The 52,271-nt window shown below is 54.7% G+C and overlaps 4 protein-coding genes across 12 annotated transcripts in view; 2 read left to right on the top strand and 2 right to left on the bottom strand.

The window, feature by feature from the left end:
• Nucleotides 1–1,455: 1,455 nt before the first annotated feature.
• Nucleotides 1,456–23,183, top strand: FCHO1 (FCH and mu domain containing endocytic adaptor 1; the record flags this gene model as incomplete). 9 transcript variants are annotated; one of them, XM_082835103.1, is made up of 26 exons in its annotated part: nt 1,456–1,482; nt 6,021–6,112; nt 7,177–7,251; nt 8,408–8,549; nt 9,971–10,084; nt 10,326–10,430; nt 11,486–11,584; nt 11,677–11,773; nt 12,843–12,887; nt 13,001–13,079; nt 13,814–13,838; nt 14,241–14,328; nt 14,787–14,959; nt 15,042–15,066; nt 15,444–15,495; nt 16,058–16,149; nt 16,541–16,816; nt 18,693–18,805; nt 18,915–19,002; nt 19,158–19,266; nt 19,978–20,133; nt 20,451–20,583; nt 21,017–21,216; nt 21,866–21,921; nt 22,436–22,600; nt 23,161–23,183. In XM_082835103.1, the coding sequence occupies 26 exons, from the start codon at nt 1,456–1,458 to the stop codon at nt 23,181–23,183; spliced, it is 2,649 nt and encodes an 882-aa protein (XP_082691229.1). The 9 variants fall into 9 exon arrangements, with proteins under 9 accessions (XP_082691229.1, XP_082691228.1, XP_082691232.1 ...); XM_082835102.1 differs by having other exon boundaries at nt 9,932–10,084; nt 14,241–14,325; XM_082835106.1 differs by having other exon boundaries at nt 9,932–10,084; nt 16,658–16,816.
• A 15,377-nt stretch (nt 23,184–38,560) lies between these two features.
• B3GNT3 (UDP-GlcNAc:betaGal beta-1,3-N-acetylglucosaminyltransferase 3) lies at nt 38,561–42,703 on the top strand (the record flags this gene model as incomplete). Its single annotated transcript, XM_082836523.1, is given in 9 exon segments — nt 38,561–38,602; nt 38,684–38,750; nt 39,795–39,930; nt 39,932–40,412; nt 42,116–42,145; nt 42,150–42,399; nt 42,402–42,468; nt 42,470–42,525; nt 42,528–42,703. Coding segments are annotated over 9 exon segments (1,305 nt in total).
• Nucleotides 42,704–46,553: 3,850 nt separating this feature from the next.
• Nucleotides 46,554–47,776, bottom strand: INSL3 (insulin like 3; the record flags this gene model as incomplete). The annotated part of the gene is made up of 2 exons (XM_082835623.1): nt 46,554–46,765; nt 47,587–47,776. 2 exons carry the CDS (start codon nt 47,774–47,776, stop codon nt 46,554–46,556), a joined length of 402 nt encoding a protein of 133 aa, XP_082691749.1.
• Nucleotides 47,777–51,031: 3,255 nt separating this feature from the next.
• Nucleotides 51,032–52,271, bottom strand: part of JAK3 (Janus kinase 3) — a gene marked incomplete at its 3' end in the record, with an annotated part of 12,347 nt that continues 11,107 nt past the window's right edge. Inside the window, exons 22-23 of the mRNA XM_082835329.1 lie at nt 52,083–52,193; nt 51,032–51,139 (exon numbers count right to left, since the gene is read on the bottom strand). Of these exons, the coding sequence (XP_082691455.1) occupies nt 51,032–51,139; nt 52,083–52,193 (219 nt within the window). The remainder of the gene's footprint in view (nt 51,140–52,082; nt 52,194–52,271) is intronic.

The following is a 52,271-nucleotide window of genomic DNA, read 5'->3' as shown; positions in this document are numbered from 1 at the left end:
TTTGCCTGGTGAACACCTATTCATGCTTTAAAACCCCAACTTCCACACCCTCTCCTTTAGTCCAGGTCCCCCAGTCCTTATTCCTCCATCTGGTTCAGCTTTGACCCTGCAGGACTGGGGTATCTGTGTTCAGCTCTGTTTTCCTAGACTGAGGGCTCCTCAGGAAGCAGGCCCAGGGCTGAATCATCTCATGGACCCTGGTATTGTCCTGGCCAGGTAGGCACATGGTGGGTGCTGGGTGACTTACAGAAGTCAAGTGACCAGGGGCTAGCTGATAATGGGTCGAATTAATCTCACTTTCAAGATTAGAAAACTGAGGCTCAGAAAGGGGCAGCCTTGTCCAAGGTCCTTGCTCAGTCCTTTCCTGGTGAGGCCCAGGGAGCTTTCCCATCCTGCAGTCACCAGCCCCGTCCCTGCTGCTACTGTGCCTCCTGGGCTCCCAGCTGCTGCTGAGCTGCCTGCGGGGTCATGAATTATGGATGACGCTTGCGGGCTCCAGTGACAAGCCCAACCTCAAGTACATGCCAAGGACACCAAGTGTCCCTCCCTCTTCTGGTGGCTTGGCCCTGCCCCCTCTGCAGGGAGGCCTGGGGTCCTCCAGCAAGACCCCTTCTAGGCATTCCCTCTTGTTTTGCAGATGGGGAAACTGAGGCACGGAGCTGGACAGTGACTCAGATACCAGGTGAACATATTGGCTTCCAGGGGGTAGGGTTGGGACTCATAGGGGCACCAGTGTCAGCTGGGTCACCATGGCGAGGGATGAGCTGTCCATTACAGGAGTGTGCATGACATGGAGACTGTTGTAGAGGGATTCAGGAGACTCCAAGGGAACCTTGGGGGCACTTCAAGGACCCTGACTGCCATGTGGCCGATCACAGTCCCAGTGTCCACCTCTCACCAGACCCTCTTCCCACAGGAGCTGCCCAGTGTGGGGCTGAGTGCTCAGGTTGGGACTCAGCTGGCACGAGTGCAAATCCACTGTCATTTCCTGGCTGTGTGACCTTGGCAAGTAGCTTCCCCTCTGGGCAGGGCTCAGTTTTTCCATATGTGAAATGGCCTAGAGCTTTTCTACCCATCCCTGACCATGAACTCCTATTCATGCTTTAAAACCCCAACCCCTATGCCCCTTCCTCTAGTCTAGGCTCCCCTAGCCTGTATCTCTTCATTTAGTCTGACCCAACAGGGCTTGGGCATCTGTATCCAGCTCTGTGCCCCTAGGCTGGGGGCTACTTGAGGACCATGCCCAGAGCTGTATCATTTCAGGGGCCCTGGCATACTCCCAGCCTTGGGGCTTTTGGTTCCTTCTCCATCCTCTTTCTCCCTCCTCCACAAGGACAGCAGTTGGAATTTCCCTTCCTCAGGCCCGAGCTGGCTATGACTACAGCTCAAACTTGCCTCTCTCTTCAGACAGGCACCAGACGGGAGCCTTCGGAGGTCTCCATAGAGGCCATCAGGATGTCGTATTTTGGGGAGTATTTTTGGGTAAGTAAGATCCGCTGTTACTTTGGTGGGGGCTCCTGGAAGGGCTGTGGGGGCTTTTATGGAGATGGAGGGACCTGGGGGCTTGTGGGCAGAGTCTTGGGCAGATGGAGCATCTGCAGGGGATAGAACTTAAAGTGGGAAAAGTCAGGCTGGGTTTGAATCCATATCCCCAGATGTCATAGGCCTTGTGATCTTGGGCAAGTCACAGGTTGAACAGGGAGACTGAGGCCCAGAGTAGGAATCTCTCACCCGAAGTTGCCCAGTGAGAAAGTGCAGAGTCAAGGCTCAAACCCAGGGCCAGACTGAACTTTCAGGATCCAGGATCATTCCAGCCAGGGAATTTCCACATCTTCCCCATCCTGGAGAGTTGGGGGGTTTTCTTCACTTGACCCCTAGGGACCCGCTCACCTGTCTGCCCTCCAAGCTGGGGACCACATACTGTGACTCAAGGAGCCAAGTGAGACAGACTTGTTTTTATTCATTCACTCCCTCCCTCCCTCCCTGTCACCACCACCCCACACCCAGCCAACTCTGGGAGATGCTGGAGCTCCCAAGAGATTCCATCCAAGCCCTGACCCTGAGAAGCCTCCAGTCTGGGGGACACAGGGCCAGTAAGATACACCCAGCCCTGTAGGGTCAGAGCTGAACCCAGCCTTGGGTATGCCCAGAGGAGGAGCAAGGACACAGAGCTGTGTTTGCCATGGGCTTTGAAGGCTGATTTTCCAGGATGTCAGAAAGGCATTCTGGGCAGGGGGAACAGCCTGGGCAGAAATCCAGAGATGTGACACTGGGTGGCCAGTTGAGGGCACAAGGACTCCTCCCGCAGAGCTAGGCTAATGGGGAGCCACAGAGGATGTGTGCACAGGAGAATCAGGCAAGGACCAGGGCAGAAAGCCCCTTCCTCAGTTGCAAGCCCAGAGCTTGCAGAGGAAGCTCAGTTGCTAGGCAACCCGTTGCCCATGGCAACAGGCCTTTCTCCCTCCCCAGCTGGGGCTCCTCTTACTAGCACTTGCTTTCTTAAAGGGGCTGCATCCCCTTGCCAACTGCGGAGTGGTGGCGGGGGAACGGACCTCCATCTCCTTCCCAAGGGTCAGAGTCCCCGGATTTGCCTCTGAATGGCTGTGTGACCCCATCAAAGTGCTGCCACTCTCAGAGGCCCTGGTGGTGATCTGTGTAAGGGTGGGGGTTGACCGTTTTGAGGATCGGTGGTCGCCCAAGTATTGGAGCCCTGACAGCGGCACCTACATTTATTTTAAATTTCTCTTAATGGCATGCGGCACCTACATTTCTTTTAAATTCTTTTTCATTGTATGAGGCATGCAAGTTCGCTGCAGAAAATTCAGACCAGCAAAGAGAAAATAGAAGCCACCCCCAACTCCTCCTTCCAAAGATAGCCTGGTACACAGTGGATAACAGCTTTGACTTTGGGATTTGAATTGGGCTCTTCTGGGAGCCCTTGGGCAGGTGGCTTTGCATCTCAAAGCCTCAGGTTCTGCATCTGGGAAAGAGGGATGAAACTCCTGCTTCCCCAGGACTAAGGTAGTACCCCTGGAATGTCGGTTTCTTTTAATTAATGTTTCTTTTTTAATCTATTGTTAGTATTGGTGACTCTTTGCTGGGTGACGCTGGGGCCCTGACTGGCCTGAAGGGGGCTCCAGTCAGGGGAAATCAAGCCACACAGGGATGCCCCAGTCTTGTTGGACCAAGTCAGGTCTGGAGGCATGGACGGCACTGGGGAGCCACGGGGGAAGTGTGAGCAGGAGAGGGACATGATCAAGCTGTATTAGAAAGATCTCTCTGGGGCTGGCGTGGGAGCAAGATTGGAGTCCAGAAGTTCTGAAAGAAGACACAGGCCCGAGACAGCCCCTCCCAGGACCCTCGGCTGCCAGCCCAGCCTGGGGGAGCCAGACACTGCTGGGGGCTTTGCCAGGTCTGGGAAACGGGCCAGCAGTTGGCTCTGAGTCAGCTCCAGATGCTGGCCTGGGCGGCGGTGCCTGGTGCAGCCTCACCCGAGGATCCCCTGGGCAGGGTGGGCGGAGGCCTGCTGGGGCTGTTTGCTGAGCCCTCAGCACTGTGCAGGAGGCCCTGTGTCTTGTACCAGCCTCATCTCACCAAGACCTTTGGGAGGTGAGTGCTGTCATTGTCCCCATTTGTCAGATGAGGAAACTGAGACCCAGAGAGGTGAAGTCACTGGCTCAGAGTGACCCAGTGCATAAGAGGAGGATTTGACACTTGGGCCTTGAAAGTATGTTTCTAGGGAATTCCCTGGCCGTCCAGTGGTTAGGACTGTGTGCTTTCACTGCTGAGGGTGCAGGTTCAATCCCTGGTCAGGGAACTAAGATCCCGTAAGCCGAGGCCAAAGATAAAATTAAATTAAAAAAAAAAAGAAGAAGTATAAGAGAAAATATATTCCTGGGGAGCTGGAGGGATCAACAATGCATGTTGGGAAGTGGGGGTCTGAGGAGGGTCTAAGAATGTTCCTGAAGGAGGAGGGCCTGGCAGTGATCCTTGAGAGGTGGAAGAATTTGGATGGGTTGAGAAAGTTGCAGGCTAGTTAGCCAGGTGACAGTAACAGCCCCAGCAAGGATACCGTGGTGGGAAAGAGCAGCATGTCTGCACCATTTGCTATTTGCTGGCGAGGCCAAGAGGCTGTCCTGGGTCTTCCCCAGTCTTGGCCTCCGTTTTTCCATTTGCACAGCGAGAGGGATCATCTGGTGGTGACTTCTGGCTTTATCCTTCAAGCTTCCAGGTAACTGGGAGGGTGAACCCCTCAGGTTGGAGGAGGATGGAGGAAACCATCACTTCCAGAGGGTCTGTGAAGTGCTCCCAAAGGGACCACTTTAGAGATTTGTGTTGGGAATTAAATAACATTGGATCCCTCCATGAGCTTCCTCTTTCAGTCTAATTACAAGGCCCCATTTGGTGCTAAAATATCTCGACTTCCCTCCGACCACAGCTGATCACCCTTTTTAACTGACAGCTCAGTGTTCAGACATGTTGCCTTTCACGTGTGACAGGATCGGGCTGGCATTAAAACATAGTCGTTGCCTTATTTTTTCCCGTCCCCTTCATTATGGCAAGGGGTCCTGGCTTTCCACTTAGAATAGTGGTAGGGATTTCCCTGACAGTCCAGTGGTTAAGACTCCACACTCCCACTGCAGGGGGCATGGATTCGATCCCTGGTCGGGGAGCTAAGATCCCACATGTCGTGTGGTGTGGCCTAAACATAAGAAAAAAATTTTTTTAAAAAAGAAAAAAGAGAATAGTGGTAAGCGTTGCCCTTTTAAATCAATATATTTGGAGAAGAAACAAGAGCGACCTTAAAGCAATGATAACTAAGTAATACCATGAATCAGCAGAAACTAGGGTTGCCTTTGGGGCTTTAGGGGACCGTGATGTGGATCATCTTGGTATTTACTTCATCCCCATATGAGAGGTAGGTGACTCCCTGCCCCCATCTTAATGAGGAGCCACTACAGGTTCAGAGAGAGACAGTGACTGATCTGGATCACACAGCACAGGCCTGGCCTCTCCCACCATGGTGACCCCAGAACTAGGAGGAAAGAGGTTTGGTGCAAGGCATCAGCAGGCACCAGGGTAGAGGCTCTGTTCCCACCAGTCCCAGGTAAGAGCAAAATAACTTTGTCCATCTATTCGACAAACTGAAATGCCCTTTCTGTGCCCCATCCTGTACTGGATATTGCTGGGTCCTGAGAGAGGTGTCAGACCTGCATCCTGCTTTGTGGGGTTCTCAGACTGGGAGTTTTCATGTTGAAGGGAACAGAAAACACAACTACAGTGACTTAAGCAACAGGGGTCATATTAGTTCATAAAATTGAAAAGTTGTGCAGTAGTGTGGCTTTCAGGGTTGGTTTGATCCAGCAACTCTACTCAACACACTTTTTATTCAGACCCTCTCAGGTTCAGCTTCTTTCCAAAGTTCATGGTTTCCACTTGGTTTCCAGTATCTCCTGTGACCACACAATCATTTCTGGAAAGATAGAGAGAAAAACAGGGGAAGAGACTGATAGAGAAAGGAACAAACAGAGGCAGAGGGACACACACACACAAAGACAGAAAGATAGTGACAGAGAGAGACAACCAGTGAGTGAGAATGTCTCTCCCTCAACTATGGGAGAAAAATCCCAGGATTCTTTCTTTTTTTGAATTTTTATTTTATTTATTTTTAAATTTTGTTTATTTATTTATTTACTTGTCACGCCTCGTGACTTGTGGGATCTTAGTTCCTTGACCAGGGTTGGAACCCGGGCCCCCTGACGGGGAAGCGCAGAGTCCTAACCACTGGACCTCCAGGGAATTCTCCCAGGCTTCCTTCTGATTGGACCAAATTAAGGCCCATGAACCAATCCTTGTGACGAGGGGGAAATGCAACAGGTTGACTGGCTCAGGCCTGAACCAATCCCTACAACCAAGAGGATGGACTTCTTCTGGTTAGCTCCTCAGCCCAGCCCCTGTTGCTAGGTAACCTTGATGTCCTCTCCATCCCCTTTCTCAATCTCCACCCCCATTCCCTGCAGGGAGAGAAGAACCATGGCTTTGAGGTCCTGTACCACAGCGTGAAGCAGGGGCCCATCTCCACCAAGGAGCTGGCCGACTTCATCCGGGAGAGGTGAGGTCCCCAAGCCCCACCCACCCCATGGCCATGTCCCACAGTCCACACAGCCATGCTCATCTTGTGCCCCAACCCTGGTACCCCCCTTTTCCCTTGCCCATTCCATCCTTCCACCACACCACACCCTGCCAAAAAGGATCCAGGCCCCTGGGGTCTCCAGGAACCAAATGGGCTTGAAGACCCTCCGAACCAATGGTTCTCAACACTGTCAGCCCCATGCCCCATCTTAAATGACGATCACCAGGTTCTAACGCCTCCCCCTGAAGAGACGCTAATATGACCTACTTACAAGGAGAATTTTGAAAACTCAATCTCGGGGCCCTGAGTATGATAAAAGAAAAATCATGTATAATGAAATAATCTGCATCTCAGCATGTCAATGCTCCGACGTCTGAGAAAACATGATAAACTCAAATGGCAAGGCAGCCTCTGCTCCCCAGCTTCTCAGCAGCTGAACGCCTGTTAAATCTGGGCAGAAAGTCCAAAGGATTATTAACCAGGTTTTTCTCTTTGTGGCTGTCACGTGGGACCTGTCGCAACCGTACAGGACCGGGGCTACTCTTTATTTTATGGGCCTTCAGACCCTGGATCCATCCACTGTTGCTTATGCTACTCCACGGGTGCCTCTCTCAGAAAATACCCCAATGGGTAACTGGTTTTAACTGGGCACACTGCTACCCCAAACAAAACTGAGGTTCTATTAGGATGAAAATGTGAGTGGATATTAGGTAGGCATTTAGCAGTGTCTAGAGGGAAAAAGGAAATATGAGTTTGTCTTCTGCAATTAAAGGAGACAAAGCATATAAAACATTTATATTATGTGCTTAAAAATTTGTTTATCTGCTGTTGCTACTGCTGCTACTACTACTGATGTTTTTACTTAAGGATTAAAACCTCTCCCATGAATTTCCACAACACCTCCCCCTGTCAGGGGACTGTATCATTCTCCTGGAGAGACACTGCTTAGATGCTTGAGATGGGGAAACTGAGGCCCAGGGGTGTGGGGCCTTTCCCAAGTGTGCTCAGAACCTTCCCCATCCTTGCCTTGTCCTCCTACCCAGGGCCACCATCGAAGAGACCTACTCGAAGGCAATGGCAAAACTTTCCAAGCTGGCCAGCAACGGGACCTCGGTGGGGTGAGTGGGCTCTGGGTGGGGCAGGAGTGGCCAAGGGTGTGGTGCGCTGGAGGGGGGGCAACAGGAGCCTGCCCTTGGGTGGACATCTCTTCACGCTTGTGATATGTGGAACAGGGAGTCATCCCCCTGCTTATGGGGCTGATTGGACAGAGGAATATAGTTCATTCATTCACTAGTTCATTCATTCATTCACTGGATATTTACTGAGCACCTACTGTGTGCCAGGCACTGTTCAAGGCACCAGGGGGCCCGGGGCAATCAAGACAGATAAAGCCTCCAGTCACCTTCATGCCCTGTTCATAGGTGTACATCTGGGATGTGTGACGAGACGGTTGTTAACCACAAACATGAACAAAGTCCTTTCCCAGGGAGAAAAGTGCTAGGAAGAGAACAGAATAGGAGCATTACAGGCTGGACGCTATCTCTGGAGCCGAGACCTCAGTAATGCGAAGGAATCAGCCATGGGCGTGTCTGCGGGACAGAGACCCGGGCAGGTGGCTCAGCTAGTGCAAAGGCCCTGAGGCAGCAACGCACCGTACATGTTCAAGGAAGAGCAAAGAGGCTGGCATGGCTGCAGGGCCTGGACAAAGTGGAGATGAAGTAGGGGAGAAATAGAGGGAAGGGGCCACAGGGCCCCAACGCACAGGTGACTTTTAAACCAGGATGTGGTGTGGTTCCATTGGCATTGCAAAGTTCCCTGCGGCTCCCGTGGGACAAAGGTTCTCTCGGGGGCCGAAATGGCGGCAGCAGAGAGCGAAGGCAGTGGGGAGGCCAGAGGGGTCTTCTGTCGAGGTGGGAAAGCCCCTCAAACTTGATTTGGGCAGGTTGAGTCTCAGCTGCCTGTGAGTATCAGGCGGGGCCTGGAGTCCAGACAGAGGACTGCGGGGCCTCGGCCTGGGTTTAAATTCCAGCTCTGATATTCATTTGCTGAGGGCCCTTGGGTGAGTTATGGAGCCTCCCATGCCTCAGTTTCCCCATCTGCCACAGGCCCACCTCACACAACTGCAGTGGGGATTAAATGAATTCATATGTGTTCATGCTTAGCAGGGCCCGGCACACATTAGATGCCTGAGCCAATGCCAGCCATGCTGTATGAGGGGGTCCCTGGGGGGCGGGGCCTGCTGGGCCCGGTATGTGTGACCCCACCTGTTTCCAGGACCTTCGCCCCACTCTGGGAGGTCTTCCGAGTCTCCTCAGACAAGCTGGCGCTCTGCCACCTGGAGCTGACGCGGAAGCTGCAGGACCTCATCAAGGACGTGCTCCGCTACGGCGAGGAACAGCTTAAGGCACACAAGAAGGTGTGTGCTGTGGGTACCACAAGGCTGGTGGATGCGGGATGCCAGCGGCTCCCAGGATCCCAGGACTCCTGGGGCCTTGGAACCTCCAGCCCCTGGTGTGTGCCTCTGAGAATTCTGTTAATTCCACGACATCAAACTCAGAATCTCACAGACCTGAGCATTGGTGAATTTCAGTCTCAAAATTCAAGAGCAGGGATCTGCAAACTACAGCCCTGTTTTCGTGCAGCCCTCGAGCTAAGCATAGTTTTTCCATTTTTAAGTGGTTGAAAAAAAAACCAAAAGAAGAATATTTTGTGATGTGTGAAAATGACCCCTGATCTAGAGCATCAGGGGCTACAGATCTTGTTATTTGACGTTTCTAGACTCTGGAAGAGCCAGACCTTAGACCCTCAGGATCCCAAAATATTTGAAGCTTAGAATTCTAGAGTCGTAAAGGCTTTGCATTTACAGATCCCTAGAATCTGCAGGGGTTTTTGTTTGTTGTTTTGTTTTGTTTCGTTTTCTGGCCGTACCCCATGCGGCATTCGGGATCCTAGTTCCCTGACCAGGGATCGAACCTGCGCTCCCTGCAGTGGAAGTGCAGAGTCTTGACCACTGGACCGCCAGGGAAGTCTTGAGTCTGTGGTTTTTAACCCCCATTAAAAAAGGGAGTTGGGGGCTTCCCTGGTGGCGCAGTGGTTGAGAGTCCGCCTGCCGGTGCAGGGGACACGGGTTCGTGTCCCGGTCCGGGAAGATCCCACATGCCGCGGAGCGGCTGGGCCCGTGAGCCATGGCCGCTGAGCCTGCGCGTCCGGAGCCTGTGCTCCGCAACGGGAGAGGCCACAACAGGGAGAGGCCCGCGTATTGCAAAAAAAAAAAAAAAAAAAAAGGGAGTTGGTAGTACTTCATACTGTACAGTTAAAAATGGTTGAGATGGCCGCTTTTATTGTATATGTATTTTACCACAGTTTTTAAAAAAATTGAGGAACAAGGAAGTTTTCTACAGGCTGATATGGAACAGTCTTGGTAATGAATTATTAAGTGGAAAAAGCAGTGAGTTTAACAGTATGGACTGTTGCCATTTGTCATAAAAAATGGGCACATTTGATGGTCCATGTGCCAGTTATTTCTGGAGAAGTATCATGGTAATAATGGGAGGTTTTTACCTGAACTCATCCCTTAAAACTTTCTGAAACGTGAATTATGTGTAAATATTACCTATTTAAAGAGATAACATTTTTGAAATTCATAGAATACTCAGAAAAAGTATTCTCTAGGACCTGGAATCCCACAGAGTTTGGGAAGCTGGGAATTTCATGGCATACACCTGGGGTCTGCTCGGGTCCTGTACCCCAGCAGGGGCTTCAGGTGGAAGCCCCGCATGCTCTTCTCCGCTCCCACAGTGCAAAGAGGAAGCAGTGGGCACCCTGGACGCTGTGCAGGTCCTTGCAGGCGTCAGCCAGCTCCTGCCCAAGTCCCGCGAGAACTACCTGAACCGTTGCATGGACCAGGAGCGGCTGCGGAGGGAGAGCACCAGCCAGAAGGAGATGGACAAGGTGGGCACACAGCTGCAGGTCCCCAGCCACCGCTGGCCCACACAGGTCAGAGGAATTTGCCGAGGGGTGACGGAGCTGCCTGCTGGGAGAGTGAAAACATATCACAGAGCGATGGTCATTGAACCTGCATGAACCACATACATGCTGGGTACCCCAAGGAGTCTACGTGCTGGGGGATGGGGCCGGGGGAAGTGCCCTGAGTGTCACCCTCTCAACTCTGTCCCCTCCCTGTGCCTCCTAGGCAGAGACCAAGACCAAGAAGGCAGCAGAGAGCCTGCGGCGTTCAGTGGAGAAGTACAACTCAGCCCGTGCCGACTTCGAGCAGAAGATGCTGGACTCAGCTCTGGTAAGAACCAGGCATCTGTACCTTAGAGACCTACACATTCCTGGGCCCAGGATGCTCTGGCCCCAGAAGTCCAGAACCTTCCAAACCCTCGACTCCAGAAGCCTTAGAATCACAGGCTTAAAGCCGTAGAATTCTAGAGCCACTTAGCTATTGTTACTGTTATTATTATTTCAAAAACCAAGTCAGTTTTGTGCCTTAGTTTCCCCACCTGTAAAATCGGGGCAGTAATAGTACCTGCCTCATAGAATTGTTGTGAAGATTAAATGAGTCACCATGTGTGAAGTTTTCAGACAGTACCAGGTGCATAGAAACCACTCTATGAAGTATTAGTATTATTATTTTTATTATCACTGATGAGGCTTTTGAAGAAGACAGTGCAGAGTTTAGAAGCCAAGAGTCTCCTGACATGTCATGGTAGCTGAAAAGCCTGGATTCCTGGTCCAGCCTGCATCTCTCCCCAGCTCTGCCACCTCTGGCAAGGCACTGCACCTCTCTGGGTCTCTGTCTACCCAAATGTTTGAAAAGCAGATTGGGATCTCAGGATTAAGAATCAGATTTTTTTTTCTGATTTTGCAGTGATAGAAAGTTGCAAGTGATAGAAATCTTCATTCAAACTGACAAGGAGACGTATAGGCTCAGGGAACTGAAAAGTTCAGGGGGCAGAGCTTCAGGTACGGCTGGATCCAGGTGCTCCAATGGCATTGACAGGAAGTTGTGCCTCTCTGCTTCTCAAGTCTGTTTTTCTCCCTGAGGGCTTTACTCCCAGGCAGACATACCCTCCCGGATGTGTGTGTGTGTGTGTGTGTGTGTGTGTGTGTGTGTGTGTGTATGTGTGTGTTGCAAAGTAGCCACCAGCAGCCCCCACATGCATCCACCAACACATTGACTTAGGGTATGAAAGTGTTTTCTTCCATGGTTCCAGCAGAAGTCCCAGAGCTCTTCCCCAAACCAATCACTGAGGCCAGGGGATTGGAACATCCTTATTGGTCAGGCTGGGTCACATAGCCACTCCTTGTGGCCCCACCTTCCCATTTGCCCCTCCCCTCCTGCCTCAGCGCTTCCAAGCCATGGAGGAGACCCACCTGCGGCAAATGAAGGCCCTGCTGGGCTCTTATGCTCACTCAGTGGAGGACACCCATGTGCAGATTGGGCAGGTGAGTGGGGCCAGGGGTGGGGAATGAAGCTGGGGTTCTGGGAAAGAGGGCCTTGGCCCTGCCTGATTACACACTTTGTCTGCCCGGCCCAGGTACATGAGGAGTTTAAGCAGAACATAGAAAACATCAGCGTGGAGATGCTGCTGAGGAAGTTTGCGGAGAGCAAGGGCACAGGCCAGGAGAAGCCTGGTGAGTCTGGGCATCTGTGGGGGTTGGGCTGTGGAGCTGTAGGGAAGGAACAGGACTCAAGAGGGAAGAGAATGAACCTCTCTGGGCTTCGTTTTCCTCATCAGAAAAATGGGCTGATGACAAATGTAACTCAGCAGCCCACAGAGGAAGAGGATCTGCTGCCTGATCTTATGTGTAAATCTCTTACAACTGGATACCAGAGGGACCTTGAATGCCAAGCTCAGCCTTTCAGATTTTTCCCTGAGGGCCCAAGGGAGCCATTGAGGGTTGTTGAGCAAAAGACCAATTTGAAAATGTCCAGATACAGAGTTGAGGAGGAATTGAGAGCAAAAGTTTTGGGGTCACATCTGGGTTTGTGTCTTCTCTTTGTCGCTCATTGTGTGACCTTGGACGTCTGTCTTGCCTTCTCTGAGTCTCAGTGTCCTCCTCTGTAAAGTGGGGATGATAATAACCCCCACCTAATGGTGTTGAAGTGCAAAATGTGTACCTGGCACATAGTAGGCACTCAGTAGATGCTGGTACACAGTTTACGTCCCTAGCTCTAGTCAACCACTGGGGTCTGTCTTTTCTCCCTCCTGTTTCTATAGCTCAGCACCAGCTCAGGTCACCTCTCCTTGTGTGGGCCCCCACTCTTGCCCTTCACTGGCTCCAGGTTTGTCATGCCCTGCTCCTGCTTACATACCCTCTATGGCTCCCCATCACCCTTGAGAGCGAGTCCCAGGTCATCATCCTGGCCATCACCTGAGGCTCAGCCCATCTCATAGACTTATGGTCCATCCCCTGAACCACCCACGTTCCACGCAGAAATGCTGGAGGTAGAAGAAGTAACTCAGGCAGTGCCCCCTCCGGTCCATCCCAAGGTGGCAACCATCCAAGGCAGGACCAGAACACTTGGCCCATCCCACTCATGACCATCTCTGGGGCTGGTTCAGCATCTTGGCTCAGGCCCTGGACCCTGACTGGTCTAGAGCTCAAATCCAGGTGCCATTGTGTGGCCAGAGGTATACTGCTACCCTTGCCAGGCCCAGTCTCCCCGCCCAGCTGAGTTTCTCAATCTTTTCTGTCTCAGGGCCTTTGGACTTTGAGGCGTACAGTGCGGCTGCCCTGCAGGAAGGCAAGTACGTCTGGGCCTGGATGCCCAGGCTGGACGACAGGGATGAGGGAGACAGAGCTGAATGGGAAGGGAACCCCCCAGGGCTCAGCTGCATCCCCCTCATCTGTCCTCAGCAATGAAACGTTTGCGGGGAGCCAAGGCCTTTCGTCTCCCAGGACTGAGCCGGCGGGAGCGGGAGCCACCTGCAGCTGTGTGAGGAAGCACCCCAACCCAGCCCTGGCCCAGGCTAACCCAAGATCCCTCCCCCTGCCCAGGGTATCCCAGAAGGCCCCTGCTTAGGGTAGCCCAGGAGAATTGTATTCCAAGCTAGCCCAGGAGTCCCTCTACCCAGGCTAGGCCAGGAGCTCCTCTGTCCCAGACTGGCTCAATATTACCACTGCCCAAGCTAGTCCAGGATTCTCCTTTCGCCAAGACTAGACCAGGGCCTGCCTGTTCCCCCTTCCCCGGCTGGCCCAGGATTTCTCCCTCTGTCAAGGCTAGCCTTACTGTTTCCCCACCTAATCCAGCCTGGCAATTCTTGCTTTTGTTAAGATGAGCCCAAGAGTCTCCCTGCCCAGACGGGTATCACATTCTTCCCTATGCCCATGGTCTCCCTGGCTAGCCCAGGATTACCCTTGCCCAGGCTAGCCCAGGATTCTTTGCCAAGGCTAGCCCCGTTATTTCCCTGCCAAGGTGAGCCCTACATTCAGACTAACTCCAGGGTTCCTCCCCTTCCAAGCTGACTGAGAACACCCCGTGCTCAGCTAACTCCAGATTCACTGCCCCGGCCCCAAGCAAGCCCCAAGTTCCCGCCACCTGCAGGGCTAGTTCAGGACAACATAGCAGCCCAGGGGCTAGCCCCAGGTTCCGTGTCTGGTGTTGGGGGCAGAGGGGAGGGCCAGAGGAGGTGGGGGAGCTGACACTGACACCTCCTTCTGCATTCCCAGAGATTCCCTGGAGCCCGATTCAGGGGTGAGTGCCACGGGAGGGGCCAGGCCGGGCTGCAAGTGGGAGGGGTCCATCCCACCTTGGCCCCCACCCCGCCGCCCCGCCCAGGCCTGGAAGCCAAACCTGGAGCTCAAGGGGCAAGAGGTAGCACAGCTTAGGGACCAGGTTCAAATCCCACCGTGGCTGCAAACTCCCATGGACCACGTGGGAGGGACCAATGTCCCCTCTTAGCCTCGATTTGCCCCTCAGGACAGGTTGCGGCATGTTCTGTTCCTCCAAGAACCTGCCCACGAACTGCGAGAAGATCGTTATTGCCATTGGGGTTGTTTCTCGGTCTGAGTCAGGGCCCACAGGTGGAGGGGGGCATGGCAGGGTGAGATGGGAGGTTTGGTACCAGAGAGACTAACTCACCACTTGTCCCTCCAGACATGTCCAGAGGTGGATGAAGAAGGTTTCACTGTCCGGCCTGATGTGACCCAGAACAATATCCTCCTGGCGCCTTCTGGGGGCAGTTGTTGACACAGCAAGGACAGAGCTCTGTCCACAGTGATCCGCCCACCATTAGCAACCCTCTCTGTGTACATCCTGAGGGGAGCCTCCAGCTGTGAACCAAGCAGATTCAAATGCAGGCACTCGCCCCTGCGGGGTCAGGGCTGAACAAGAGGGAGAGAGGGGAGCTTGGTTACCCCAGGGGGGAGCCAAGGGGACTTCCTGGAGGAGGGGGTCATCGGTGTTGGGGTTTAGCAGCTGAATAGGAGTTTACTAGTTAGGACAGGGCATGCTTGTATGAAGGCTTGTGGGGGGAGGAGAATGGCAAATACATGGTGTCAAGGCAAGGGTGGCAAGTGGTGAGAGATGGAATTGTGCAGTGCCTCGAAGGGATGTGAGCAGGAAGAGATGGATTTGAGGGCTGACTGGAGGGAAACCCCGTGTTAGAACCCGCTTGGCCCCTTGACTGCAGTGCACGCACAGCGGAGCCCTCCCGCTTCTCATCCAGCGACTCCGATTTCGATGATGACGAGCCCCGCAAATTCTACGTGCACATCAAGCCCGCCCCGGCCCGGGCCCCAACCTGCAGCCCCGAGGCAGCCGCAGCACAGCTTAGGGCCACAGCTGGCAGCCTCATCCTCCCTCCTGGCCCAGGGGTGAGGCGTGGGGAGGTGCTGTGTGTGGGGCAGGTGGGGCTGGCTGGATGCCACCGACCTGATGCCACCCCTTTGTTCACAGGGCACCATGAAACGCCATTCTTCACGTGAGTAGCCTGTTAAGGGGTCTTCAGTTTGACGAGGAGCACGTGGAAGGGAGACTGGGCCTGGAGTGTGGGTGTGGGTTTGAATTCCAGCTCTGCTGTGTAACTTGGGGCAGGCTGCTTACCCACTCTGATCTCCTTTTATAAAATGGGGTCATTGTGAGAATTAAATGAGAGCCAAAAGGGATCGCTGGGGCTGGGAAAGAAGCCAGAAACTGGAGACAAGTGGGCTCAGTTTCGACCCCCTCTCTGCCTGATTTGCTGGTCACATTGGGCAGCTGACTAGACAGCTCCAAACCTTGGTCTCCTTGGTGTGTGGAGTGGGAAGCAGCAGTGCAGGCCTGGCGACAGAAAGGCTCAAGGAGGTGCATCTCTTGCAGGGGACACTGCTGGGAAACTACAGAGGCCTCGATCTGCCCCAAGAGCTGGCAGGTGGGTTCCATGGGAGATGGGGCACTGGGCCCACGTGAGTGGGCAGGTGAGGGCCATCCCTGCCTCCCTCCTCCTCCCCTGCTGCCTCCCCATGTCTCTGACTCCCCTTCTCTTATCCTGGCAGGGAGTTAAGGGCGTGCCGTCTTTGAGGGACCACTCAGTCATTCACGTGATGAACATTTATTGAGCACCTTATGTGTACTTGTGCTATGCTGGGTTCTGGAGATAAGTGACCAAGACAGGTGCTCCTCAGAGTCCCATTCTAGAGGCTCAGATTTTTTAAATACTAAATAAGTTAGAGCATATTCGATGTTTCCAAGTGCTGTGAAGAAACTGAAGCAGGCAATGTGATGGAAAACAGGAGTGGGTGACTTTAGTTGGGGCCGTGGTGGAGGGGTAGCAGGGGAGGTGCGAGGACTCTGAGCTGAGCCCTGAAAAGGAGCAGGAGGTGGCCGCCGGGAGATCGTGGGGGACAGAGCTCAAGACCAAGAACAGCGAGTACAAAGGTCCCGAAGTGGGAGGAGGCATGGAAATGCCCCTCTTGTCCATTCCCTGTCCCCAGCTGTGCAGAGAAGCTGCAATCGGACGAGCAGGTTTCCAAGAACCTCTTTGGGCCTCCCCTGGAGTCCGCCTTTGACCATGAAGATTTTACAGGTGATGGGGGTGGGGCTTCGGGGACACGGGCGGCCAGCAGGAGGAAGGGTGGGGCCACTGCAAGGATAGGAGGCTCAGGACCGTGGGCCAGGCCGGAGGGAGGACTGTGGGGGTCCTTTGTGGGGCAAAGTGAGGGTGGGCGGGGCCATGACACGAATGGGCGGAGCCGGCGAGAAGGTGTGGCCTTCGTGGGAGTGAGGATGACAGTGAGTGGATAGGCAGGCATCAGTGGAGGTGAAAGTAGCCAGACAGCATGGGCTGGGGTGGGGGTGGGGTGGGGGAGACATCGAATGGGGGCGGACCTTCCTCGACATGGGCGTGGCCTGCGGGAGGATGGACGGGACTCCGTGTGAGTGGGGTCTGGAGCTGGCTGCCCCCTTCCCTCCCCCAGGCTCTAGCAGTCTCGGCTTCACCTCCAGCCCCTCGCCTTTCTCTTCCTCGTCGCCCGAGAACGTGGAGGACTCTGGCCTGGACTCACCGTCCCACGTGGCACCCGGCCCCTCCCCGGATTCCTGGGTTCCCCGCCCAGGCACCCCACAGAGCCCACCTACCTGTAGGGTGCCGCCCCCAGAGTCGAGGGGGACGCAGCCCCTGCTGCCATCAGACTCACCACAGCCCCTCGCACCATCCCCGGGTCCCTGGGGGGTGGAGGCTGTGGCTGGAGGAGGTGAGTTCCTCCACCCCTAGTCTGAGAGTTATCTGAGTCCTGGGGGAGGATTGAGCACCTAATGTGGCCAGGGTCTGAACAGGGTGCTGGGGACACAGCCGGGACCCAGGCAGGCAGAAACCCTCACTCTTGCAGGGACAATAGTGATACGGATATTTAACAAGGCAGGAGGTGGCAGGTGCCTGGTGAGGACTCAGAAGGGTAGGGCCTCCCTGAGGAGGGAACATCTGAGCTGGGATTTGATGGAGGTGAGGACGCAGCCATATGGACATGGGGGAGGAAGGGCATTCCCAGCAGAGGGCACAGCCTGTGCAAAGGTCCTGGGGTGGAAGCAGGCAAGACCCTTTGAGGAACAGTTAGGAGGCCAGTGCGGGTGGAGCAGAGTGATGAAGGGAGAAGGAGGGAGTGGAGGGGGAGATGTCGGCAGGGAGATGGGATCAGGTGGGGGCTGGTGGTCCCAGGGAGGAATGTGAGTTTTACCCCTAGCAGGGTCAGAGCCACGGGAGGGAGGGCTGTGAGCAAAGAAGGGGTGGGACCTGCTCGGACTGCAGGCTCTCTCTGACCGCTTGGTAGGCAAGGATGAGAGCCAGAGACGAGGGAGGTGAGTCCAGGTAAGTGGTGATGGGGTAACAGTGGGGAGAAGGCCAGAAGACAGTCACGGGACCCAGAGAACAGAGGAATCAGGGCAGAGGGCCTGAGGGCAGCTGAAAGGAGAGGGAAGGGCAGAAAGAGCAGGGAAGATGGGGCGGAAGAAGCTGGGGTGGGGGCGTGTCAAGGCTGGGCCTTTAGATGGCAGGTGGATGGGGGAGGCCAGGCTGGAGCACCCTGTGGACAGCTGTATGAAGACATCAGCAAGCTGAAGTGGGATGGAAGGCTGCCCAGGGAGAGGGTAGGAGAGCGCCCAGGCTGGAGCAGGGGCAGGGCTAGAGGGGGGGGAGGAAGGAGGGGATTGGCTACTGGTTGGCTCCTGGGGGCCTGAGTCAGAGGGACTGTGGGCTGTGACCACATGAGGTCCCCAGCAGTGGTGACGGGGTGGCGGGGGGTGGGGTGGGGGGCTTGGTACCATCCTTGGTTAAAGAAAGAGCCTGGTTGGAGCTGGTTCAAGGGAGGGCTCAGGGGAGTGAGTGTAGACCGTGAGTGTAGACAGATACAGTTGTCTGCGCTTTACTGTAGAACTAAGGTTCTCAACTGGGCCAGTTATGCCCCTCAGGGGACACTTGGCAATGTCACCACTGTTACTTGATTGTCACCACTTGGGGGCGGCGTATACCTGACGTCTGAGGGGTGGAGGCCAGGGAGGCTGTTCAACACCCTACAGTATGCAGGGCGGCCCCAGCATCATGAAGGATCCAACCCTGTTGAGAACCGTGGCACAGCCTGGGGTGTAGGTAGGAGGGGAGATGGGCGAGTAAGCGTTTGTAGATGGAGCAAAGCAGGGACACTAGTGAAGCAAGAGAGCGAGGGGAACCTAGGTGTTACACCATGATTAGTTAATTTAGAAGGGTGTGACTCAGACGCAAGCCAGGGTGGGAGACTACCCTTGGAACTGCCGAATGTTGGGTAAAATGCCTCTGCCAAATCCTCACCCCCCCGTAGAGTGCCTACCTCCTGAGCATCCAGCCCTTGCTTGCATACCCCCAGTGATGGGGAGCTCACCCCTTATTGAGCCACCAGTGTAGTGTCTGGGAGACTCAGGGTTGCAGATGGTGTCTACAGTCCTGTCCAGCACCTTCTCTGTAGCCCTAGGACTCCCAACCATCAGGGGGTCTCCTCCTATAAGCCCAACTCCCAGTTTGGGGCTGAGTTCCTCCCCTGCGGAGGTTGGAGAGGCCCAGGCAGCAGCTCAGCCATGTCTGTTCTTATGCTCATTCCCCAGACTTGATGCCTGTACCTGCTGACCTTGCAGCCAGGGAGGGCCTGGCAGCCCCACCCCGGAGACCTCGCTCCAGGAAAGCATCCTGTCCCCTCATGCGCAGCAACGGGGACCTGGTAGGGTGAGGGGGGGTGGCAGGAGCCGGGCTGGGGGTCGCCTCCAGGGTCAGCATCGGGGCACTGCTGCTAGGGTGTTCACAGGCTGGCCTATCTTCTTCCCTTCCAGTCTCGTTCCCTGAGCCCCTCCCCACTGGGCTCTTCAGCCCCCAGCACCATCCCAGAACGGCCCAGCTTCTCATCCCAGACAGGACATGGTACGTGGGTCCTCTCTGGGCCTCAGTCTCACCTTCTCTGATCCGGGTGTGTGGCTTAGTGATACAATGGAGGCCGTGTCGGCAGAGGGCGGGTTCTGGAGCCTGGGACCTGTGCTCACTCTGCCTGTCCCTCGTTCCCTCCCTGCCACCCCCAGGAGTCTCCCGGGGCCCAAGCCCTGTGGTCCTGGGCTCCCAGGATGCCCTGCCCGTGGCCACTGCCTTCACTGAGTATGTCCACGCCTACTTCCGTGGCCACAACCCCAGGTACACAGTGGTGGGGCACAGTGCAGATGGTGACAGGCAAACATAGGGCTCCCTGGGGGCTGTGCATCTAGGTTCCGGCAGGGACAGCTTTCAAATGGGTTTCATGATCTGCTTTACCGTGGAACACTGAGCTAAACAACCAGACCCATCCTGAGGGCTGTAGGAACCATGGAAGGCATTTGAGCAGGGCTGGGCATTGACGTAGCCACGGTTTAGAGGAACTCCTCTGAGGCTGCTGTGGGCCTCAAACTGAAGGGAGCAAGACCAGAGGCCAGGCCCGTGGAGGGGGCAGGTTAAGGGTGAGTTGAGGGACCAGGGATAATCTGGGGGCGGTGCCCAGCCGAAAAGACCTTAAGATCAAGCCACAAAGAGGAGGAGAGTATTGGACCGGAAACCTAAGCTGAGGACAGTTACAAAACTGAATGTTTTGCTTTGAGCTTCCTGGTGGCCTGGGGAAAAGAGAACTGGAGAAGGGGGTGTTCCTGTCTCCTTCAGCCCAGTGTGGATTCTTCCTGGTGTCTGGATTGCTGTCCAGGCAGGGACACAAGAGGTGGAGGCTGGGGCTCGGAGGCTGGCCATGGTCAGAGCCTTGCTGATTCTGAGGGACCTGGTGAACCACAGGCTACAGTGAAACTAGGAGAGAGGGGAGCGTGAGGTGCCAGGCACAGCCCTGAGCCAACGCCCAGTGCCTTCACCACCCGCCCCCACCAGCTGCCTGGCTCGAGTCACTGGGGAGCTGACCATGACCTTCCCTGCTGGTATCGTGCGCGTGTTCAGCGGAACCCCACCCCCACCGGTCCTCAGCTTCCGCCTCGTGCACACGGCCCCCATTGAGCACTTCCACCCCAATGCTGACCTGCTCTTCAGGTACTGTTGAGGAAAGGGAGAAAAGTTAGGGGGTTCCAGGGACCGGTGGGGGCCAGGAGCACCCCGGCTCTGAATTCCTGTTCTGCCTCCCGGGATTTGCTGTGTGACCCTGGGCAAGCTGCTCTCCCTCTCTGAAACTCACTCTCCTTCTGTCTTTTGCTTCCCACCCTTGCCCTTCCCTGGGAGTTATGCTTTATTGGTCCCAAGGTTAGCCTGGGAATCTGCATCTTTAGGAAGCCCTTGGTGTAGGTTGGATGCTGGAGGCCCTTGGGATGGCATCTCCCGAGGGTTGGGGTGATTATTCCCGGTCTCTGCAGTGACCCCTCCCAGAGCGACCCTGAGACCAAAGACTTCTGGCTCAACATGGCGGCTCTGACTGAGGCCCTGCAGCGTCAGGCAGAACAGAATCCAGCTGCCTCCTACTACAACGTAGTGCTGCTGCGGTACCAGGTGGGCCAGGTGGATGGGCCGGGGGGCAGAGGGGGCAGGGAGGGGATGGTGGATGGGGACAGGGTGAGCAGGCAGCAGAAATGGAGGCTGATAGCAATGACCGTGGGGTGAGCTGTAGGCGGGGTGGGCAGTGTAGGGGGGCCTAGTGCAGATGGCCCCATCGTGCAGATTAGAAGAGGTCCGATCCCAGGACCTGGCAGCTGGCACCTGTCCCCAAGACTTTGTTAGAATGGGGCACTCGTCTGCCCTCTGCTGGAGACGTGTTGTAACACAGCCTCTCATCAACAAAGAGCCCCTGGGGTGTCCTAGGCAGTGCAGTCAGGTCAGTTGAATGGCGGGTGGCATGGCAGGGGCAGTGTGGCTGAAGAGTATGCGGTGTGGCAGGACAGGACGGCTCAAGCCGTGTCTTCTCTCCTGTTCTCCCTTCCCCTAGTTCTCCCGCCCCGGTCCCCAGTCCGTGCCTCTGCAGCTGAGCACCCACTGGCAGTGCGGGGCGACCCTCACTCAGGTCTCGGTGGAGTACTGCTACCGGCCTGGTGTCACAGCCGTGTCCACGCCACTCACCAATGTCCAGATCCTGCTGCCCATAGGGGAGCCTGTGACCAACGTCCGCCTGCAGCCGGCTGCCACCTGGTGAGGGCATGTGGGAGGCCTGGGGAAGCTCAGCGGTGCCCCCAGAACCTAGCAGAGCTCCCTTTGCTACACCAACTGAAGGGTCCACCCTAGGCCTGACCATTCCCTGTGGGCTCACCTTGCTTGGAGCTAAGGGTGATGTTACTAGCAATAATAATGTCTGACACCGAGAGCTTCCTGCATGTCAGGCTTGTTCCCTGTTTTCTGCACACACTGACAGGCTTGGGGCTTTTAGCAATCCCTCAAGGGGTTGGCCACCATCATCCCCACTTATGGAGGGGGAGCTGAGGCACACAGAGACTAAGTCACTTACCTAGGTCACACCCGGATTTCAACCCAGCCACCCACTGGTGGTCCCTGGCTTTCAGTCACTGCACAATGTTGCCTTTGTTTTGTACAAAAGGTAGAACCTGCCACCAAGAAGCCAAATTTATAGGACCAAATGCATCATCTAAAAGTGCTGCAAGGCTGTAGAGCCTTCAGGAACCAGCTGCTCCACACCCCACCCCCATTTCACACATGGGAAAACTGAGGCCAGGAAGGAGACCCGGCTTTCTCGGGTCATGTAGCCAAGGGGCAACTGAGCTGGGACCCTGGGCTCCCAATGTCCTTTCTGGTGGAGACCGGACCAAGCTTCTCTTGATGCCAGGAACCTGGAGGAGAAGAGGCTCCTATGGAAGCTTCCGGATGTGTCCGAGACAGGGGGTGAGTTATGATTGTGCTTAAGGTCGTGGGGGTCTCAAGTGGGAGAGGCTTATTTCAGCTAGGGGAGAGGGAATTCCCTGGCAATCCAGTGGTTAGGACTCCACTTTCACTGCTGAGGGCGCAGGTTCGATCCCTGGTCGGTTAACTAAGGTCCCGCAAGCTGCGCGACACAGCTAAAAAAGTTTTAAAAACGAACTAGGGGAGGATTGGGGATGTGCTAGGAGCAGGGCAGTGTAGGCATCAAGGGAAGCTTGAAAGGGCTTTGACGAAGCTGGAGGAGAGGGCATCCCAAGGGGTGGGCACAAGAGGTGCAAAGGCCCTGAGGCAGGATTCCTTTGCAAACCACACACAGCCCCGTGGGGCCAAAGGAAAAGGGTGCAGGACACAAGAGGAAGTCAAATGGAACAGACAGAGCCACAGATCAAAGGGCTCGGGTGCAGGGCTGAGGAGGAGCCCAGGTCACAGCAGGACTGGGGTCGGGGAACAGGACACAGCTGACCTCAGACCTCCCCAGGCTCTGGCCGCCTGTCTGCCAGCTGGGAGCCACGCTCGGGGCCCAGCACACCCAGCCCTGTGGCTGCTCAGTTCACCAGCGAGGGGGCCACTCTGTCCGGCGTGGACCTGGAGCTGGTGGGGAGTGGCTACCGCATGTCACTGGTAAAGAGAAGGTTCGCCACAGGTACGCCCTCGCCCTGCCGCTGCGCATCTCCGGAGCCAAGACCAGGCCGGGCTCTGAGCCCCACTCCCTGCTTCTGCCAGGGTGCGGGGGTGGGAGAGGCATTTGGGGTGTTTGGAAAGGATAGGTGGGTGTTGGGGCCTGGAGACCCAAGATGGGGGGCACAGGTGGAGAGGGGTGGTCAGGGCCCCAATGAGAGGGATCAAGAAGTGTCCCCTACAGGACTTCCCTGGCGATCCAGTGGTTAAGACTCCGAGCTTCCACTGCAGGGGGCACGGGTTCGATCCCTGGTCGGGGAGCTAAGTTCCCATATGCCGCGGGTGCAGCCAATAAAAGAAGAAGTGTCCCCTGGCCGGCATCCTTGCAAGAACCCAAGGCAGGGAGCCAGCAGCCCCTCTGGTGCACCCATCCCCACCCCCATTCTCCCGTCCCCACAAGGGGCTGCTGGGGCCCATGGGGCAGTGGGAACAGTGAGTTACAGGGGGGTGTTTTGAAGAGGATTGGGGGATCCCAGGGTAGGGGCAAGGGCCCCCCCCGCACCCCTCACAACCCTGCCTCCACAGGGATGTACTTGGTGAGCTGCTGAGCCTGCAGAGGCCGACCAGCACCACTGGCCCCAGCTCTGCACTGCGTCCTGGTGCTCACTGACTGCTCCCTGGCCCTCCTGCTAGACCCGAGGGTCCCCCACCCTGGCCTCCCCTGAGGCCCTGACTCCATGGAGAGGATCCCAACACTCAGTCTGGCTGAGCCTGAGATCCACTCCTGCTCATGCCAACTCTCATGCAGGTCCTTGGCCTTTTAATGTTCTTTAAATAAACACTCTATTTTCTAATAAAATAAATAACAAGCCTTTTCCTGCTCCAGGAAGTTTCCTTCACATCGCCAGAGAGGAGAGGAAGAAAAGACGGATGGGTGGGAGAAATCTAATATCCTTAATAATCCTTAGCCCTGCCCCTCCACCCCCAACCTAGCCCGTGCGGGGCGATACTGGGGGAGAAAAAGCCAGACGTGAACACCCCCAGCCCCATGGACCCCTTCAGTCCCGTGGGCTGGTGGAAGAGAACAAGGGCCAGAGGAACCTAGAGGGGGATGCCAGAAAGACTTCCTAAGCAGAAGGCATTATAAATGGGGCTTTGAAGTTTGAGTAGGAGTTTGCAGGCTGGATATGGGCATGCCAGGCAGAAGGATGGTGAGTTGTGAGTTCTGTGAGAAAGCAATTAGTCCACAAACACTGATTGAGCACCTACTGTATGCCAGGCTGTAGAGACACAGCTCTGAGCAGGAGAAAGCTCTTAGAAGCCGTGAGGCTGCAAAGTCAAAAGGTGTGGGTTTAGAGCCTGCCTGGCCCCCAGTGGCTGCGTGTCTGAATCAGTGACTTGACCTCCCCAGGCCTCATTTGTAAAACCCACCTCACTGGGTGGTTGTGAAGAGCTCACATACTTTGAGGAGTACCTGGTACAGAATAAGCACCCCAGAAGTGCTGGTATTCTTTTATTTATTGGGGGTCCTGGGGTGGAGGGTGGTCCTAAGTGCAGGTGTGCAAGGGGTAGCCCGAGGTGGGCCCAGGACAGGTGTGGTAATCAGCATGCTGTGGTGGAGAGCAGGTCTGAACTTGATGGAAAGTCCTGGGTCCCAGTGGACATGTGGGTATGCTGGGTGCCTGACCCTGAAGACCATGCAGATTCCAGGGACCAAGCCAGGGCCAGATGGAGCTCGGGAAGCAGAAAGCAGGATCTGGCCTGTGTGCTCTGATCCTCCCACCCTGTCCTCCAAAGTCAGGGTGTGTGTGTGGGGGGGGGGGAGGGGCCCGGCTGTACCTCAGTTTCCTCCTCTGCAAAATGGGGGGAAATTCTCTAGTTGGGAGAGGTCTGGGGAGCATCCTCCATTCAGAGCAAGTACACGATCAACACCGTCTGTATGAAGGGCAATTACACTGGTCTCTGCAGCAAATGGGCGCATTTCAGGCAGTGATGTCACCAGCACACACACTTCACTGCCTCCAACAGCTAGGACTTTGGAGCCACTGGAGGTGGGGCCTTTCCCTTTCCGGCCCTCAGCTCCTCAGCTGCAAGTTCATAGTCCACGCTCGTCCTATGGGGCTCTGCGGTTCCCTGAGCTCATGGGCCCCATAAAGAAGCTAGAATCAAACATCTGAGCCTGTGGGATTGCCCCCTCCATCCAGGTCTTTGCACACACGGGTGCATGAGTGCGTGCACGCGCAGTGGCTTTGAGCCCTCTAAGACGGTCCCTTTGCTGGTCCTGAGGCTGAGTGGCTAGGGTGCCGTATCCATGCTGTGGGCCACTGAGTGAGGAGACACTTTGCCACGCCTCTGAGCATGACCTGGGTTTGGGTTCTGGCCCATCTGATAAGAGACGGGAAAATGGCACCTCCTGGTGGCTTTCATTTGCTTCCTTTGGGTCACCAGCGAGGCTGGGCAACCTTTAAAACACAGAAGACCTTTCTGGGTGCGGCCTCTTATGTGCCCGGACATTCAGAGCTGGTGTGACATGTGCCTACCTGGGAGGGTGAGTCCCAGGAGGGAAGGTGGTATCCCCATTTAACTGGCCAGCCCCAGGCAGGTGGGTTGTCATTTGGTGGTTTACAACGCCCTGGTCTCCTACACCTGGGATGCCCCAAAACTTCGGTTTGGGGCACAAAGCAATTAGGTGACCAGCCAGAGGCCACCCCCAGTAGGTGAATGGCCTAATTGAGATAATTTTTTAATTGAGGTGACATTCACATAATAGAAAATTAATTATTTGAAGTAAACAATTCAGTGGCCCAATCACAATGTTGTCAACCATCCCCTCTATCTAGTTCCAGAACATTCCCATCACCCCAAAAGGAAACCCATTCTCATTAGCTGAGACTCCCCATTCCCCATCTCCCTCCAGCCCGCGGGCCTCTCACTGTTGTGGCCTCTTCCGTTGCGGAGCACAGGCTCCGGACGCGCAGGCTCAGCGGCCACGGCTCACGGGTGGCATGTGCGATCTTCCCGGACCGGGGCAAGAACCCGCGTCCCCTGCATCGGCAGGCGGACTCTCAACCACTGCGCCACCAGGGAAGCCCCCCTGACGCTTTTGAAGCCACTCTGTCAGTATAGCAGACTCAAACTTCTGACCGGGCAGATCTCAGTTTCCACGTTGCAAGCAGGGCTGGGTGTGACCCAGCTCCCAGGGCCCTCACGTTCCCCGGGAGATGACACAGGAAGGGGCCCTTGCCTGATGTGGCGGTAGATGGGCGGAGCCACGCCCACCAGATCCGGTGTTTGATTGCGGCTCTTTTATGGGGCTCATGAACGCAGGAAACCCAAGGGGACCCCGTAGGATAGGAGAAGACCTTAAGCCCAGGAAACGTCAATGGGCTCCAAAGTTCAAGGGTTTGCCGCCGCAAGAAAGTGTATGAGCCAGGGCCTCTGAGGCCTGAATGCCCCCATTTGATGCAGACATTTAACGTAATCGCCCTTCAACCGCTGTAGTGTACATCTGCAGTTGCTCTGTGCTGACCTTGCCCCCCAGACCTGTCCCAGCTAGAGGAACCGGGGTTTAGTTCCTCCACTTTACAGACGAGGAAACTGAGGCACAGCCAGAACCTGCCCCTTTTCCTCCACGGGAAGAAATCGCGATGGGAGAGGAAACAGGGGATGACTTGAACCATCACCTGGCTCACACCTGTGGACCTGGATCTTCCCCCTCCCCAGAGCTCCCAACTCTAACGTGTCAACACCAGAAACGTCTAGAGACTCACGCAGCACACAGCAGGGTTAGAATCTTCACCAGCCCCAATCCCAAGAATCTTCCAATCTGACTTCTGAAAATGCCAGCTCGCGGCATCCAGACGTCTGGGGTCTCAGGATAGCTTATCGGGTTCTGAAACATTCTAACCTCTTGAAGAGCCACTGGGTTCAACTTGCCTCCCTGCCGCTCTTTTTTTTTTCCTGCCCCTCTTTCAATCATTTCTTCATCGAACACACGTTGGACCAACCCTGCCCGGGGCCCTGTGCCGAAAAAGGCGCTGTTTGCACACCTCCAGCCGCGGGGAGCTCACTTCCTGACTGTGGGCAGCACTCAAGTGGGGTCACGAGCCGGAATAGGCGCGGGGGAGGCTGGAAGCGGCCTGGGTGGTGCCCTGCGGTCCGTGGAGGAGAAGGGGCGGGGCCGGGGAGGGAAGAAGGGAGGGGCCGGCAGGAGAACTTGTACTGGGCCCTGCAGAAACGGCCCAGCTGGGAGTGGGGGCTCCGGCGGAAGGCAGGCAGGAAGCAGCGAAGCCGGGAAGGGCGAGGGCGAGCCAAGAGGAGCAGGGATAGGGGTCGGAGGCTGGACGGCTGTCTGGGGGTGAGTATTGGGGGCCCCGGAGGACCTAACGGAACCCTGGTGGGGGGCGGAGTTGGGGCTCTAGGGAAGCCCCTGCAGGTCCCTGGGGTCGGGTATCTGCCGCGTTTACCCTGAAGAGGCGGGGAGATCCTGGAGCCCCGGGTCTCAATAACCCTGTTGCCTTCACCCATCGGTAATAGTATTCTCCTGCGGCCCAAGGCCGGCTCAGTCTTGGCCGGGAAGGAAGCCTTACCCACGCCTGGGGAATGGGGGGAGACCGAAGCCATGTGGAGCTGTGGCATCCCTGATCCTGGACAATGTCCCGTCGCAGTCGTGGACACGGCGAAGCAACCCTGGACCCCCACCTCCCATCCTCCTCCTAGGGTAGGGTGGGATCCGAACCCAGGAGTGGAGGGAGCTTTGTATGTGCTGGCCGTTACTATTACTGTTATCGTTATTGTTGAGGTTGTTAGCGTACTGATTGAGAGCGTATAGGCAGGGACAGCACCCGGGGTCCCAGGTTGGCTTTATTATTGTTGCTTGAGGGAACCACTGCTGAACCCCAGCGCTGCCAGGCGCCGGACCAGGTTCCAGCCTGGGCACCCCAGTTCACAGTTTCCTCTGGGATCCATTCCGGTCCCTGCTCAGCCAGTGCCTGGCTGTGTTGTTTGCTTTTCGTTGCTCCTGGTCTCTGAATGCACCTCAGTGTCCCCTCTGGAAGGTAGCAAAATGACCTGGCTTCCATGAGGATGCCTGAGGTGTTAGGCAGTGGAAGCTCTTATGGTGGGGGCGCTTCTGGTCACTGAAAGACCCCGAGTGAGTGACTGTAGGTCTCTGAGCCTCAGTTTTGCCATGTGTCAGCTGGGGCTCATGATACGGAACTGTGGTGAAGCTGAAATAAGTCAGTAAGTGCAATGGCCACTCAGTGGGGCCCACAGAATGTCAGCCATCACCGTAAGTATATTACAGTTACGTCATTAGCCACCTTTCCAGGTTCTCGACCAACTTTCCCTCTGGGTCAGACTTTTTTATCATGGCCACTTTTCAGATGGGGAAACTGAGGACCCATCCCCCTCCCCTCAAACCCTCTATGCCAGCCCTCCCCTCCCCCCTCTTCCTCCCCCCCTCCCCTCGCCTCCCACCCCCTGGGGCCAGGGCCTCCCTGTTGTCCAGATCTGGAATTCAGGGCCCAGAGGAAGTTTGCTGGATTTGGGGCTGGCCCTGGGGCTACCACTTTCTCCCACTGCCCTTTCAGTTCCCAAGGTGGCCACCATGACAGACAGGGCTGAAGAGTCCAGAGGAAGAGGTGTGGCCCCTGCGTCAGGTCACTGGGCCCCCACCTCTTAGCAGCCTAGGTGAGCAGTTCATGTTTGCCCAGCCCAGCCTGGACACCCTCCCTTCCCCTCTCCCTCGCCCCCAGGGTGCAGAGAGTGATTCCTGCCAGGTACTCTGGGTGTGGGGGAACTGAGAAGGGGCCTTAGAGCTTCTCTGCTCCAGGCCAGAGTTTGGGGAATCCAGACAAGCCTGTTGGCCCAGGGACCCTGGGGCTGGGCTGGGTTAGCCCAGGAGGAGGAGATAAGACGTCACTGAGCGTCTTCTCTTCCTGCCAACAGCCTCTGAGGCCCAGAGTGGGGCAATAATTTGCCCCCCACCCCCCATGAGCCAGGGAGGATGCCCATTGTGGTCCCTCCACCTGATGGGAGTCTGGCTCAGCTTGATTGCCCCCCGTGATAGGGGAACTCACTACCAAGATAGCAGACTAAAGGAGGTCCCACCGGGTGGTGGTTAAAGGCAGGGACTGGGCTACCACTTGACCTCCCTTGAATGGGTTCCTTGACCTCTCTGTGTCTCAGTTTCCCCATCAATAAAAATAAGGCTAACATAGCCCTACCTCCCAGCGCAAGTGTGGAGTGTTGATGAGCTGATGGTGGAAAGGCTGCATGCAAGATATCGCATGTTAACTCTAACCCTGATTACGTGGCTCATTGGTGATATTTATCTTTGCATGAAAGAAATTGTGTCCGACAAAGCCTGGATGAGGGCCCTGACCAGGTGTGGAGGTCCTCCAGAAGGTTCCCAGAGGTTCAATTTGCACATCAGCCCTGGATCATGGGAAGATTCTGAGGTTGAACTGCGATGCACAGCCTGCCTCCCTAGCCTCAGTTTCCCCATCTAGGAAATGAGCCCAGAGATGCCGTTTGAGGCTCAGCTGGGGGCAGGGCTGGCATTTAATCAGGGGCCTATGTCCAGCCTCAGAATCCTTCCTGGACCCATCCTAGGTACCCCACGGGCAGTTCCTGCAGTGGGGGAGGGCAGGCTTATCCAATGAGTCATCCATTAGGAGCCCTGGGACCTGGAAACAGAGGACTCAAGGGTCTAAAGTGTGTGTGTGTCACCCTGCCCCCTCCCACCCTTTCTTCCACGCCCAGGGGTTCACCAGAGTGAATGTTGGACGTATATTTGCATAAAACCCACTTACACACATGGTAAGCAGAGTTGGCCCATAATGAGGCTTTCTTACGAATTATCTTTACTGGGCTTTCTCTTCTTTTTTAGTCCTGTTTACAAAAGCAACTCATGGTCCTTGTAAAAAGGGACCAGCCCGTCATTACTGGAAGGCCAAACTGGTATGAACCGGAGAGGGATCGCCCGCAGGTCCAGCTCGTCAGTGTTCAAATTCCAGCAACCTGGTCTCTGGTAGGTGGGTGCCTTCTCTGTGCCTACCTTGCCCCCCTTGGGAACTGGAACAGGGGACCTCCTTGGGAGGCTCAGTGAGAGCCACGGGGGCCCATCCACAGGCCAGTGGTTCGCACCCTCTCCTGCAAGCACCCCTGGCTCCCGCCCTTGGGTCTTCATTCCTGGGACTTACCCTTTTCTGGAAAATTGTCTCCTTCGCTGCCTCTGTTCCCCATTAGCCCATTGGCTCCCCACACATGGTGGTTTGTCTCCATCAACTTGGTTGGGTGCCCAGAACCTAGACCAGGGCGTCCAGCTCAGAGCGGTGACCAGTGTGCAAGTGATAGCGGTAGCTGCTGCCGCCGATACTGATAGCGTCCTTGTTGTCACTTCGTATATGTGTGACTTGGAGAAAAGGTGACCGCTGAGTCCTCTAGCCTTTCCCAGGGCTCAGGGGGTTAGACACACAAATGGGGTTCTCCTGTCACCGCCCCCCACCCCTCACGTCTCCTTGTGGCAGCCCCAGAATGTTCCAGGCCCCCATCCCTATCCAGATCCCAGCGGAGCGTCGGTGGGGAGCGAAGGAGCAGCTTGAGCTCCGGTGGAGCTCGTAGTTAGCATCTGCTGGGGGTGAACCGTGAGCGGGCAGCTGACGCCAGGCAGCCTCGCAGATGAGGCTGCTGAGGCCTGGAGCGGGCGGGGGGCAGCTGCTGGCCCGAGTCCACAGAGGACCAGTAGCCGGGTCGGGCCTTCCTTTCCCGGGGGCCACGGTGGCTGTCTTAGGAGCATCGGCTCTCTTGGTCCTCACGGCTGCTGGGTGAGGGCGGAGAACGAGCCGCCCTCACGTTCCTGCTTCAAGAACTGAGCCCCAGTGACTGGGCTGTTTGGGAGCACCCAGGCCTGGGGGGTCCCCGGAGCTGGGGTAAGGAGGGGGTCGCATGGGTGTGTGTCTGACAGGCCTGGAGAGGGTCCCAAGATTCACCCTCTCCAAGCCTCAGTTTCCTCATCTGGAAATTGGGAGCGTCGTGTGGGGAATCGCCTTGATGTGATGGAGGCCTCCAAGTCAGTGTCAGGCAAGCCCCCACTGTGCGTGAAATAGTGCAGGGTGGGGACGGGGGGTGGGCTGGTCCGGGCCCCCCAAGGGTGCTAACGGGTAGGGCCTCGCCACCTGGATTGTGTGACATTCTCACTTCCCCATGTGTCTCAGCTTCTCTGCCTTCCTGGCCTCCCCAGGGGAGGTGAGGGGGACAGAGGTGCCTGGAGCCATACGTGCCTGGGTCCTTGACAGACCTTGACTGTCACTTGGGGGTGTAGGCAGAGGCTGGGGGACTAGAGCACTGTCACCAGCGGGGGTCCCTAATTAATTCTGCCAAGGGGTCAGCCCCTTCCGTACATCTAGTGTCTCATTAATATTCAGTGGGTTATTAATATTTAGTACCGTGTGTATATATGTGCAACGAATCATGACTATTCAGTGACGGTGTCTCTTCGGGGCTGTTTAGTGCCTCATTCATATCATATTCATCGTGATAATATGCATATTCATTCATGCATCACAAACGTGCCTTGCCACTATTCATTGTTGCCTTATAAGTATTTCATATATTATAAATGCCGGGTGCCTCCTGCATATTTAACAGACCATTAATACTCAGCACTTCACTAATATTCAGTGCTTCTTGCTCATTAAATGCAACCTGAATATTTTAGTGCCGTGAATATCTGGCCCTGTGAGCACATTAGGACTGTTCGGAGGCAGGAATATTCAGTGCCTCTTGGTCCTGCCCCCTTGGCTCCGAGGATGTGCTTGCTGACTTCTCAGGACTGAATCATCCGCATCCCCGAGGTCCCGGGTAGGGGACGGCGGCAGCTGCTGCCTAGAACGGGGTTAGCCTGAAGTGAGGCACAGGAAATAGCCAATATGTGAGTCATCGTTAGCATTTTTCCTCATGCAACGAACAACAGTGAGCACCAAGTGGGGACACAGCTGTGAGGGCCAAGATGCTGGGCCCCGCCTCTGGAGCTCCAGGCAGGCTGGGGAGATGGACAGGAGGGAAGTGAGCAGTTTTGTCTAAGGGTGGTGAGGGCAGCAGAGGAAAGCAGAGCCGGGGTGGGGTGTTGGGAGCTGGGAGGTTGGGGCGTCTCTAAGGAGATGATGTTGGGCGGAAACCTGAAGATCAAGGAGAACCAGGGGGAAGGGCGGGAGAGAGGGGCGTCCGAGGTGGAAGGAAAGGCAGGTGCAAAGGTCCTGTGGCAGGGCTGAGCCCGGGTGTTTGAAGGAGCTGTGAAGAGGCTGGGGTGGCAAGAGTGGAGGAAAGGGGGGCAGTGGACACGGGGCGGGAGGAGAAGGAGATTGAGAGCACCCCGGGGGGAGGCTTTGGGGTTGCAGCCAACGAAAACTAGTGGTCTTGCTGTGTGCGCTGCAGGAAGCAGGCTCTGAGTGACGGTGAAGTTGCAACAGTGCATGGAGGGCAAACAGCCCCGAGCAGGATTGGCCGGTATTGCAGTGGGGGGACTGGGTGATGGGCCCTGAGAGTCAGCCCGGACATCACTGCTGTGACTCTGTACGCCGTGGCACTACTGTCTGTAGGGAGGAGCATGGAGGGGGCCCTGCCACATGCAAGCCATATATGGATGTGTTCATCCGTCACATGCCTGATGGACCTTCCTGGTTTACATGGCATCGTGTCCCGAAGGCTCTCGCCCAGACACCACACCTGGGTCGCCTGCTGCCCCATAACGTCCCCTTGTGAAAGGCTCAGAGACCTCTCACATTTTGTTCTCCCTGGGCCATCCTTCTCTGTCCCCCACATCCGGGCTCTACATTTTTTTTCTTTTGTTTTGGCCATGCCACACTGCATATGGGATCTTAGTTCCCCAACCAGGGATCGAACCCGTGCTGCCTGCCGTGGAAGTGCGGAGTCTTAACCACTGGGCCGCCGGGGAAGTCCTAGGCTCTAAATATTGATGACTCCCTTCATCTTATTTGCTGAACTCACCCACGTCCCTGTACCCCGCCAGCCAGCCCCTATCCAGGTCCCCAAATTCTTCTTCTTGGTTGCTGCCCTGGCCTCTAACTCCTGCCCTGATCGCGTTTTCCCCTTCAGTGGCCCCACGGGGGACTTCTTCAAAGCGTAACTCAATCTTGTCCTTCCCCTGCTCACACACCGTCCATGGCTCCCCATTGCGCCTCACCTGCAACATAAGAGCTGCTTTGTGGTCTGCCCCATTTCCTGGTCCTCCCCCACCAACATCTGGCAACCCTGCCTGTATCTCCCTCCTCCTCCACTTCTCCAACCACACCGCCTCCTCTCTCTCCCTTTGATAACCTAAATTTGTGCCCACCTCAGGGCCTTTGCACTTGCTGTGCCCTCTGCCTAGAATGCCTGTCCCCTGGGGCTCTGCCCAGGTGATTTCCCTTCATCCTTCAGGATGTCCCCAGGCTGGTAAGGTCCCTCCCCTGCCAGGGATCCCTCCTTCTTCAACAGCATTTATCGCAGCTGCGACTAAACAAATCACTTCCTCATGTATTAATATCATAAAAGAAGGGCTGGCTTGGCCATGGCTATATCCCCTGCACCCTGCATACAGTAGGTGCTTAGTAAATACTCTATGGCCCACAAGTCAGTGCAACAAGTAAAACGGTTGGATTCGTACATGTTCATAGACACTCCTGCTTTATGCTGAGCCTCAGTATCCCCATCTGTAAGTGGGGGCACTTAAAGGAGCCAGGACAATGAACCAAGGTCACTGAGGTTGTCATCGCATAGTCAACGTATGCCAAGCCCTTTAATACTCAATACAGAGTGACCCATTGTGTGTCTGTGGGGCAGGGAGTATTCTCAGCACTTCCATGTGCTAATGAGGAAATAGAATTCCAAGTCAAGGTCTTTACAGGGTCTGGCCCCACCTCTTAGCCTCAGAAATCAACCCCTCTCCAAATTCTGCTTTTCAGCAAAATAAACTACACATGATTCCTTCAATAGGCTTTGTTTTCTTTCCCTTCCTTGCTTTTGCATTTGCTCTCTTTGCTACCTGAACTCCCCTTGGTGAACTCATATGCATCCTTCAAAACCTCAGCTTCAATATCCTGATCCATTCTTCTGGCCCATCCCTGATCCCACAGGTGTCTGGACTTGTCTCCCCCAGATTGAGGGCTTCTCAATTCCTCCAGAACCTATTTGTTGAACGAATGAATAGTTTTCATATATGTGTTTTGAGATAAGAGCCACTGAGACCCTTCTCAGAGCTGAAGGACTTGGAGATAATGTGGATTTCTGTGGTAATGTGAGTCACCCACTGGGCCACCTTGAGACGACTCTCTGAGCTTCATTTCTCCAGCTATGAAATGGGGGTGGGGATTCCTCCAGAGTTATTCAGACCCCACAAACTTCAGAGTGAGCAGCTATTTGGGCTTCCACAAGCCCAATCCTTCCAGAACTGGAGAGGGTAGACAGGAGAGTCTTGTGTGGGGTCAGGGAATCGAAAGCAGACCTGAGAGGAACTTCTCACCAGCCATACAGCCCCACCAGCAAAGTCCCCAGAGCTGCCGCACAGTCGCTTAGGAGGAAGTAATACCAAGAGGCTTCCCATCCTTGGCTAAGTGGAGCCTGTAAGCCTCAGCTTTTCCCACGGTAGGTGTGAGGTCCCAGCCCATTTAGAAAGTAAGGCCCGTAAGGAGAGGCTGGGGACTACCTGGGATACAGCCCACTGAGACACCCAGCAAGGTATCCTGGACCAGTAAATCCCCAGCACTTTCAGCCTGGCTGAAAGCGGGGCCTGGAGTTTCTTTTTTATGCCAGTCTGGATGTGGGATGTCGTGAGTTTGGAAACATTTGCCGCTTGAAGTTCTAAGGGGCCATCAGTTAGGGGTGGAGGTAGCCTTGGTGGCTGGAAAAGGGAAGGGGATCTGGGATGCATTAACAGAGGTCTAGTGTAAGGGGAAGGGGACGTGAGCCTCCATCCCTTCCACCCCCAACTTGAGCTCTCAGACCCCAGTCAGGAGCCTTATGGGGGTTGGGAGGGTGAAGTGGCTGTAAGATCCCTCCATTTAAAGAAACCAGAGACCTGGCGAGAAAAAGTTGGGAATGCAGGTAGCCAACAAAGATTAAGTGTTTCATATGAAAAGGGATCTTACAAATAAACAAGAAAGAAAATGCAAGGAAAAGAACAGGCGTTAATGGATTTAATGAAAACCAAATGGCCACCCCCAAGAGCTTCTATTTCGCCCAGAGACCCTGATCCCAGTGATATGACCCGTTTAGTCATTTTACCTCTTCTCACACCTTCCCCCTCCCCAATGTCCAGGTTTGGCTGAGTTGTGAATATTCCTATTTGTTGAGGTATCTTTCTTTGTTTTGGAGCTCTTGTTTGGCACTAAATGCATTCCCAGCCAACAGATCCTTGGCCATTTAGGTTTGATTTTCTATTTAAATAGTAATAAATACTCCGTCTAATGGACTTAACTAAACCTGTATCAGGCTTCTTTGTTCAGTCCCTCATTCTCCTCTCTGGATCCTTCCTCCTTTTGAGTTCTCTGTTCTGGTTTCTGTGTTTATTTAGACGAGGATTTCTCAATCTTGAAAATGCTGGATCATCTTCTGTCATGGGGCCGTCCTGTGCCCTATAGGATGTTAATTTAAGCAGCATCTCTGGCCTCCACCTGCTCGATGCCATTAGCAGTCCCCTTTCTCCACCCTGCCCCAATCATGATAACCAGAAATGTCTCTAGACATTGCCCAGTAAGTATCCCGTGGGAGCAGAATAACCCCTGATTGAAAACTGATTTAGACTCTAAACTGCAGATGGGGTAGGGGGTGAATCACCCTCTAAATTTTCATGGGATTCTGAATGAGCGTGTCTCTTAGCCAGAAGTTAGGGTCCCAGGCACACCCTTGTCTTCCAGCATCTGTGGGTCTCTGGCCACCAGTGTCACCGAAGAGAATGTTGTGACATCTCTGGTCTTATTTTTGGTGACTTGGGCTTTCTACTGCAGCTCTTGAGTTTTTTCCTGTCCTCGGAGCTCAGGGATCTGCCAGGTTCACCTGGGAACGCTCCTTTCTTGTGGTCCACTCTGGACTCGGGCCCCTCTTCAGCTCAGGAAAATGTCCTTCTAGGATTCTGTTCATTCTTGCATCATTTTTCAGTTCACAGTCTCCTCTCAAGATGATGATTTGCCTTTTTGGGTCTCCAAAAACCCTCCAGATGGTGAACCACCTGCTGAGGCTGGCAGCTAACCCAGGGACGCCATGGAAACAAGACAGGCTCTGTGCCACCCGCAGACAGGGTCCCCAGCTGCTCGGACTCCACCAGCTCATTCCCACCTCAGGGTTTTTGCACCTGCTGTTCCCTCCCTGGGGATCTTTCCCTCACAACCTCAGCCATGATGGCTCCTCTGTGCCATTCACATCCCAGCTTAAGTGTCATCCAGACCTCAAAATCCATACCCGCCACCCAACCTCGTTTCCTCCCGTGGCATTCATCCCCTTGTATCTCTTCACCGAGGTTTTTATTTAGTGTTTGTTCCCCCTCAAGCATGTGGGTCCCAGAGTGGCAGAGACATTGAGGTATCCCGTGCCTGTTCACCACTGTGTCCCCGCTCCCGGGAGGTGCCTGGCACACAGGAGAAGCACAGTAAATATTGGCTCGAATGAATGAATGTATAAATTCATTCTGAGAGTCAATATATATATATTTTGGCCACGCCATGCAACTTCCGGGATCTTAGTTCCCCGACCAGGGATCGAACCCGTGCCCCCTGCAATGGAAGCACGGAGTCCTAACCACCAGACCTCCAGGGAAGTCCCAAGAGTCAATATTTTTTCAGATGCTGTGGCATCCCAGCATTCGTTTGTTCATTCATTCATTCAACACACATTTACTGAGCGCCTACTCTGCACCAAGCACAGTTCTAGGGGCTGGGGATAAAATGATGAATAAGACTTATTGCATGGAGCCTGTATTCTGGTGAGGAAGGTAGATGAGAAGCAGTACATTTTTTAAGGTTTTTAAAATTTATTTATTTATTTATTTTTGGCTGCGTTGAGTCTTCGTTGCTGCGCGCGGGCTTTCTCTAGTTGCGGCGAGCGGGGGCTACTCTTTGCTGTGGTGTGCCAGCTTCTCACTGCGGTGGCTTCTCTTATTGTGGAGCACGGGCTCTAGGCGCGCGGGCTTCAGTACTTGTGGCTCGTGGGCTCTAGAGTGCAGGCTCAGTGGTTGTGGCACACGGGCTTAGTTGTTCCGCGGCATGTGGGATCTCCCCAGACCAAAGCTCGAACCTGTGTCCCCTGCACGGGCAGGTGGGTTCCTAACCACTGTGCCACCAGGGAAGCCCCAGTTTTTAAGTTTTTATTTTAGGAGGTGAAAAGTGCTGTGGAAGAAAGAAAAGGTAGGCTAGGGTGGGGGATCAGGGCTGCCAGTGCGATGGTGTGTCCTGAGGAGGTGTTCCTGAGAAGGGGACATTTGAGCAAAGACAAGAAGGAGGGGGAGGAGGGAGTTGTATAGAAATCTGGAGAATCAGGCAGAGGAAACAACCTGTGCAAAGGTCCTGAGGCAGGACCGTGCTCAGCATGTTTGAGGTTAAAATCCCAACCACACTTTTACATAGGGTTAATTCCCATTTTACTTTGAAGCTCAGAGAGGTCAAGCTTCTTTCCCAAGGTCACACAGCAGAACCTGTGGAGTGGGATCTGAGCCCCATTTTGGGGAGACACATGGCTGGAGAGACCTTGGCCAGGCAGTGTGCAAAGACAGTGATGGGTACGTTGGGGAAATGGCCTCATGGATCAGGGAGGGAGCCTCTGTGCCCAGCCCCAGCACCCATTTGTGGCTCTAGATAAAATGGGAAACTACTCTCTTCTTGCTCCCAGGCAATTGCTGGGTGGGGTTGCTTGGAGCTCGAGGGGCCTAATAGAATCCACTGACTACCCCACAGTGTTTCAGGTGCCAGAGGGGAGAGCGAGGAGACCCCAGATGAGCACAGACATCCTGAGGCAATCTTAGGTAAGTGCTGGGGTTCGCATATTCATTCAACAAATACTTGTTGAATACCCACTAGGTACCAGGTGCCGAGAACTCCCTTCACACCTGCACAACCTAGTGAGTTGCTCAGATGCCTCCTTTATAACTGAGGAAACTGAGACCTTACGTATGGAGGGCACACAGCCAGGGAGTGATGGAGTTGGGATTTAAACCCAGGAGTTGGACTCCAGAGGGTGCCTCTCTGAGGTGAGACAATAAGTGTTTACTGAATTGGTAAGTTCTGCCTTGGGTCTAATCTGGCATTTTCATGCTGCGCTGGAAGATAGATCTTCAAATTTAGGGCTGGAACACAGCACAGATACCACCTTTCCAGACAAAATGACATTGAGGGAGTCCAGGGAAGCCTGGGAAAGGGATCTGGACAGGAGACCAAAGGCTCTGCCTACATATGGGAAAGGAAATCTTCAGGCGATGGATAAATTAGAGTGTGCCAGGCTGCTCTCGCCTTCTGAGATGGCCCACACTCTGTCGAGTGTGTCTCTCTCTAAATAAATCCACTTCTTACCTATCACTTTGTCTCTCACTGAATTCTTTGTGACAGAGACATCAAGAACCTGAGCTTTGTTAAATCCTGAGACCAGAACTAAAACCCCCAACAAATGGAAAATGTTAGCATTCTTCACTCCAGAAAAGACCACCTGAGACCAGATTAAAGGAGTGCAGGCTCTGCACACACCCTAATCCATATCAGCAGCCCTGCCCTTGAACCATTGCCAAATCCTCCTGGGTTGGGACACACAGTTTTGAGGGGCACGAGCCTGCTGCTTCCCCCTTTTCCCTGGCAAAGCAATAAAGCTCTTCTTTTCTACTTCATACCCCCCCCCCACCCAAAACAAGTGTGCCAGAGAGAAACTTAATGAATTTACTTTTATTCATAAATTCATTCATTCAGACACTCTCTGCTTCCCCCATGTGTTTGCCTCATGCTGGGCAATGCCAGGACCCTCAAGAAGCCCCCAGTCTTGGGACGAAAAAGTTAGAGATCATGATGAAACCGTACACCTCAGATCGGGACTTGAAACCACATGCTGGGACTCGAACCCAGCCTGAACCCAGACTGACACTTGGACTCGAACCCGGCCAAAACCCACAGTCTTCCTACTGAGATCACACACCATATCAGGTGAGAAAGGCACCAGGGTATGGGGTTATCAGTTTTTATAGGGGTGGGTAATTTTATAGGGTAATGAGTGGGAGGAGTATTCAGCTATTAGAGGAAAGGGCGGGGATTTCCAAGAATTGGGCCACCGCCCACTTTTTGATCCTTATGGTAGGTCTTGGAACTGTCATGGTGCCTATAGTGTCATTTAGCTTGCTGATGTGTTAACAGTGAGTGTATACTGAGGCTCAAGGTCTAGTGGAAGTTGACTTGTCTGCCATCCTGGAGCCATCTGGTTCTAATCAGTTTATGTCATGTCTGTGGGCTATGTCATTCTTTCAAAGGTTGTGCCCTGCCCCCTTCCCTCCTGTTTCAGTGACTTAGCCAGAGAGGGAGACAGGGCTAAATAGGAGACCAGGACTCTTCCTGAGAGGTCCAAGAGGACTACCCAGAGAATGGATCATTTGAGATGGGTTTTAAAGGAGGAAGAGGAGTTTGCCAAGGAAGATAGCTTTGTTTGAGACATGCTGGGCCTGAGGGTTCTGTGAAGAGCCAGGGCCCACGCTCAGCTCACAGGACCATTAAAAATAGTCAAGAAGAATGAGTGACGGTTATATCAGAGTCCCAGAAGCTCAGAGCTTCCTGGAGGAGCAAGTGAAAAGGGAAGCAGGAAGGATCCCAGCAGCTCTCAACTGCTAAAAAGGGAGATCTCTGCCTCTCTCGGGGAGGCTCCTGGGCCATCTCTGAGAGAGGGACGTAAAGAGGACCAGCTTGGGTGGGGGGGTGGGATTCTGGGCACACTGAATCTGGGAGGCTCACCTTGGCATCTCCATGCCTGTTTTCTCTGTAACTATTGATCCCCGGTGGGACCTGGGCAACAGTCAGAGCCAACATGGGGTACTGGAGGAGGTGGGAGCCGGGGGAATCTCTGGGGGTGAATTTCAGTATTTTTCCAACTTGAGCAACCGTAGGGCTGCAACCAGGTGTTGAGGTCCACAGGTAGCTCTGGAAAAGTGCTTGGCCCATCTGGCATCTTCAGGCATCTTCAGTGAGTGTTGTTGTCTGCAGGAGCTGCCCAGGGGTCTCTTCGGACCAATCCCAAACTCAGGCGGACCAGAATGAGGTGTTCTCGGCACCTGCGGACAGAGTTGGGCCTGGCTGTGGCTCTGGGCACCTTCACCCTCCTCCTTCTCTTCAATCTGCAGGTCACCACCCACCTGCCCAGGCCTGAAGGAGCCACCGGGCACCCCCGTGGCTCTGGTCTGGCCCTCGCCACCCTCCCGCCCACCGCCTGCCCCCTGCCTGGCCAACTCCTCCATGGCCGCCCTGCCGGACTTCACCAGGCAGCAGCAGCACATCCGCAACTTCCTGCTGTACAAACACTGCCGCGACATCGTGCTGCTCCAGGACGTGCCGCCTGACAAGTGCGTGCAGCCAACCTTTCTGCTGCTGGTGATCAAGTCCTCGCCCAGCAATTACGAGCACCGGGAGCTGGTGTGGCTCAGGTGGGGCCGTGAGCGCCAGGTGCACGGCGTCCAGCTGCGCCGCCTCTTCCTCGTGGGCACGGACCCCAACCCACTGGAGACGCGCAAGGTCAACCGGCTGTCGGCCATGGAGGCGTGGATGCACGGTGACATCCTGCAGTGGGATTTCTACGACTCATTCTTCAACCTCACGCTCAAACAGGTGGGCTGGGGGAGGGAGGGTGTCACGCGATTGGGGCCACCTCTCCTTCCTGTCCAAAGTTGCTACCACCTCCTCTGAGGAGCTCTGGGGACCAGAAACTCCCATCAACCTCGCCCCAACCTCGCCCCTGTCCTCATGGTGATCCGAAGTCTTCTTTGTCCAACGGAGGCAGGGAGAAAGGACTTCCAAGCCTGGCTTTCCAAGCCTTGATGACCTGGGCTCAAATCCAGACTCTGTTGCTTATCTGCTGTTTGCCATGGACGATCATTCGCCTCTCTGGGCGTCAGTTTGCTCATCAGGGAAACGGGATATTAATTGAACTCACCCACCTCTGAGGGCTGCTGTGAGGATTACATGAGGTGATATTCATAAGGCACCCGGACCAGTGCCAGGTGCTCAGATAACATTGGCAATGGTGCATGGGGAGCGCTGGACAGAACACATCTTATTTCTTTGTTCTGGTTCTGTCTCCCCATGAGGCCCAGGTCTGTGTGGAAGATACTCAACAAAGACCTTTCTGATGGAAAAGAAACCATGAGAGGTAGACAGAAACTGGCCCATGCTCAGAGGAGGAATTGAAGGCTCCAAGGACCTACCCAGGATGTGGAGGGTGGGGATGGAGTAAGCTGAGTAGAGACACAAGTTGAAAGGGGCCCAGTGCAGGTTCCTGCTCATAGTAAGTACAGACAGGTCTGGGTTCAAGACTTTGAGCAACAGACCTTCTCTGTTGTATGACCTTGCTCAAGGCACTTTCTCTGGAGAGCCTCTATTTCCTCATCTGTAAATGGGATTGAAGACCACACCTGCCTCTTAAAACTGTATGAAGGATTCAAGGTAGAGCAGGCACTGAGTACAGTGCCTAGCATGCAGCCAAAGTTATGGAGGTAACTGAAGCCGAGGTGGGTAGAGGGCCCAGAACCTCTTAACATGCCACGTTCTTTGGTTTTTTTTGGTTTTGTTTTGGTTTTTTTTGCCATACACCTCTCACTGTTGTGGCCTCTCCCGTTGTGGAGCACAGGCTCCGGACGCGCAGGCTCAGCGGCCATGGCTCACGGGCCCAGCCGCTCAGTGGCATGTGGGATCTTCCCGGACCGGGGCACGAACCCATGTCCCCTGAATCGGCAGGCGGGCTCTCAACCACGGTGCCACCAGGGAAGCCCACATGCCACATTCTTAACACAGAGCACAAAAGCATGTGATAAACATCAACTTGACAAACATGAATCCAGTGCCTACAAAGTATTGACCCCATAATGGGTGCCGAAGAGATGGCACATAGGAGAGACACAGCTCCCACCCAGGGGGACCCCAGAGTCTGGTGGGGGAGGTAGATGTTATATAACAGTCATACAAGTAATTATTTAATGGTAGTGCTTGGCAAGGCAGAGTCAGAAGGAATAGCAATAAATGTAAATGTGACAATTTTCAAGCACTTCTCGGTGCTTTACGGAGCATCATCTCTGTAGATCCCCAACACTCCTGGAGGTAGTTCCCATGATGTGTCCTGTCTGGAAAGTTGGAAACTGAGGCACAGAGAGGGGCAGTTGGTTGCAAAGGGCCACAGAGTGAGTCCTTTAACCCAGAATAGCCTGACTGGAAAACACATCCTTGCCTGGCCTCACTGGGCTGGGGTGGCCAACAGGGACCCAAAGCTGATGGCCCCAGACATCAAGCCCGTGTGCCCTGTCCACCCCCCCTTGCAGGTGCTCTTCCTACAGTGGCAGAAGACATGGTGCACATGCCAGTTTTATGCTCGCCTGGGATGATGACGTCTTTGCCCACCCAGACAACGTGGTCACCTACCTTCAGGGCAACAACCCTGACCACCACCTCTCTGTGGGGCAGTTGACCCACAGTGTGTGCCCCGTCCGCCTTCCCTGGAGCAAGTACTATGTGCCGAAGGTGGTGACAGAGGAGGAACACTACCCGCCCTACTGCAGGGGTGGTGGCTTCCTACTGTCCCGCTTCACAGCCACCGCCCTGTGCCACACACCCCCGCCCTGGACCTCTTCCCCATTGATGATGTCTTCCTGGGCATGTGCCAAAAGCAGGAGGGCCTCACACAGTGGTATCCTCACGGCCGGTGTTCAGGCCCCCTCCAGCTGCCTGTCCTCCTCGACCCCTGCTTCTACCGAGAGCTGCCGCTGGTGCACCGCTTCCTGCCCTACGAGATGCTGCTCACGTGGGACGCGCTGAACCAGCCCAACCTCACCTGTGACAAGCGGACACAGATCTACACAGAGGTGGAGTCAGGGCCCCCAGCCTCGAGGCTACTGTCTCCATCCCCATAGAAAGGGCAGCAGCTTCCTCCCCGGAAGCTGAGACCTTTGTCCTCCTAAGTGGGAAGGACCTAGGAGAGTACCAGGGAGGTTGGATGAGTCTGGCTGGTGAATTCCTACACATCCTTCAAAACTCACCTAGTACTGCCTAGACCGTGTTCCATCATCCTCCCTAGACTCTCAGCAGGAAGGACCATCTCTTTCCATGTCAGCTAATGGCAGAAGCACTTCTGCTAGGGCCCCAGCTGCTGCTGCTGCATCCATCCCTTTTCCATGTCCCACTTCCTAGCCCTGACCTTGATCATGGGCTAAAGCTTAAGCAGTGACCAGCCTCTCCTTGGTTGTGAACCTGCGACGGTGGGTGAATTCCTGCAATGGTTCAAGGCCAATTGAGGACACCTGGGTCCACATGCAGCCGAAGCAAGAAGGATTTTTCAGCTGGGAAGAGAGGGTTTCTGTTCTCCACCCCTCCCTGGATCTTGGACCCCTCAGATGGTGGGAGGGGCCAGAGAGTCTGGGAATGGGACCGCCCCCTCCCTGCTTGTGGCTTCAAGCACTCTAATGGTGGAAACAATGGGCAGAGGAGGGAGGGAGCTATCTGTCTCAGGCTATGGGAGCTCAGAGTTTCTGGAGTCCCTGACAGGACCCAGCCCCACACTGGTGCTCCCCAACAATACAGGAGAGAGTATTGGGGCAAGAGGGGTCTTCCCTGGGCCCAAGGCCAGCGCACACACCTTAGTGCCCAGAGAAGGGGGATATTCAGGTCCTTGGGAAACCCTAAGTTCTCAGGACCCAGGACTGGCCCCCACCCCTGTGTGTCTCTCAGACTGGGGAGATCCAAGTGAACTGGTGACCCCCCCAGCCCTGCCACCCTCGGACAGGTGTCTGAGACAGGCTTCACAGGGATTGGGGCAGTGGCAAAGGGGGCTTCACACAGCAGAGTGAGGACTGGAGACCAGGTCCTCAGGGAATAAAATGTTTTGCAAAGACTTAGAGGTCTTTTTTTGTTTGTTTTTTTAAGTGATTTACAAGTTTTAACTCAGATCAGTCTACATTCATCCTTAAAATCTCACTTCCAGAAGAAAATATACACCAGTAAAATAGGGCAAGGATGAAGTAGAGGCTATGGAAGCTTCTCTCAGGCAGATCTCATATCATCCTCCCCTGCTCCCCCACACGCACCCTCCATGGCTCCCTATTGCCCTCAGCTTACATTCCCCCCTGCAGACTGATTCTCACTGCCAGCTTGATGGCAGGCTCCGGAGAGAGAGGCACAGCGGTGATACTGCTCCTAGCTGCAGGGGATGCTGGACCCACCTGCTTCTGGCAAGGCTCCTTCTGAATCCCGCCCCGCCACCACACAGCCTCCCCTCTCTTCCCCGGGCTCACCTCCTCTCACTGGGACTACAGCTCTACTGTCCTCTGTCCCACTCCTTGTGTCCCCTCTTTAAGTATTTATTGTGCACCTACTGTGTGCTACACACCTTCCCCTGTACTCCTCCTCCCAGCCCCATGGGAAAGGTCAGTGGGCACTGACCCACCTTATAGTGAGGACACAAACCTGTGAACAGTGAAACAGGAAGTTACCAGAAGTGGTAAGAACTTTGAGGAGAATTTAAATGAGGTAATTGGACACACGGTGTTGGGGACGGGCGCTAGCCAGGAAGGAAGTCGAGGTTGGGACTGCAGAGATGGGGCCTGAAGGAGGAGGTTATGGCCTTGGGAAGAATTGGGAGGAGGATGTTCCAGGCAGAGGATACAGCATATGCAAAGGCCCTGAGGTGAGCCGATCTGAGAGCATTTAAATTGCAGCCAGGAAGCTGTGACTGGAGGTGGGTAAGGAGGAGATGGAGGGAGAGGGGACAGGAGATCACAGGAACTAGTCACATGGGGCCTTGTGGGTTTGGGTGAGGAGAGAGGGTGTTGTTCTGAGGGCTACGGCATCTTTGGAGCAAGGAAATGACATGATTAATTTTATTTATTTATTTATTTATGGCTGCGTTGGGTCTTCTTTGCTGCACACGGGCTTCCTCTAGTTGCGGTAAGCAGGGGCTACTCTTGGTTGTGGTGCGCGGGCTTCTCATAGTGGTGGCTTCTCTTGCTGCAGAGCATGGGCTCTAGGCGCACGGGCTTCAGTAGTTGTGGCACGCGAGCTCAGTAGGTGTGGTGCACTGGCTTTGTTGCTCCACGGCATGTGGGATCTTCCCGGACCAGGGCTCAAACCCATGTCCCCTGCATTGGCAGGCGGATTCTTAACCACTGAGCCACTAGGGGAGTCCCGACATGATTGATTTTTAAGTTTTAAGAAGCCCTGCAGCTGCCATGGAGACTGTTGAAAGGGAAGGTGGAGGCTGAGGCAGCCTCCAAGCCAGAGGAGGCAGGCCTGGATGAGGCAGGGGCTGCAGGGGTTTCTACCAGGTAGATGTGATCTCATCCTGCCCCTGCTCCAACACCTTCTGTGTCTCCCCATTGCCCTCAGGAAAGAGTGCTACTCCCCTGCTGCACCGTGTTGAATAGCGTCTCACAAAAGTTCCCATCCACCTGGCACCTCAGAATATGGCCTTATTTGGAAATAGAGTCTTTGCAGATGTAATTAAGGTAAGGATCAAGCTAGGATCATCCTGGATTAGGGTGGGCTCTGAATCCAATGAGAGTGCTTTTAGAAGAGACAGAAATGAACACACAGAAAGACATGGAAAAGGAGACGATGTGAAAATGGGGGCAGAGCTTGGAGTGACGCACCTACAAGCCAAGAATTGCCAGTAGCCCCCCCAGAGTTGAGAGAGGCAGGGGGACAGAATCTTCCTCAGAGCCCTTCAAAACGAATCAACCCTGCCAACACCTTGATTTCTGACTTCTGACCTCTAAAACTGGGAGGGAATAAGTTTCTACTGTTTTAAGTCACCCAGTCTGTGGCTGTTCCAGCAGCCTTAGGAAACTAATACACATGTGAACAGATCACATAGTCAAACGCCCGAGCATTTTTTTCAAGAGGGTCAAATACAGTTCCTATCTCAGGATGAAAGGAGGATGCAAGTGAAAAGAATGGTGAGAGTTGGATCACTAAATAGCCACTGTGAGGGGAATTCCCTGGCAGTCCAGTGGTTAGGACTCCACGCTTCCATTGCACGTGGCATGGGTTCAAACCCCGGTCAGGGAACTACGGTTCCACAAGCCCCACAGCACCACCAAAAAAAAAAAAAAAAAAGTCCACTGTGACTCATTCAGACATTCATGTGTTGTGTTGGACGTTCAGTGAGGTTAAGGCCCCCCGTGAGCCATGACGGAGACCTGGATTCGAATCCTGAACTTGACCATTCCCTCCCTGTCTGACCTTGGCAAGCAGCCAGCTCCCTTGGCCTCAGTTTCCCCACTTTTTATTGTGATGATTCTCCAATTGTTATTAAGTTTCTGGAAGTGTTGGTGGGTCCACGGCTGCCAGAGGACAATTCCACACAAAGGCTGACCCAGGCTTGTGCCTTTTTCTTGAGAAAATGCAAAAAGTTTCTTCAGATTCTGTAGGCATCTTATTTATTTACTATTGATAAGACAGCAAGAGGGGTGTCAAATGCAGGGAGCGGGGTAACTGGGGCTCCTCTGAGGTGAGAACATTTGAGAACAGGTGTCTGGCATCTCCACGAAACCAAGGATCCTCCAAGCCAGGTTTGGGATCCGGTGTTTTCCTCAGTTGGCCCCCCAGAGGACAGGTGGCCTCGGTGAGGTGGTGAGCGCCTTGTCCTAGGAGGTAATCAACAAAGTCCCCCCCAGACATGGGGCTTCATGGTGCTGTGTGGCATTAGGAGTTCACCAGACCGGACCCCTGTGGGTCTCGGGCTTCCCCAAGACCACACCCCAGGAGGGTTCAGTGGGGACAGAGGGTCAGCAGGTCTTGCCGGGTGCAGCCACTGAGGCAGCAGTGACGGACAGGGTTGGTGGCAGCTGCCCGGTGGCGGCGGTGGTGGTGATGGCGAGAGGCCTGGGGCAGGGGCTGTGGGGCGAGTACCAGCACGGGGTCCTCACTAGCCATCAGCCCATGGAGGAGATGTTGTCCTTCCAGCCACTGTAGCAGCTCACCTGGGGACAGGGAGGAATTCAGCATAGAGGGGGGACCCCAGAGGACCCCACTCACACTGCACACACAGCCTCCACTCATCATGCACAGAAACAGAAAGTAAACATTTATTGAGTGCCCAGTGTATACCAGGCACAGATTGAATCCCCCATCCGGATGTGTGCAGTCTCGACCCACACCTCACTTAAGTCCCCAGCTATGCACACTCCCACGTGTCACCTATGGTAAGAAGGCACAGACACTTCACAGAGCAGATGACAGAAGGGGTGACATACGACGTATACATGTACACACAGATGCAGGCGCACAGCCTCATAGCCCCTCTCACTTCCCTGCGCACCTCTGCACACCCATCTGTACCCGTGTCACACACACAGGACACACACGCATGTAACAGACGTTGTACACAGAGCTGTTTGATACTCCCTGCACCAGGGCCGGGACTAGGGTGAAGAGAGCCAGGCTCGGGCCTGGAGCCCACGATTTTAAGGGGGCGCCAAAAAACCTCAACAACCAAGATCAAACATACTGTCACGGAATATTTTAAAATTAAAATGCATGCAGAAATTCCTGAAGATCAAAATATTGACACTGTAAATAAAGACAGGATCTGATCTGGCTACGCACTTGTTCAGACTCGCTCACGTCACTCGCCGCGCCCTGATTCCCGCTCCTGGCAGGGGGCGCATCCCCCGTGGACTTGCACACACCCGCGCAGCCGGCAGGTGGACCCCAGAACATGCATGCAAACCCGTCTGCATGCACCTGCCCCACGCCCGGCCCCAGAGACCTCACAGCACAGTCCTCGCCCGCCCCTACTCACGGTCGCCGCCGGCCACAGGTCGCCCATCCTCGGGGGACCAGCGCGGGCCCCCGCACAGCCGCACCAGCGCGCGCACGAAGTGGTGGCCGCACAGCTTCTCGGGTGATTCCTGGGCGAGGGCAGGGCCTAGGGCGAGCGCCAAGGCCGGGCCCAGCAGCACCAGCGCCCAGGTGAGCCGACGGGGGTCCATGGCTGCGGGAGGCAACGGGCCCCAGCGGGGATCCCCCTTATAGGCGCTGGCCCGCCCCAGCTGGGAGCCTTGGAGGGGGAAAGAGCATTCCTGCAGGATGGTCCAGGGAGAAGGTCAAGGGCAGGGTCAGGGCAAGCATACTGGAGCCCCTGATAATTGGGTTTCCTTTTTTTTATGATATGAGTGCCTGACAACGTTTGATTGCGGAGGCATTGGCTTCATAGATGGCTCCCCAATAAATGTGACTAGGTAAAGGGCCAGGCCACCTCCTCCCGCTGAGGCACCTTTGTTTTACACATCTCAGCTGATTGCAGTCACTGACCACTTGGGCCACTTGGTTGCTTGTTTTGTTTTCTCTTCCTATGCTTTAAATTCCAACCTATGTTAAATTCACCAATAAAGAGTGAGCCCACGAACTCTTAGGCTCCCACCCTTGACCCCAGGGAAAGCAGGACCCCAGACCCACACTGCTCTCTCTACCCAGGACCTTGTTCTGTGGCCCCGGGAGTGCTGTGTAATTTCCAGGTGTGCTGTGTAATTTATAAGTAATAAACCTTTATTTTCTCAAAGTTTCCTGATGGTTGTTGCTGAATGGCATCTTTCAGTCATAATAAGAACTCAAGGGCCGGTCCAGCCACAACATTGATTTTTTTTTAATTAATTAATTTTTAAATTTTATTTTATTTTTTGGCTGCATTGGGTCTCCGTTGCTGCATGCGGGCTTTCTCTAGTTGCGGTGAGCGGCAGCTTTCTCTTCATTGCGGTGCGCGAGCTTCTCACTGCAGTGGCTTCTCTTGTTGCAGAACACGGGCTCTAGGCGCGCGGGCTTCAGTAGTTGTGGCGCATGGACTCAGTAGTTGTGGCTCGCGAGCTGTAGAGGGCAGGCTCAGTAGCTGTGGCGCACGGGCTCAGTAGTTGTGGCGCGCGGGCTCTAGAGCGCAGGCTCAGTAGTTGTGGTGCACGGGCTTAGTTGCTCCGCGGCATGTGGGATCTTCCCGGACCAGGGCTCGAAGCCGTGTCCCCTGCATTGGCAGGCGGATTCTTAACCACTGTGCCACCAGGGAAGCCCAACATTGATTATTGATAGGCCGAGATCCATACAAAACAGCCATGTTCTCTCTCCCTGGGCCAGGGCCTTGGGCGTATCTCTCCCAGGGGGACCACTGGTTGAGGAGTCTTTATTTTTTAACCATTTTAAAGAGGAGAAATAGATAAACTGAGAAATAATAATTCCATGGGATGGTGGCAGTGGGCATCCAACCAACGGAGACCAGGGCCATTCAGAACCTTGTTGTCCTTATTAGTGGACAAATAAGGAAACTGAGGCTCAGAGAGGAGACCCCCACACTTGCCCAAGGTCACTGGGGCTGCGAGTCTTGGTCGGTTCTGCCTCTCCCACACCAGGGTCTCCTTGGGTTGGGCAGGGGATGGAGGGCCTCTACCAGGTGCCAGTCTGGATGCCAGTTTTACCAAGGAGGGAAACTGGCAGAGAGGGAGGTTACTCAACCCAACGCGGGTGAGACCCTGAGCTGAAAACCCTGCCTTGCAGCCCCTCCCCCTTTTCACCAAAGCAGGCTACGACAGTAGGCATAGAGATCTCTGTCTCTGTCTCTCCCCTGCTCCCTCTGTCTCTCTCTTGAGTCTCTCTTGGCCTTTCTCTCTCTGTCTCTGTCACTCTCCAAATCTTTCCAGCAGTGCTGAGCAAACGAGGGACTGGTTTGGCCCCCACTAATGTTGGACCCCTCCCCATAGCCTAACCCTCCCAACCAGGCCTTGCTCTCTGGCCCCCACTAGAGCAGCCTGTTCCCTCCACCCACCAAGAGCCTGTAATCAGTTCCACAGGACAGTGCCAAGGCCAGCAGCTGGGGCTGGGGGAGGGCTTCTGTCCTCGAGGGCCCCATCCTCCTGTCTCTCCTCCCCCAGCCTGCCCTGAGGCTCCCATTGTGGCCCCCAAGGGTCTCTATCCCCCAGCCCTAAGCACATTCCTCCCCAGCTCACACCCCCACAAGGATCCCCATTGCCCAAGTCCAGCAACAAACCATCCTTTTCACTGAACTTCTTTATTCATTCAACAAACACTCCCAGAGTCCCCTCTGTGCCCAGCCCAGCCCCCAAGGAGCCTCCACGTCAGAAGAGACAGAGCTGGACGCAGACACCACCCCAGCCCTAGGGTCAGAAGTACAGGGCTGACTGGGAGTGGTGGGATAACGTTCGCTAGGGAATGCTGCAAGGAGGTGATAGCTGGGGTTCTGAGAGATGAATAAGAGTTTTCCAGGGAGGCAAAAAGTGGCAGTAAAACCTTGCAGACTGGTGTGAAGGAGTGGTGGGGTAAGCTTAACCTGCACAAGATGCCTTCTCACAAGCCGTCAGAAGTTGATTCTGTATAGCCAAAGGGCCAACACTATTGCCCATTATACAGAGGATGGAACTGAGGCCCAGAGAGAGGAAGCAACTCTCCCACCATCACACAGCAAATAAGTGGCAGAACCATGGGCTCCAACACCTGCGCTCTTAACCTCTGTACTCTGAGCCTCCTCCTTTCACCATGCTGTTCCCTCTGCCAAGAGTGCCTTTCCTTCCTTCACCCACTGAAAAACTCCTGTTAGGCTCCATTGTCATCAGTTGTGTGATCCTCTGGTCCAGACAGAAAGGGCCCCAGCGTACAGGGAGGAAAACTGAAGCCCTGGGACACTCAGGTTCAGTTAGGGTGGAGTGGGACATCAGCTTCTCCTGGTCTCTTACACAATTCTAAAGTGTCACACAGGCTCCCCCCAAAAAGTGAATTTTCAGCGAGGGCAGCTCTCTTGTCCTTGGCTTCCTCCAGCTAAAGAGGGAGGGGGGACTAGAAGCCTGAGATCACATATTTAAAGCTATATAATGTCTCCTCTGGAAATGAGAGACAGGAAGCTCCAGGCCAGGCCCTGAGAGGTTGGGAAGAACTCTGGTCCCTCAATTCTGGGGGTGGGGGCTCAGTAGACCCCACCCTTGTATCTGTCTTGAATCTTTACAAGTTCCCAATGCTACGAGGCTGCTGTTGCTCTACAAGCCAGGGGTGCTCCCCCAAGTGCAATGTCATTTGCCCCATGAGGGAGTCTCTGAAGCGGGAGGCCCAGAGAGGGGTAGGTCGCTGATCAAGGTCACACAGCCAGTCCATGGAGACCAGAACCCAGAGGTCTGTGTGCAGGAGATATAAAAAAGACAGAGAATGGGGTTCTCCCTCTAGACAAGCAGGTGAGGGTCTCATGCCTCTGGACACTATCCCTGGCTTCCACTCCACAGTGCATCCAGCTGGGGGCCCAGGGCGCTGAATGGTGGCCGGTCTTGTGGGCTAGGGGCCCAGCACAGCTTCATGAGCTCATGAACCTGAGGGGGTGGGAAGAGACCACAGGGTCACATGTGAGTGGTAGGAAGGACATGACTCCTGTCCACAGTTTTAAAATAGAAATTAGACTCCATCCCTCCCTTTCTCCAAAGCCTTCCATGGCTCCCTATGGATCTTAGAACAAAATTTCATCACCTCCCCTGCCTCCGTCCCTCTACCATCACCTCCATCACCTCCTCTCTTGTTCCATGCAGCCACATCTGCCCCCATCCCATTTTGTAAATACACCAAACTCATTCCCACCTCAGGGCCTTTGCACCTGCTGTGTGCTCCGCTGAGAATGCCCTCTCCCAGCTTTCCCCATGGGTAAGATCCTCTTCCTCCTTCACCCCCTCTAAGAGGCCATCCCTGACCACACACCCCCATCTCTTTCCAGACATTGATCACCACCAGAATGTTCTTGTTAGCTTCTGCTGGTTACAGGGAGGAGGGGTAGTATCTCTTCTGTCCCCTGCTGGGTCCCCAGCACCCAGCACAGAGCCGGCACACAGTCAGCGCTCAATAAATGTTTGTGGCCTGAACAGATTAATTTGTGAATGACCAACCACATGTCAGACACTTCCACAAAAGCTGTGATGAGAAACTGTAAGAGTCACCATCATTTATTGAGCACCGACTGTATGCCAGGCTCAGAGCTGAGCAATGGAGAGATGTTAGCTAATCTGATCCTCTCCCACCCTATAAGGCATTGTTATTCCCATTTTGGAGACAGTTAAACTGAGGCTCTGAAAGTGTTTGTGACTTGCCATACAGTGAGAGAGCAGCAAAGTAGAGGCCAGAAATCCCCTTCAGCCTCATGCTCTGGTCCCTGCTCTCAATCAAGAGATGTCTGTGGTGGAGAGACCCAGAGGGACCAGCAGGCTTGCCCAGGCCCCCTGGTGAACCTACAAAGTGGGAAACTGAGGCAGGCCCTCCAGTGCTCACCTCACCAGGACAGGCAGGAGGTGCGGGCAGCCTCTGGCCGTCGGCCAGCAGCTCCAGGAGGCGGCAGAGGGCTGGCACATCTCTCTCACATCCCATCATCCGCAGGAACTCCTGGAGCCAAGGGGGAGGGCCCGAGGTGGGGGAGGAGCCATCCATGATGGAAGGGGGAGTGGCCGCCCGTGATGTGGG

Source organism: Leucopleurus acutus (assembly GCF_964270905.1).
Source record: "Leucopleurus acutus genome assembly, chromosome: 3".
NCBI lineage: Eukaryota > Metazoa > Chordata > Mammalia > Artiodactyla > Delphinidae > Leucopleurus > Leucopleurus acutus.
The sequence above is the reverse complement of the archived record's forward strand: the minus strand, read 5'-3'. Positions and strand labels throughout refer to the sequence as shown.